This window comes from Cupressus sempervirens, chromosome 4, assembly GCF_028749045.1.
Source record: "Cupressus sempervirens isolate cs-2001-9-10 chromosome 4, ASM2874904v1, whole genome shotgun sequence".
Taxonomy (NCBI): Eukaryota; Viridiplantae; Streptophyta; class Pinopsida; order Cupressales; family Cupressaceae; genus Cupressus; species Cupressus sempervirens.
In genome coordinates, this window is record NC_143121.1 from 780708271 (window position 1) to 780780359 (window position 72089).

Consider the following 72089-nt stretch of genomic DNA (forward strand, 5'->3'; position numbering starts at 1 on the left):
TTGTGCTGCAAGCCAATGAAAATTTCCTTTTTCAAATTTCCATTTCAGCGTCTACTATTATATACCTGCTAGATGTTATACAACAAATGCAAATTAACTCTCCATTATGAAAATGCAGATTCTTCCAATACGCTCATACTGCAAGAGTCCTAGTATTAACAATCAAAAAGATTGTATATAAGACTAATCAATCATATTTAAAACCTCTAGCAATGTACAACCCCATCTCTCTTGCAATACGTTTTCTAAAATTTCAAAATCCACAAATAAAATTAAGAAGGTTGCATCACACAGCCAGTTTCCAGTTTTCCCCCACCTACATGCTGACCCCAGGCCTCCCCTCACACACAAACCCCCATACAATGTCCCAAATTGAACCTCTCAATGATAATAGTCCATATCGATCTTTTGAAAGTTATAAATTGTTAAGCAAATCTGGAAATTTCTCAGTTTCCATAAGATTCACAATCTGACCCATGTTCAGAAGTTCGCCTCAATCTTTTCTTTGTCTACATAAATCAGCCTGAAAGATATCCTCGATCGCCAAATATAATATCAGCAGTTTATTCCTCACACTCAGGAATAAATTGCAAAAAATTCCTTTTTGAGAACAAATTGCTATTTTTAGTCAAAATATTACCCGACCCTGGAAAGAAATAGGTACAATGTTACACGTTAAGTGAAATTTGAATGATGAAGCACACTGCAAGCTTGTCAATATTAGTTTTTAGTAGGTAAAAACGAAAGTAATTTGATAAGAGGAAGAAATGTGATTAGTTTTTAATGAATTATTCTGATTTAATGCAGCCTTACCAAGGAAATTCTTCACAGTTATTTTGGATACTCAAAATTAACCACCAAATGGAGAACGTGTGTATATATATAACATTTTCAAGTATCTGAGATGAATACACATTTCTAAAGAGTCTCTAGGCAGTCAACAAAATAAGTATGTTTCATGTTATATTCACAAGAATTGATAGCTTTAGAAACAATTCAACTTGCGTAAAATTAACCACCAAATGGAGAACATGTGTATGTATATAACATTTTCAAGTATCTGAGATTAATACAAATTTCTAAAGAGAAAAATATGTATGGATTAAGAGCAACCACTAGGCAGAAACAAAATGAGTATGTTTCATGTTATATTCACAAGAATTGATAGCCTTAGAAACAATTCAACTTGCATAAACTCCTCCAAGCAAAATTTATCTTTAATTTTCTCTTTCAATACTTCAGAGAAAACAAATTAATGATAAGGCAAAGCAAGAGATGTGCAATGAGAAATAACAAAACTAAAAATTTCTGACATTTGCAAGAATTTTATTTATTTCTTGAATGCGTTTTTGAATCCAAAAGGAGTGACCCTTGTGCATAGTTGGCAAGATCAATGTTTAAATAACAGGTTAAATGTTCTATTTGACATTGCTTCTTACAACCAGATGCAGCAAAATCCTCGAACAGATAAAAGAAGTATGGCTTATTTGGGGTTTGATTTTAACTCCCAAAAATCGAAATAAACAGAATATAAAGCACAGCATATCATTTGGCTTGAGGGTGGGAAGCAATATATTTAATGACATCAGCACATGATGACATCTTATCAGCTTCACTATTGGGAATATCTATGGCAAATTCATCCTCCATTTCCATCATTATTTCCACTGTATCAAGAATGTCCAGGCTAAGATCTTTCACAAAATGAGCTGTTGGAACAACCTGCAAATTAGAGATATATTGAATACGGTCAATCGGACAAGATAAGGTTGGAAAAACAATTTTAAAATCACAAAGCTGTTATATTATATCACTCAAAGTTTGTTGCACTCCATGCATGTGAAATGGCATTAACCTAGTAACATATCTATGAGGTATTCTATCGAAAGGATAAACTACACAGAAAATAGAAATTCCTTTTTTCCAGAATAATAGGTATTAGTTGGCATTTAGATTTCTTTACAGATGAAACATCACCTACTTTAAACAAAAAAGTTTCAAACTTGAGAGAGTAAGTTGAAAAAGCAAGATCTTAAACAGGTCTCAAAATTTATATCTGATAAAATGTACAATGTACCCAGTTAAAACATGTATATAGTGTCATGGAAAATTTAGCATAATGAGAGGAAAGCAAGAATATTAAAGGCCTCGTGTATGCAAGATAGAGGTATTTTAGCAACCATATTGAAAAAAGCACAATCATGTGAATTGACAAAAAGTTATTCAAGCATTTACATTTGAAAGAATAAAGTACCAACAACTCAGGAGATTATCAAAGAATATCCTCTTTCGGATTTTGATAGTAGTCAATAATGTTTAACCAAAGCTTGTTATACAAATTTGGGCACCATAAGACAGACGAAACCTACAAGGAAATAATTTGAACCTCTTAAAGCGATTGAAAACAACACAAGTAAATTGGAAGGGAAATGACAGTCGAATAATGAGAATGCTAAATAAATGTGTCAAGAAAGAATTGCATGGAACCTACCAAAGAAGAATCTGCAATTTCTAAAATTTGCAGTTCAAAGTTAGATTTGACACTGACAAAACTCCATTAAATAGAGAAAAGCCGCAATTCAAGGTAGTCGCAAAAGTGTGGAAGATGGTTCTACTTACAAAAAAAACAGGACAACAACTAAATCAAGACACGACTACTCCAATCAACCACTTTTGAGAAGGCTTGAAAACTTTGAAACCAGATTCATTCCTGCAACGTTCAAAGTAAGGTTTGATTTGGTGCAGAGTCTAATCCTCATCAAATTTGGCCGCAAAGCCCCAAATTTTGCCTGAAGTCTGTAAGAGGGACCCAGGCAGACTTTAGACAAATTTGGAGAGGATTTGTTTGCTAGTGGCAGAATCCCGACTGATTTTGGGCTGAAAACAAGGTTTTTTACTATTTTCAAATGTTCTATTTTGCCTAACTTGGTCTATTCAACCCTCCAACCCTAGAAAAGGCCACCAAAGAGGCCAAAAAGGTTATTTTATGTCATTTGTCAAATACACTAAAACGTTAATATATATGGTGGTGCATTTCGCTATGCTGCTTTACTGAGTTTACTATTAGTGTAGCGGTGTATGAACTTATTTACTGCTGCATACACATGCACATATATACATAAATAAACATATTTTTTTACAGACGAACCCAAAACAAATTCAAACCCGCCACAAATAATAAATCGAATCAATTTAGAACCCAAATCTGAACCAGCAACTTAGCTTAAAATGGTAAAGTGTAAAATATTCTCAATTTATCTCACATACTATGGGTACTTGTGGACAGAAACCATATAGATTCGCAAGACAAATAGTGATAGCTACTGCTGCAACTGGGTTACATCATATTTCGCTGACACGGAGGTGGTGTGTTTGGTAGATGGATGTAGGCTCTACCAATAATATAAATGTCTACTCCATTTTCAATAATCAATAACATTGAAACATATAAATAAACCAAATCAAACAAATAAGATTCTTCAATTGAAACATATAAAGAACCAGATCAATAACATGAAAACATATCAATACATTCAATGAAAATAAAGCAATAGGACTTCCCAATCTGACATATACCAAGTGAGATCTAGAACCAAAAAAAAGCCTTCGTTCACATGTACATACCTGGGGCAGTAGCATGTAGTTCCAAACCCTTACTAATGCAAGATGGCAATGTAGTAAGAAGCTCCATCATACTAAAGTAGTAAACCTCAGGGACCATCATCCCCCCTACTAATGTACAGAAATGTTAGGGAGAAAAATATATGCAATCTAGGGTAAACCTGTAGTGACTTCTTGGTCAAACCCAATAGATGAACCTATAGACAATTCATGGAAATGGGAAGAAAAATCCAAGAGCAAATTGAGTCCCACGATGGACTATCTAAAAGACCTGTCAAACCCAGTCTGAAAGTTGTTCCCTGCAATGAAACCTGTAAACCAAGTAATGTGAAAGTAAAGGGTAGATAGTCAATAATTATCTGATATTGTCCACGATAAGAGTTTCCAGGAAATAATTCATATAGTTATCCTACAAGTTACTATAAAGGTGCACTAAAGTGTACAACTCCACACAATAAAAAGGATTAAAGGACGAAAATCAGAAAAACAACAAACTAACCGTGTGATTTTTGAGTCTAACTCATTGACCCATGTTCCATGAGTGGTGATTCAACATGAATCCATCTCTCATGAGAATAAATGGAACACTTAGCACTCATTGGATCTAGGTGATGCTCACAAGGGTGAAGCATCGGGACTTCCCGGGAGGTCATCCATCCCAGTATTACTCTAGCCTGAGCGCGCTTAACTATAGAGTTTCCACCATGGTTTAAACCCAAGACTTGCAACCCCATTTGCAAAACCTTCACCAAGTGTTGTGCCTTATGAACCATTCATTAGAAAGCCCCTTAAGCTCATCAATTGATAAGTAGGAGATAATTCCCACAGCAAGTCAAATTGTGATATTGCTATCAAGGTTTAACTATGTGATTTTTGAGTCAAACTCATTGACCCATGTTTCATGAGTGGTGATTCAACATGAATCCATCTCTCATGAGAATAAATGGAACATTTAGCACTCATTGGATCTAGGTGATACTCATAGGGGTGAAGCACTAAGACTTCCCGAGAGGTCACCCATCCCAGTACTACTCTAGCCTAAGCGTGCTTAACTACGGAGTTTCTTCCATGGTTAAACCCAAAGCTTTCAACCCCATTTGCAAAACCTTCACCAAGTGTTGTGCCTTATGAACCATTCATTAGAAAGCCACTTAAGCTCATCAATTGATAAGTAGGAGATAATTCCCACAGCAAGTCAAATTGTGATATTGCTATCAAGATTTAACTGTGATTTTTGAGTCAAACTCATTGACCCATGTTTCATGAGTAGTGATTCAACATGAATCCATCTCTCATGAGAATAAATGGAACACTTAGCACTCATTCGATCTAGGTGATGCTCACAGGGGTGAAGCACCAGGACTTCTCGGGAGGGCACCCATCCTAGTACTACTCTAGCTTGAGCACGCTTAACTACAAAGTTTACTCCATGGTTAAACCCAAAGCATCACCTAAACCCAATTATTAAAGTTGTCCTCACTGAGAGGAAGTCTTTGTTAAGAGAAAATCTCAATTATTAATGCATTCTTCTCTGGGAAAAGTTTGAGGTGAAAGCCCTCATTCCACCCTCTACGAGTAGGTACAGTGGACCACCCTCTACAAGTAGACATGGTGAAAATGTATTCTTCTCTGGGAGAAGTCTGAGGTGAAAGCTTGTTCCACCCTTTGTGAGTAGGTATGGTGGACTACCCTCTATGAGTATGCATGGTGAAAATGTATCTTTCTTTGCGAGAAGTTTTGAGATAAAAGTCTTTTTTCTACCCTCTGTGAGCAAGCATGGTGAAAATCGTGTGTGACTCCATTCTATGTGCTTATGAAGTAACTATGCTAGATTATGTTATGCTAAGATAACATATGTTATGTGAATTTATCATATTTGGTTGCAGCTATGAGTGCATGCTTGATTAAAGATTTCTCTCTTGCTAAGAGGGAGTGTTGAAGTTTGTAGCTGTGATAGAGATCATCATCTCTGATTTTATGAGATAAAAATATGTTTGTTATGACCATTATGGTCATCTTCAGCTGAAAGAGATATTTGTAATTATATTTAAGTTAATATTATGCAAAAAGACATGTGTCATACGTCATGTAAAGAGGCATGCATAAGGAAATGTGAAGGGTTGAATATGTGGAAATATGAAGGGTCTTATTTTTGGGACATAGAAAGAGACCTTCGTGCGAAAAATGAAAAGTCTTTATGCAATCTATTCATATGATTGCTTGGTATATTGTAAATCAATCAAGTGAAAGCTGTATACTTGTACATTTTATATCAATAATAGAGATCTTTTGCTGGTGTAGCTAGGTATTTCCCTTCAAGTGGAAGGGTTTCACAAGATAAATGTATTGAGTCATTTGTGTTTTGTTTATGCTCTTTTATTGCTGTTCATCTCTATATCTAGGCTAAAAACTTAACATCCACTTTTCGGCTTGCAATTGAAGATTTTTGACACCAATACTATTATTGTTGCTCCCGATCCCATTGGCCTTATTCTCTATTGCTAAGTCAACTAATGCCAAAGAAGAACACATTATTAATCCATTAGTTGAACTTGAAACAATGATACTTGAACTTACTGTTATGATTTAATTTTAATGTTTTGAATCTTAGATGTTGAACTTGAAATATATGATGGTATGAGCACGATTCATGATGCTATGATTACAGGTTTTGAAGTTTATGGTATTTTTTGTTTAGGTCATATGATCTTATGCTACTACTCTAATCTTAACTCGCACTTCTAGGGTTCATAAATATGTATATATGTAATTTTTACATGTTTTTGTACGAACAAACTCAAACCCCTTTCCAAAATTTTGCCGTAACAGCAAACCGGTTCTTCGAACCCAAACTTAGAACCAAACTCGAACTGGTAACTTAGGTTAAAAGCAATCAAGTTTTGATAAATGGCATATGCCACAAAGGTCCCTATGGCCTTAACAGCCTTAATCGGCCGTAATTTGGGCTTGGCAGTGGGGGTTCAATCCTCTAATTGGGAACATATCAACCATACTACTTATATCCCCGATGAGCACAGGGGTTGTTGCCTCTGAACCTCATGCTGCTCATAAACTAATAAAATAAAAATTGTTTGGACTATGCCAGATGGAAAAGCAGTTTCCCATTTATTAAAATTTGGCTTGTCACAAAAAAATTAACATTTTTCCCTACTTTTATAAATATTTCAATGGTTTAAGCTTCTTGACTTTCTCCAATTAAATCCCAACTAATTAATTCCAATTTTACTTTTGGTTTCTCTAAACTATCTCTTTATGCTTATAAATACATTAATTAAGTTTATTTTAAAAATCTACTGTTTTTTTCGCACCACAAGATTTTGAACTGTGCCCTTGACAGTAACTTCTGATCTCAATGCAAAGTTACTATTTAGCTATATAGAATGCTCTACATGTTGATTTCTCAACCTTGCTTAGACAACTATTGGCTATATGCTCTTTATCCTAGCTAGGATTACTATACTAGCTGAATTTGCTTCTTTGATGAATTGAGATATTATGCCATATTATTGTGAGGGATGAAGAATATATTAATATGCGAACTGCTTCAGAATTTCCTACCACGTTGGTGTTGTTTTCTAGGATCGCTGCAAATGCACTAACAATTGTCATTGTATTGGATTGTGTTCCAAATGCGAACAAAGGCTTATAAATAAGAGAGGAGACATGTCTCTATGGTTAATCATCACTAGTTAACATATTAATATATTAGTAATATAAATAACCATATATATAATATATTATTATATATATGTATAACAATATATATATATATGATATATAATATATATATGTATTATATACAATAATATATATTATTTAACATGGATAAGTATATATAGCATATGATGATTTACCAGTAACAATAATGTATATCGAATCGAATCAATCCAACTAAAGCTACAACTTTAACACTCCCTCTTAGCTAGGGAGGATTTGTAGAACACATTATGCTCTCAAGTATATGAAGACAGATCATCTCAGTATGGTATTCAATTCACTATAAGGCTAAATTTCTCAACACTCCCTCTTTAGCAAGGAGGGAATGAAGCAGTTATAATACAAGAGTAAACACCACCTTAAGTGTGGTCTATTAAGTTATGGTGTCTGGCAAGGACCGGCCCAAAGAACCATAACAAATTGATTTTCATGGTGTCTGTAACATACCCTACTAATTCTACCTTGAATTTTTTAGTTTTGATTCAACAGCATTTTGTCAAACAGTTGGTGTGCAAAGTCTGATTTATAATTTCTGAGTTCTTGTTCAGATGTTATAATACTTCTCTGCCAAACAATGACCATATGATCTGAAGAATAGCAAGGACAAATATCTTGGCACTTGAACACTACTACAAATATGCAATGTAAAGAGTTCTTATGGACTGATCCTAAATGTTCCGTACACTTATTCCTCTATTCAAGATATACAAACTTCATATAGCTGTGTACAAAAGTGACTGAGTTTGTAGTGCAAAGACTGTTACACAGTGACTGAATATGCAAAACTCTTTATAATTATGACACCTATACATTCATTGAACTATTATAATCGGGTGTAGAAGAACCTGGAAATAATATGATCGCTGCTGTTCGAAATTTGAGGATGGATGTCCAGTTTAGCAACCCATCTAATAGCTGCTCGGTTAGGGTATGAAATATGACCTCCAAGTACACAGAATGAGGATTGTTCATGCGCACTATTCACATGCACTGTTCACGCGCACTGTAGCAGCACTGTTTACCCACAAACCTGCTCCAAATCTCACCTCCAAATCTGCTGTCCATGCTGTTCAATGTCTGCAATGATATGCCTTTGGAAATGGAACAATTTCAATCTTACCTGTAGCTGAAAAATTGAAGCTGAATGCACACAGTATGAAGCTAATAGATCTTAAATCCCTTGACTCTGTCTTCCAAGAGCGAAAGGATTGTCACCAATGGAGGATTTCGTCTCCAAAAGCCAGCAACCAAACCAACCAAACTAAGCTTGAATTCATCAATCTCTTCATATCTCCACACCCCATTCATGGTTGTATATAAAGTCCTCTTAGAGGGTCGACCCCCACTCCACAAGCAATGTGGGATTAAATCTCATATTTGCATTTTAATATATTGTTTCCATTTATCACTTTAAAATACAAAATATAATAAAGTAACCTTATAATATTAATTTAATTGAAGTTACTTTATTAAATAACTTCCGGCATTAAAATTCCATAGCAAATGATCTCGAAACACCACAAATGATAGCTCGTTAGAAAGAGCTAAGAAAAACAAATCCAACCCCATCATCAAAATTATCATCCGGCTAGCCTGGCTGGCTTACTAAAAATAGTAAGTCACATTGTAAATGCCTCCAAACGAACTTAGTTGGCCCCAGAACAAAATCGACTAGGCCAAAACACCACAAGATCCCGTCCATGTCCTTGTTAGCCCCCCGGGACCACATAGAAGTAGGCTAACGACAACATATATCCAAACTGGTTAAACAGGGGACATTACAGTCCGCCCCTCTTGAAATTGCTTGTCCCCAAGCAATCTCAACTCTGGATGTTGAAGAACCTGCTCTGCCTCCCATGTTGCATCCTCAATAGGTAGGTTCCTCCACTTCACTAGGTACTCCCTGATAGTCCTCCTGCGAAGCACCCTCTCCCGGGTGTCAAGTATAGCTTCAGGAACCAAGATAAGCTTTCCCTCATCATCGAGAGGTGGCAATACTACTGAAGGCACCACATTGTGCCCCAATGCCTTTTTAAGGCGTGACACATGGAACACATTATGCACTTTACTGTCTGCAGGCAGTTCCAACTCATAAGCTACCTCGCCCACTCTCCTGATTACTCTGAATGGTCCATAGTAGCGCGGTTTCAATTTCTCTGTTCCACTCCTCTTGAGAGAGGACTGCCTATACGGCTGTAACATGAGGTACACCATGTCTCCCACCTCAAAAGACCTCTCAACCCTGTGCTGATCAGCATATTGCTTCTGCTGATTTTGTGCCTTTTGCAAGTTTTCCTTCAAGGATCGCATAATGTCCTGACATTCTTGCAAAAGATCCTTGGCCTTAGGCACCCTACTGTCCCCAAATAACAAATCCAAGAAATTAGGAGCATCATACCCGTATAGTGCCATAAAAGGGGACATTTGAATAGACATATGGTAAGAGGTATTATAGCAGTACTCCCCTAGATGTAGCCACTTCACCCAAGCCCTCTGCTGCCCTGCAATATAGTTTCGGAGATATCCCTCAACCCACTTGTTCACTATCTCTGTTTGCCCATCAGTTTGGGGGTGGTAACTGGTACTCGGAGTGAGCTCTGTTCCACATAACTTGAACAACTCCTGCCAAAAGTGGCTCATAAATCTGCTGTCTCTGTCACTGACTATGCTTCTTGGTATCCCATGTAGTCTGAATACCTCTCGAAAAAATAGTTCTGCTGTTTGTGTTGCTGAATACGTAGACGAAATTGCAAAGAAATGTGCAAATTTCGTCAATCTGTCTACCACAACAAAGATACAATCCCGACCCTGTGCCTTGGGGAGGCCTGTGATGAAATCCATGGAAATGCTATCCCACTTCTTCTCTGGTATGGGTAGGGGCTGTAGTAAACCACCTGGAAAGGAATGTTCTTGTTTGTTCTGCTGACATACTTGGCACTCTCTAACAAATTGAAGCACCTCTGTTTTGAGTCCTTTCCAAGTGAAGCGCTCTCTCACCTGCCGATATGTCTTAAAGAATCCAGGATGTCCTGCCAATGGTGAATCATGAAACGCCCTCAAAATCTTCTGCTTCATAGCAGACCCGGGTACTAAATAAATCCTTTCCTTGTAGATGATCAGATCATTTACAACAGTGTATCGGCTATCCTGAATAGTTCCTTCAATAATACTAGATGCCCAACTATCCTTGGCATACTCTGCCAAGATCAACTCTCTCCAATCATCCATGACTATCCCAACAGCAAGCAAATGAGGCCTTCTGGATAAAGCATCTGCGACAATATTTTTCTTCCCTTTGACGTAGACTATGTCGAAATCATAAGCTTGTAACTTACTCACCCATTTCTGTTGCCTGTCATTAAGATCCTTCTGCCCAAGGAAGTGTTTCAAGCTGTTATGATCTGTTTTTACTGTGAATCGGCTCCCTGCTAAATATTGCCTGAACTTAGCTAGCGCGTGCATGATTGCTAGCATTTCTTTGTCATAGATGCTGTAAGTTCTCTCAACACCTCGTAATTTCCTGCTCTCATATGCGATGGGATGTTTGTCCTGCATGAGGACAGCTCCTACGCCCTCTCCCGAGGCATCACACTGCAGCTCAAAAGGCCTGGTGAAATCTGGAATGGCTAAAACAGGACACGTACTCATCAGCTCCTTGAACCTGTCAAAACAATCCTGAGCCTTCTCTGACCACTTGAAACTGTCTCTCCGTGTCAAATCTGTAAGTGGTGCTGCTATCTGTGAAAATCCCTTCACAAATCTGCGGTAGAACCCACAAAGCCCGAGAAATCCCTTGAGTTGTGAAGTGTTCCTCGGCGGTGGCCAATCCAGAATGGCCCTGATCTTGTCTGGGTCAACCCGAACACTTCCTGCACTAATAATATGCCCTAGATAGAGCAACTCTGTCATCCCGAACTCGCATTTACTCATCTTGGCATATAATGACTCCCTCTCTAAAATACTGAGCACTGTATCAATATGCTTCAAATGTTCCTCCCAAGTATGGCTGTATATCAGTATATCATCAAAGAATATCAACACAAAATTCCTCAGCTGATCTCTGAACACTCTATTCATACAGGACTGAAAAGTGGCGGGAGCATTAGTCAACCCGAAAGGCATGACTAAGAACTCAAAATGTCCGTAGTGGCATCTAAAAGCTGTCTTCTCCACATCCCCCTCTCTAACCCGTATCTGGTGGTAGCCAGATCTCAAATCAATCTTAGAGAAGTAGCATGCACCGTGCAATTCATCAATAAGCTCATCGATGCGCGGGATAGGGTATCGGTTCTTGATTGTCTTCTTGTTTAGCTCCCTATAATCAATGCACATCCTCATTGTACCATCCTTCTTCTTCACCAATACTACTGAAGAAGCAAAAGGACTCTTGCTTGGCCGTATGTGCCCCATGTCAATCAACTCCTTGATTGCCTTTTCTATTTCATCCTTATATCTCTTGGGGTGGCGGTAAGGTGTGATGATAACTGGCTTAGCCCCTTCCTCTAACTCAATAACATGCTCGATTCCCCTATCTGGGGGTCTTCCTGGAGGTATCTCATCAAACACCTTAGTATGTTTGGTTATTATTTTTTGTACATCAGGTGGATACTCCTGTTTATGCTGCTCTGTCACCTCAGGCATTACTTTGAACTCTGTTGCCCACTGCACCTGATCATGTCTAAAGAAACTCTGCATTCGTTTGAGTGAGACCACTCGAAGTCTCCCATCTGACAAACCTCTGAGCACTATCTTCTTACCATTTGCCTCAAACCTCATTTCCATTTTCTGGAGGTTAAATGTAAACTCTTCCAAAGACTTCATCCAGTTCATTCCAAGCACCATATCCTGATCACCAATGTTGACCACAAAGAAATCTCCTGTCATGTCATAATCTCCCAAACGAAGCTGCAAGTTGGAGATTTTCTTGGTACAGTCAATTTTGAAGCCATCGGCAACCATCACCTTAAATCCCCTATGCTCCTCTGTATGTAGCCCTCTGCGTGTCACAAACTTCTCATCAATGAAGTTATGTGTTGCCCCTGTATCAATGAGTGCCACAAATCTCTGTCCATCCAAAGTTCCCCTAACTCTGAAAGTGACGGCCTCCTGTATACTAGACAACTGAGCTATCGTGCCATCACTACGTGCTTCCTCATGTGAAGAATTATCATCATCTCCATCTGATTCTGATGACTGCTCTGAATCTCCATCCACTGACTCTTCAGCTGAAAAGTACTCCATCTGCTTAGCTTTTGCTTTCAATGGACACTTATGTGACAAATCCCAAGGCTCCCTGCAATGAAAACAAAGCTTCTTCTTCCTGAGATCATTAAGTGTTTCATTGTCCAACCTCTTACTTTCCTCCTTAGGTGGCGGAGGCTCTCTATCAAAAGGTTTCCTGTCCTTATCTTTCCTTGAAGGGAAACTCTTTGCGAGGAATTTATTTTTAGAAGCTGAAGAGGAATCCATGTCACGAGCTTTCTTAATGGCTTCCTGCAAAGTGGGAGGGTTGAGAGCTTTAATCCACCCTCTCAACGGATCAGCTAACCCATCCATAAATAGAACCAGTATCCTCCGTTCAGATACATCTGTTACTAACACTGCAAGTTTCTGAAACTCTGAAATGTATGTCTCCAATGATCCCCATTGTTTAAGCTGAGCTAACTCCTTGAAATGGAGTTCTGGATCCTTCCTATCAAAACGTTCAATCAGTCTTTCCGTGAACTCCACATATGAGGTAATGTGTGCATGACCCATAGTGACCATACCATGATGCCACCACTCGTGTGCTAACCCCTCCAGATGAATTGCTGCGTACTTAATAGCTTCTTCCTCAGGCATAGGGTTCAATTGAAAGTATGTGTCAAGCTTTTGAACCCAAGCTCTTGCTGAAGACTTCCCCGAGCCATCATAATATGGTAACTGAAGTTTCCCTACTTTCTTCCGTAGCTCATAGTTCTGGTTCCTGTCATGTCCACGTGGCATATGTTTCATCCGCGCATCCATATACTCCCTAAAGGTAATTGCAGCAGTAAAATCTGGACCTCCGGCTTCCCAATCTCTCCTCAACTGGTCCTGTATATCAATGATCTGGGGTTCTGGTACGGGCTGCTCTGGAGCTCTAGGAGGGAATGTGGGAATCATGGGCCTCGAACTCACGGTCCTAGCTTGCTGGGGTGCATGACCGAAATTGTTCCCAACTTGTTCACCTTCATTATGTGTCCCATCCTGATTATTCCCATTCTGATTGTTACCATTCTGATTATTACCTCCACCCATGTTAGCATTCAACCCCATTTGACGAGCCATCATCTGCATCATAAGCTCCAATCTCTGATTCTGTTCCTGTGCCCTTTGTTCTGCTAATCGCTGTCCCTGTGCCAAGGTCTCTAATAATTGTAAAAATCTTTCCTCTCCAGGCTCTGGACCGGCATTCCCGCCTCCACCTAATCTTGTATTCCTGTCATCTCGGTCACCCATATTGCTGTCTTGATCAAAAAATACCTCCGCTGTGTCTGTATGACTGGATTCTATACCCCCCTGTACGGATGAACTAGACTGTTTGCTTTGCAGGTCTGAACTCCTACTTTGTCTTGCTCTGGTATTGCGGAAATTATAAGGCCCCTGTCGCATGCTCAAACATAAATGCTCTGATTTTAGTGTTTTGACAAAAACACTTTCCCCTCTATCCGCCAGTTCCAAATTTCCTATAAGACCTCCACAGGATGGCAGGACTTATAGCTCTGATACCACTGTAACATACCCTACTAATTCTACCTTGAATTTTTTAGTTTTGATTCAACAGCATTTTGTCAAACAGTTGGTGTGCAAAGTCTGATTTATAATTTCTGAGTTCTTGTTCAGATGTTATAATACTTCTCTGCCAAACAATGACCATATGATCTGAAGAATAGCAAGGACAAATATCTTGGCACTTGAACACTACTACAAATATGCAATGTAAAGAGTTCTTATGGACTGATCCTAAATGTTCCGTACACTTATTCCTCTATTCAAGATATACAAACTTCATATAGCTGTGTACAAAAGTGACTGAGTTTGTAGTGCAAAGACTGTTACACAGTGACTGAATATGCAAAACTCTTTATAATTATGACACCTATACATTCATTGAACTATTATAATCGGGTGTAGAAGAACCTGGAAATAATATGATCGCTGCTGTTCGAAATTTGAGGATGGATGTCCAGTTTAGCAACCCATCTAATAGCTGCTCGGTTAGGGTATGAAATATGACCTCCAAGTACACAGAATGAGGATTGTTCATGCGCACTATTCACATGCACTGTTCACGCGCACTGTAGCAGCACTGTTTACCCACAAACCTGCTCCAAATCTCACCTCCAAATCTGCTGTCCATGCTGTTCAATGTCTGCAATGATATGCCTTTGGAAATGGAACAATTTCAATCTTACCTGTAGCTAAAAAATTGAAGCTGAATGCACACAGTATGAAGCTAATAGATCTTAAATCCCTTGACTCTGTCTTCCAAGAGCGAAAGGATTGTCACCAATGGAGGATTTCGTCTCCAAAAGCCAGCAACCAAACCAACCAAACTAAGCTTGAATTCATCAATCTCTTCATATCTCCACACCCCATTCATGGTTGTATATAAAGTCCTCTTAGAGGGTCGACCCCCACTCCACAAGCAATGTGGGATTAAATCTCATATTTGCATTTTAATATATTGTTTCCATTTATCACTTTAAAATACAAAATATAATAAAGTAACCTTATAATATTAATTTAATTGAAGTTACTTTATTAAATAACTTCCGGCATTAAAATTCCATAGCAAATGATCTCGAAACACCACAAATGATAGCTCGTTAGAAAGAGCTAAGAAAAACACATCCAACCCCATCATCAAAATTATCATCCGGCTAGCCTGGCTGGCTTACTAAAAATAGTAAGTCACATTGTAAATGCCTCCAAACGAACTTAGTTGGCCCCAGAACAAAATCGACTAGGCCAAAACACCACAAGATCCCGTCCATGTCCTTGTTAGCCCCCCGGGACCACATAGAAGTAGGCTAACGACAACATATATCCAAACTGGTTAAACAGGGGACATTACAGTGTCTGACAAAATTCAGCTCAAAGAACCATGATGAGTTGGTTATCAAGGTGTCTGGCAAAATTCAGCTCGAAGAACCATGATGAGTTGGTTATCAAGGTGTCTGGCAAAATCCAGCCCAAAGAACCATGATAACACTTGCTCCAACACATTTTGGTGTTAGGAGATTGATCAACTATTGATGAGGTCATCACCTTACAATAGTGACCTCACACAAATGAAAGATCGTCACCTTTCATAACACAAATTTGCAAACAATCTATCTGTGACAACAACTTAATGAAGTTTGTTATGATGCATTCGTTATCATGACTTTCAACACTCTGAGGCAGCTTAATGAAGTATGTCATGATAACAGGTCTATCATTTATAAGATTGTCATCTTACAATGATTACCTTCTGTTTAAATATGTCAATGAAAGATTGTCACCTTTCATTACATATCATATGCGAAATAGTAACCACCATGAACCAAGTCAGAGGGTGGTACAAAGGCTTTTACCTCAATTATCCCTCATAGAGAAGAATGCATTACAAGGAATTTCAATTAGAACTTCTCCTCATAGAGAAGATATCATTTACAAAGGATTGCACCTCAAACATTGTCCCTCTGAACAATGATCCTAGGAAGTCAGGTCCAGTAGTTACTCCTTTAGAGCTATCTTCGCTTAAGGATGTGTCATAAATTGTTACTTCCTCATGGTGTATACATGGGTAGGCCCATTTTAAAATCATGCAGTCACACCATGTATTTTTAGACTCCCTCTAAGTATCAATTTTCTAAGCTCCTACTTTGCCTTCGAAGAAGTGTCATACTCCCTCTTAACGTAGAAGGACACTCATAATCTCAATCATCAAGGATATTTGCTTCAAGAGCCCACTTTATCCAGCCTGACCACAACTTCTTTTAAGCTACTGTCATAAGCTGCCTAATGTGTCATTCTTCTTTTCCCGCAAGATCAACTTCAGATACAAAGGAAAAGATCATGACAAAATAACTCTTATATCATGTGTAGAACTATAAATAAGAGAGAGAGTACAATGAGAAGAGAAATGTAATATTCAAGGCTAATGAATATGTATCTATGCATCCTTCATACAAGTTTCTCAATGAAGGTCCATATGCATCAAAAACTATTTCCATATAGGCATTTGTCAAATTATGGGAATAAAACATTTGTTATTCCATTGTATAGAGTTATTCTTAGTCCCTATCAACCTCTATATCATTGTCTTTTAAACTTTAATATGGTGAATGTAATTTCAATTCAACTTTCTTAGCACAATGAATCTCATATAATAAAACTTGTAGGTTGAATATCAAATAATGACTAGTAAGTATATTGATACTTTCCTCCAAATTTATCTATAACCATACAATAAAATTGATAGAAGGAAATTTGATGTCAAAACCTCCAAGCCTCTGCATTGAGAAGATGTGATTATCTCTTATAAATTTGAGTTCAAGAATATTTGATACACCATGCACCATAGACCAAGCTCTTTACAATCTCTCTCTCTCTCTCTCTCTCTCTCTCTCTCTCTCTCTCTATATATATATATATATATATATATATCCTATCCATTTCTGGAGGTTTCTCATCACAATAGAATTCAGCAGCTTCCTTTGTGTCTATCCATTGTGACTGTCTATATATATCATTAACAACATGACACACTTTTAATGTTTCCTTTGTTTAATTATTTCCAAGTCCTTTGTCTTATCTCACGTTTAATGATGTAGGGGGAACACAATATGTCTGACCTATTTTGTAACATGTGATTTCATCTCTTTTCATTGTACATTCATGGTGTTATTCAATACCTTCGTCTATGATGTATGTGAAATTTTGAAGACCACTCATGATCTCGCGATCAAATACATAAGGCTTTAAAATGTAATTCCCTTTTACTTACTTTGAAAATAATCTCCATTATTCCAATATAGATAGATATCTAATTTCAATATATACATTGAACATATATTCAAGTATACATTCCATCTTCTATGTATATATCTTTATATTTTCAACACAATATTATCACAAAAAAAATCTAAAGTGATCAATTTATTAAAGCTTTTAATATATATATATAACCTGTTCATAAATTCAAACTAATTTGAAATAATAATTTGCATACCTCCTCTTACCTTGTACAATAGCATACACAACATGGTCTTTATGCTTAGACCAAATCCCTTAGAAGGTGGTCAACTACTATATGAAAGTGGTGGATACTTGTTCAATTCTTATCCTTTCTTCCTTCTAATTCCATCTTACATACAAATGTGAGTGTGGGATATGATATATTTTTTATTTAATATTTCTTGGTGGATCCACATTTTACGTGGCCACCGAGGGACAATGCGGGTTTTCGCTCTGTGTGGCTACCCATGGACTATGCCAAATCTTTTTAATCTTCCTTACACACCCTTGAGCATACACGTCCTTTTTGATGTATGTGGTCTTTATGCTAAGTCAATTTCAATAGAGTAATCCCTATTTAAAGGGGTCGAATTCACACATTAACATAGCCTATCTTCTCTTGCGAGGTCCACAAGGAATACTCATGCACTTTTTATTTACGTACACTTCACCTTTTATCACACAATAATCATCTTAACATCCGATGTGTATAGTTTAGATGGTTGTTTTAATAGCGTTTCTTTGTCTTTCGTGACCAGACACAATAATGGGTCAAGCACTTATACCTCCACACTTAATTAGTGGTTTTCTTATTACCCCTTCTACAGTAGACTCATTCTACATAGGTCCAACTCAAAGACTGATGTGGTGGGAACATTGGCTAACATAGAGTAAATGGAGGCTCGCTATGGAGACTGTAACTCATCCATGCATCAATCTTCTTATTAAGACGTCAATAGATATATTTGTTGTGGCCCATCCAAGTGCCAAATACAATATTATATGCAAGCGTTAATGTTTTGACAGATACAGATGTCGTTTTCAAGCTTTCCCTTCTCATTAACAAATTCTCCAATGCCCTGTGTGACACACAATTATTGGAGGGTGCGAGACAAACCATTAAACTTACTTTCCTACACACAACAATTTTATGACTGCTTGACTTTCTCCAGTTGTGGAATTTTACCAATTTATGAACTGTTACATGTCCTTTACCTTTCCTATACACTGTGTGTCGGCAATTTGGAGTGCCCATGTTCCATCTTCCACGTGATTTCTGAGTTTGAATCTATCCTCCCTGTGTTGACTATTATGCGCCCTCATCTATGTGTCGTTGACTTAGATGGAGGTCTCCCAATTTTATTATGATAATAAAATACCCCCTTTGACTAATCCTCTCCAATGATAAGTGATATCGAGAACATTAATTTAATTTATCTTTGTCTTCTTATTTGTTGCGATGCCCTTATTTGCTATTTCTGTTGTTTTTACTATTACTCTATTCGATCACCTTACTATCACAGATAATTCTTGATAACCATGCGCCCATTATCAACATTGTTTACAATAATTCAACATTTATTTGAGGAATCACCAATATTGGATATCAATGCCTCGGGGGAATCATAACACCGCTTGCAAACTTCATGACTAATGTTGATGTTGTATTCCTCTTCCATAGTTACACCCCTAGCATGGTCGCAGCAATCTATTACCAATCTGCATAGTATCTCTTCCTCACGGCTTATTAGAAAGGTAGAAGCTTTAAAAATATTTCAATATTTACATTGCACGACATATGTAAAACTTTAACCAAACTCCCGCTAACTCCCATATTGCCAATAATCAAATTGACGCTAAATTTGCAAGCTTCGGCTGCAATCAAATATATCTCACGGAAATTTATGTGATGCAAAGCAATCTCCAAATTCTAGCCCAAATTTTCAGAATAAGGACTTGCTTCAATAACTCCTCTTGAAATGTACCATAACTATTTTTTGATAATATAGTTTCTCTTTGTGCAATCTACTCTTAATATATTTGTGATTTTTTTCTTATTTTCTTACATTTGCAATTGGCTCTGATACCATGTTGTTTTCTAGGATCGCTGCAAATGTACTAACAATTGTCATTGTATTGATTGTGTTCCAAATGCAAACAAAGGCTTACAAATAAGAGAGGAGACATGTGTCATAAAGAGACATGTGTCTATGGTTAATCATCACTAGTTAACATATTAATATATTAATGATATAAAGAACCATATATGTAACATATTGTTATATATATGTATAACAATATATATTATATACTATAATATATATATACAATAATATATATTATTTAACATGGATAAGTATCTATAGCAAATGAAGATTTACCAATAACAATAATGGATATCAGATCGAATCAATTAGACTGAAGCTACAACTTTAACACTCCCTCTTAGCTAGGGAGGATATGTAGAACACATTATGCCCTCAAGTATGATATTCAATTCACTATAAGGCAAAACTTCTCAACAATTGGATTATCTCTTCAACATAAGAGATGAAAGCCTTGCATAGTCTACAATATCCTCGACATTTTGACATCTTACTGTTGTCTCGGCAGCTTCATAAAAAGCTCTTAAAATATTCTTGGAACCATATCAAGCATGTTGAATTATGTGTGCCATACCTGTCTTCATCTCAGAAATAGCAGTTTCACATCTTGGCAATAAGTCTTTAAAATTTGAAGAACTGCATTAATGCACTCAATATGAAATGAAGAGAGTCTAAAAAGAAATCAAAATTGATACTTTGCATTACACAAAAGCCATGTTAACACTTATTTGATGAGCTATATAAAGATTATGTAGGGTCCCCTGCTCTCAGGAGAATAAACTATACAATATATTTGCTGCTGAATTATCCAGAGAAGCTAAAAGGTATAAACATGCCTATACAAAATTCTGGAACTTGCAAAAAAGGAATGTTGATCATCCAGAACTGACCCAGCCAAACAAAAGAGAACACCACCAAACAAAAATTGATTTAAAAAAATTATGAGGCCCCAGCTCAAAATTTTCCTTGGATCCCACCAAAAGACCAGGTCCCAAAAAAGAGTGCTGCTTTGCTCTAGAAACCCCCTAATTGAAACCAATCATAAGGTAATGTTAAACACACCTAAGGTATCCAGACCTCCATCCCTAAATATGAATCGTAAGTTGTCAATACAGAAAACCAGATCCTAGCAGTGGAAACCTAAGTCCTCATGTTTTCTAGATAAGAAGCAAGAAAAGTAACTTTAGTTCTTCGATTTTCCGGCCTATTACTGAAGAACAAGAACATTGTGCATAATGAAATAACTTGTGAAAGAGACAAATGCAAATAAAAATACTTGGACATATAGAAGAAATTAGTAACTACCAAAAAACACTTGATAGTAATAAACCACTTTGAGGGGGAAACCTCAAAAAGTCTTCAAAAAGAATAGAACTTGGACATTGATGATAACAGATAAACCAAATGCTAGCTTACACGTAAAATAAAGTCTTGGATGCTACCCTAGCCGACCTAACTACCAATATAAGAATCATATAAGCTAATGCTAATCAAAAATCAGCTAAACATATCCTCTATATGATTATGTGACACAACTAACCAAAAGAATCTGGCCATTGAAGATGCAACATGGGAAGATGAACCATTCTTGTGATAGTGCTTCACTGGCCAGATTCTTCCACTTGATCAGATAACCTGTAATCATCCTTGTCCACTGCCTCTTACCGGACCTTTCAAGGATTCCCTCAAAGTTCAACGTGATTTTGCCCCCTTAAAGCTATCATTACATTGTTTGGGTTAAAAAAAAATTGTCCAATGAACTTCTTCATGTGTGTAGTGCATTTGCATGTTTACTTTATCATCCAAAGGTTATTATACATAAGATTGCTCACTAAGGCATTTACTTTAATGCATATCACATTGTGAGGAGAATTTTCTTCAACCCACGAGCAGCGTTCATAGAAAGCATCTTGAACTATTAGCAACTAATACTTTACTTGGTCTCCTTCATAATGATTCACTTGGTGACCTAGTGGTCATCAGTTATCACTCCTCTGGATTATTTCTTATAAATACTCCTCTCACTCTCATACTTGTATGAATTGAAGGAATGAAGCTACACAATTGTCAATTGTAACAGTCTTGAAATTATATGTTTCATTTTTGACATTTTTCTCATCTCTTGTACAATGTTGTTTGGTGTTGCAAAGAATTATTGACTCATATGAGTCTTTGGGATGATATCAACATGTCATCTAAAATCTTTAGTCTGCAAGCCCCTTCTCTCTGTTTGGGATATTTTTTCAAGCGTTTTTTACTAGTGCGTCATGGCTCATACCTGACTTCATAATTGAACCTAAAGGGCCCAAATTTGTATAAATCGACAATAAGCTCAATAGGAATTGGCCACAATCCCTAGCAGAAGTTTACTTTTGTGTCTCCATTTACAGCATATGGATTACATACAATCTATACATGCGTATGGAACTTGGACCATTTTGTAGGTGCTATATCATCTCTGCACTATTGTTGTACCTTACGCTTGCATCACACTACATATCAATGTACAGATTTTTATTCCTCAAAAAAAAAGAAGGCACTTGTATAGCACAATCCACCGTTGTTTTAGATCAAAATATGTGTGTATGTGTGTGGGTGGGTCAACAGGGGGGTGTTGTGGGGCGTGGTTCCCACCCTGTGCCATATGGACTGCAACTATCATAAGGGGTACCAATCCCCCAACACCAAAGGACAAAAAGCCCCATCAAGTGCTGCTCTCATTTCGATGGGGGCAGAGGTATGCACTACTTTCCATGACATCTTACATGGCAGGGGTGATGGCCCCTTTGGGACCAACTCATTTCCATGGGGGTGACATGATGTTTCACAACCACTTCTGCCATCCCATTAGTTGTTTCATGAGACAAGACAGTGGATTTTATGTAAAATGGGCAATTTATGGAAAACTAAGGGTGGTTTGGGAATACTCCCAAGTTTCTAAGCATATTGATATTTCACCAATCAAGGTATACTTTGATGATTATGTCATGCTAGCATCATCAAGCCCTTGGAGTTTTAACCAATACATGGTTTGACTTTTCTATTTTCTGTTGAAATCAAATATACATCATTCTGACTCATAACGTTCATATCAACAATCAATAGATATGTAATTGTACAAGATGCATTGCATGGCTTTAGATTTCCTCAACTTCAAAGTGTAGATGCATGGATGTATTCTTCTGTCTACATTGATTGTTTTATGTGTTTTTGACATCGCCAAACATGGAGGAATAAAGATGGATACATCTGTCCTAAATCTATCTGCCAGTATACGACTTAAAAGATGCTTCAGGAAATCTTGTTTGATCAACTTTTATTTTGTCTATACTGCTAATTTGATTGTTATATCTGAAATTCTTTACCATTTCATAATAGTGTTACAATAGCATTAGAATTTAGATATATCACGCAGCACAAATTCCATTACTCCCAACTGTCTCCAATTGTTAAGCATCCTCATGCAGGATTGGGTATCCTTCATGTTAGGAACTAAGAAGTGTTAATGTTTCAAACCAGAATAGCATGATTAAATAACAGATAGAACAAAAAACAATCAACATCAGAGGTACCCTGGGAAAACCCTCATACTCAAGGGAAAAACCCAGCCACATCAAAAGATCTCCTTTATTAATAAAAAAAAATGGAACTCGATACAAAGCTCACAAGCTTTATCAGAAGAATCGCTTCTTCACTGTGCCTTGCAGACACTCAATACAAAAGAAAACGACATACACACTGAGATGATCATACATAGGAATAAATCTGATACAGACGCATCACTTGTTATCATAGATAATAACAACCTTCCACAGTCATAGATTTGCTATACTTTCACATGTATTGAAGTCACACACGGTTGACAATAGTATTCGCGACAACCCTCCATCTCTGATATCAGGTCACAAAAGAATGATAACACATCATACTGAAAAAATGCATGCAAGATAAGTAATCCTCAAAGAATGCCAATAAAACAAGAATTAAAGCCACATTTGAACAGATGACAGTTAACCATAAAGTGTCATTTCAAAAATGATGATCCCCATGTGCCAACGGACAAGAAATATAAGGCCACCGGACAGTAAGAATGAGGACAATAATATGAAAGAGGTAGATGTCAAGACTCCCCTGAGCCTTCTTCTTGTGAATGTTCTCATACTAATCAAAGTCAGGAAAACCCACACGATGAGAATAATACTTCGCTGCATAACACAAAAGGCCAAACTCGAAGAGCAATTGTCAGCAGTTTTATAATAAGAAAAAAACATCTTCTATTATTAAGATGGACGAAAACAATGAATCGCCCATATTGATGAGCCGATGATAATAATTAATCAATGACAGCCAAGAATGAAATGAAGACTCTAGTAAATGGACTATCAGCACTTCATTTTATTCTAAATGATGATAAACTCAGCCAGCTATGCTTATACATTTGTGGAGCCATGTCAGCACACATAGTCACCAAAAATAAACTCCTTTCAATGCAGAGAGGCCAACAGGAGAGAAAGAAGAATCATCGCACAAAATGAAGGATTATAAGAACGACAATATGAAGATTGCTTCAATGCAAGCTCAACAGAGGTAAACACGAAAGATGACAAACAACTTCATAGAAGCTCATGACAAATCACCACAAGTAATTGATCTCTCTCACAGCTACATAACTTCAACAGGAAGGATTCCAGTGGAGTGCAAAGCTTTGTCGTTGGGTGGAAGAGTGCTTCAACAATGTTCTCACCCACGGGGCACTTGAGGGAGATAGTACATCAATACCTGTCAAGGTTGTCTTCGGTTTTGTACTGTTTTTACTCTATGCATTTGAAATTGTGGTCTAATATAAAGGAAATATTTTCCCTTAAGTTTTTACCTAGTCTTTGCCTAGACATTATGTCAAAATCTGTCATCATGTATCTATTCTTATATATACTTGAGCAAGTTGTGTAATGTCCCCTTTCTAGCATTCATAGCATGATGTTGTCGTTAATCTATTTCCCCACGGTCCCGTAGGCTAACCAGGACATTAAAGGGATTTAGAGGCCATTTGGCCTAGACAGTTTCAGTTGCAGGTCTTTCTGAGGGGTTTTGAGGCAACTTTGGGCATACTTACTATTTATAGTAAGTTGTCTTGGATATGGTTGGACATCCAGTGGCAACGGTATGTCGATGGTAATTGTTTAAAATCGACAAGAAGACTTGTTTATCATTGATAAGATTTGTTATGCATTGATAAAGTTATTTTATAAAGTTAAGTTTAAATATTCAACTTTATTAATGCATAGACTATAGTTTGTGGGAAATATTTAAATTAAAAGAGTCCCCTTTATTTTATAACACATTGGAGACATAAGTTACATAAAGGGAGTTATGTTTTATCCCACATTGAGAAAACGAAGGATTGAGCTCTTGTGAGAACACTATAAAAGAAAGCGAAGAGCTTCTTTTTAGTATGCTTGGAAATATCAAAAAAAATTGGAAAATTTTCTGGAGATTATGTCTCAATAGTTTGAAGGACGAAATCCCTTCAAGCTGGAAATCTTGACGCCATTGAAAGATATGGTCTTGAGATTCAACATTGAAGCAGTCTGAAAAAGCAGATAAGAAAAAGCAGGCCGAAAAAGCATTCCGTAAAAGCAATTCACAAAGCAGATCCGAAAAAGCAGTCGAAAAAAGCAAATCAGAAAAGCAAAGCAAAAGGGGCAGCATTGAAAGAAATTATTACAGCCATCTACAACCAAGTTCTTCTGTTAGTATTGCTTTTTAAGGTGTTATAAGTTTTCAGCTGTAAGTGTGCATTATACCAGCATTATCATTTTGTAATCCATGTAAATGCCAAAGTCTTGGCCATATTTCATGAGCATTGTATTTTTCATTGCAATTAAGAAGATAATAGTTGCTGGTGTCATTTAAGCAATTTAATATTATTATTTATCAGCTAGTTAGTTTGCATACCAACTGTTTGTAAAAATATCAGTTGGCTGTAGGTGTTCATTTATCATGCTTAGATCATATATATGCACTGAATATTGTCAAAATTAGTAGCACACTCACACTCATATTAGGTCATTGTGTAGTCCATTGTAGTCTTCTAGCATAAGATTCTGATTGATGCAAATTGAAGAAAAAGTCATTTGAAGCTAGCTGAAATACTATATCAGTCATACGTCCCTTGCATGTGAATTGTTTGATGAAATTCCTTGAGCTTTCATTAGCATTTTTGAGAGCAGATTTGAGGAGGGTCATTACAGTGGTATCAGAGCTTGCTTGCAAAGTGTTTGACGAAATGTCAAACAACTGAAGTATAAAGATTTTTGGTGTTTGAAGAAGTTATAACCTATTGGGGTTATTACAGTGGTATCAGAGCGGTTTCCTGTCATCCTGTGGAGGTCTTATTGAGAATTTGGATCAGCTAGATAGAGAGAAAAATGTTTGACAAAATGAATGCCAGTCCAGATCAGGGAAAGGAAAGATTCTTACAGTTATTAGACACCTTAGCACAGGGACAGTGATTAGCACAGCAGAGAGCATAGGAACAGAGTCAGAGATTGGAGCTTATGATGCAGATGATAGCTCGTCAAATGGGGTTGAATGCTAACGTAGGTGGAGGAAATAATCAGAATGGTAATAATCAGAATGGTAACAATTAGAATGGGAATAATCAGGATGGGACACATAATGGAGGTGAACAAGTTGGAAACAATTTCGGTCATGCACCCCAGCAAGCTACGACAGCGAGTTCGAGGTCCATGATTCCCACATTTCCTCCTAAAGCTCCAGAGCAGCCCGTACCAGAGCCCCAGATCACTGATATACAGGACTAGCTGAGGAGAGATTGGGAAGCCGGAGGTCCAGATTTTACTGCTGCAATTACTTTTAGGGAGTATATAGATGTGCGGATGAAGCATATGCCTCGTGGACATGACAAGAACTAGAGCTATGAGCTACGGAAGAAAGTAGGGAAACTTCAATTACCATATTATGATGGCTCGGGGAAGTCTATAGCAAGAGCGTGGGTTCAAAGGCTTGACACATACTTTCAAATGAACCCTATGCCTGAGGAAGAAGCTATTAAGTATGCAACAATTCACCTGGATGGGTTAGCACACGAGTGGTGGCATCATGGTATGGTCACTATGGGTCATGCACACATTACCTCATATGTGGAGTTTAAGGAGAGACTGATTGAATGTTTTGATAGGCCTAAAGATCGTACCTTCCCTATGACAGGCAGAAACTTGTATGAGGAGTTTAACAGACATGCTGATTCAATACAGGGAGACATTAGCATATCTTTAGGTAATGGTTTATCTGCATCATCTTCACAGGTAGAAGAGGTTATAGACATTGTGCAGGTTGAGCCAGAAGGTGATATCACAGGCACACCGGATTGTGCGATTGACACAGATAGTGATTCCACTACAGTTGGGCTGGATGAAGTTAAAGCAGTTGAGGATACTGTCATGTTTGAGGATAGTACAGTTGATCAGAAAGTGAGCATTCAAGACTTTGCAGAAAGTGAGTATCAGGCACAGTTGGATGCTTCTTCACATGAGATAGAGGCTAGTAGCTCTTTACTTGGTTTGGCACGCCAGCTGAAGACAAGGGACAAGAATATTGTCACGGCTTTATCTCATCATGATAGGATAAATGGATTGATTGAGAATCACATTTGGATGATTCAACTGCAGGAGAGACAGAAAGGAGTCACAACAGGTTCTTCATGTGACGACTTACAGCAGATCAAGGAAAGCATGGAGGCAATGAAATTGGCTCTCCAGGATTCTGAGAGACATGTGGACAAGCGTTGTCTTGAGGTGAGTTCAATTCGGGAGTTAGCGCATATAGTAGGGACTCAGTTTCCTTTTACAGTCGGGTCACATATTGATGATGATATGAGTACGTCTAGCATTCACACTCTAGATTCAGAGACTGTAGACAGGTGCGTGAAGTCAGTTGGTATTGTTCACATTACTCAAGTGAGAAGTTTACTTGAATTGCCAGTTGGTTTCCATTCATGGATTAGACATTGAGATCCTTATCTTAGTACTTGGGATCATTTTGACCGGAGATATTTATCATTCTTTGGTAGTAGTATCTGTTGCACCATCATGGACTTGATTAGTAGCTTGCCAAGTGTAGTTCTCATCCATGCCAGCAGCTTGTTTGATGCTGGAATTAGTTTTTACACACTTTTGTTGGGCATTGTTCATGTATCCAATCGACCATTCTTGTTGGAATGGGTTGATGATCTCTCAGATATGACAAAGTTTACAGAAGAGTCCCAAGATCTGATTATTACAGATGACACCCAGGGGGATGTTGTGGACAATTTTGAGGACTTAGTCTCCTCAACAGTTTCCTCTGATACGGAGGTTTATGTTGATGCCTCAGTCACTCCGTTTGATGATACAAGTTCAGCAGTTGGACTACAAAATTTGGATGGCAGTATTACAGATGATAGCCATTCTGAGGTTACTCCTTTGGACAGTGTACCAGGGGTAGAGTATAGGAGTTTGACCAGTCAACACAATCATGTGTCTAGTCAGCTGAGAGTTTGCGAGCGAGACATTTCTATTGCTTGCGAGCATTTCGATGCTGCTCGTCAGTTGTTAGCAGTTTATGGATGGGGTTCTCCTGCTAGTGATGAGCAGGGAGGCAGTTATCTTTCCTTGACAAAGATCCACTCTTTATGGGAGGCTATCCGGATTCTGAGACAGAATTATATGCAGTTGGTAGCCGATAGAGATTATCTTATGGAGTGGGGCAGTACAGCATATGACGCATTATTGGTCAAGGAGGTGAGTAAGCTTACTCAGCAGCTTGAGGTGACTTCTGAGTTTCTTGAGAGTACACAGTTGGCTTTCGAGGAGTCACAGTTTCATTTAGTTGAGGTGACCATGGAGTTGGAACGACTTCAGTCTTTACCAGATTCTGTACAGTCACTGACTGCGGTGTCTGGTGATCCGAGGATGTCCATGGTCGAGGTTGATAGAGGCAGTGGAGATGAGGATATATCTATCCATGACACTAGTATTGGCATATTTGGTCTGTTTCCACTGGAGGCAGGTTCAGCTGAGTTGGGCGCTGCAGTTGAGCATTGTGGTATGTTTGACTTGGAGGGCACAAAGACTAGTGATGTTGTTGTTGATTCTGCACTCTTGGCTATATCATCCTCTGACTTAGCTGATGATCAGTCACAGTTGGTTGTATCACGTCTGCAGGATGAGTCTTTGACTGGGATTGGTTCTTTTTACTGGCATTATACTATAGAATATGTTCATCGGTTTGCTTTTGATCCATGTGTTGAGGAGTTGATGGCAGAGAGGTTTGGTCTGGGCTCTCATTTTTGCTATCTACCGTGTAATGACTATTCACCATCAGCAGTGCATGGGTGTTATGGTTATGAGATAGTGGCCGGTGATCTGCAGAGTTGTGTTAATTGCAGTGGGTGTGCAGTGTGTGGATTCTCTGTATTTGGTGCAGTGTCATGCGGGAGTATTCATCGTTGTTGCAAAATTGTATTGTACATTCCACATAGGCTAGTGGGATGTGTTGATGGTATTTACTATGTTGGCAGTTTGGGTTATCTACTCTACTTGGGTTCTGATATTTCGAGAGCTTGTTTCTCATGGGTTCCTGACTTTGGAGTTTGGGTGAGTTGTATTCGCCAATTTGATTATGGATTCCTCTTGGTTAATTTTCAAAGGTTGTTGCAGGAGCCTATGTTGACTGACAGCAGTATAGTTCATGACTACATTTGGGATCCAGGTGGATTGATTGGATTGTTGTTCGACCATTGCTTGGGGACAAGCAATTTTGGGAAGGGCGGACTGTAATGTCCCCTTTCTAGCATTCATAGCATGATGTTGTCGTTAGTCTATTTCCCCATGGTCCCGTAGGCTAACCAGGACATTAAAGGGACTTAGAGGCCATTTGGCCTAGACAGTTTCAGTTGCAGATCTTTCTGAGGGGTTTTGAGCAACTTTGGGCATACTTACTATTTATAGTAAGTCATCTTGGATATGGTCGGACATCCAGTGGCAGCGGTATGTCGATGGTAATTGTTTAAAATCGACAAAAAGACTTGTTTATCATTGATAAGATTTGTTATGCATTGATAAAGCTATTTTATAAAGTTAAGTTTAAATATTCAACTTTATTAATGCATAGACTATAGTTTGTGAAAAATATTTAAATTAAAAGAGTCCCCTTTATTTTATAACACATTGGAGACATAAGTTACATAAAGGGAGTTATGTTTTATCCCACATTGAGAAAACGAAGGACTGAGCTCTTGTGAAAACACTATAAAAGAAAGGGAAGAGTTTCTTTTTAGTATGCTTGGAAATATCAAAAAAAATTGAAAAATTTTCTGGAGATTATGTCTCAATAGTTTGAAGGATGAAATCCCTTCAAGCTGGAAATCTTGACACCATTGAAAGATATGATCTTGAGATTCAACATTGTAGCAGTCTGAAAAAGCAGATACGAAAAAGCAGCCCGAAAAAGCGGAACCGAAAAAGCAGGCCGAAAAAGCATTCCGTAAAAGCAGTTCAAAAAGCGGATCTAAAAAAGCAGTCGAAAAAAGCAAATCGGAAAAGCAAAACAGAAGGGGCAGCATTGAAGGAAATTATTACAGCCATCTACAACCAGGTTCTTCTATTAGTATTGCTTTTTAGGGTGTTATAAGCTTTCAGCTGTAAGTGTCCATTATACCAGCATTATCATTTTGTAATCCATGTAAATGCCAAAGTCTTGGCCATATTTCATGAGCATTGTATTTTTCATTGCAATTAAGAAGATAATAGTTGCTGGTGTCATTTAAGCAATTTAATATCATTATTTATCAGCTAGTTAGTTTGCATACCAACTGTTTGTAAAAATGTCAGTTGGCTATAGATGTTCGTTTCTCATGCTTAGATCATATATATGCACTGAATATTGTCAAAATTAGTAGCACACTCATATTAGGTCATTGTGTAGTCCACTGTAGTCTTCTAGCATAAGATTCTCATTGATGCAAATTGAAGAAAAAGTCATTTGAAGCTAGCTGAAATACTATATCAGTCATACGTCCCTTGCATGTGAATTGTTTGATGAAATTCCTTGAGCTTTCATCAGCATTTTTGAGAGCAGATTTGAGGAGGGTCATTACAGTGGTATCAGAGCTTGCTTGCAAAGTGTTTGACGAAATGTCAAACAACTGAAGTATAAAGATTTTTGGTGTTTGAAGAAGTTATAACCTATTGGGGTTATTACAAGTTGATTGAATTGATTGTATAATTATGTGCAATTTTGTGTACTATTTTAATTTAATGTCATAAAGATCCTTATAATATATTTAATTTTAAATTTTTTTTGTACATTAGAATCATTAAAAACATTTAGCTAGATTCACAAACCTGAACCAGGATCTGTACCAAACTGATAACTTAGGTGATAGTCATCAATCTTTAACTCTCTTCCCACTGCTTCCATTTTTGTCTCCTCATGCTACAGGTCTAGTGCCAACTTTGGGACATATCAACCATCTTATTTGAAGAAGTTGAAGCATAAGTTAGCAAGTCATCCACCACTTACCCAAGTTTTGAGTGGGATTGAGATCTAGTCAAAGTTTGATATGATTGTGAAAATCTGAATTGAAGCCCAAGTTCTAATCATTAGGAGAGAATGGGAGTCAGATTGGAAAGGATTACAGGTTTGCTAGGTGGATAAGGGTGAGCAATCAACAAGCATGAGCAAGATTTTATCATAATAACACGAAATTCATACCTTTTTCCAATAGGATCTGAAACAATTAAGTTGAAACATGCATTTGCCAATAGAACAGAACTGAATTTCAAAATATGAATGGAAGCAAGTTGGAGTCAAATCTGAGATAAAAGTGATCAAAATCACCTCAAGGCATGATTGAGGTCACTTGGATAAAATGAAGAGAGGAGTTTCAAAGCAAAAGGGAATGAAGTTTTTTGTTCAAAGAAGATAATACAACACTTGGAAATTTTTTGCAAACTTTGGACGTTGTCCAAGGGAGTGATGGAATCCACTACTACCTTGGACACGGCTCTCCAAGGAGGTGGTGGAATCCACGCTTGCCTTGCCAAAATCCCTACCTTGCTTCAATAGAAGGAGACAGAGCCAATGCAACTTAAACATCACCAGCCGGGCGCAGGAGATTCACAAGCCAATCGCAGTTGGCTGTTACAAATCCAATCAACCTCGGCTGATTATACAAGAAACGATATACAAGAGGATAATTTAAGGTACCCAATCAATATCACACCTACAGATTAGATTGTGGAAGTTATGTTTCTCAGGTCTGCCAGCTTATCAATTTGATCTGTATTTGTATGTATGACAGAACTGTTATTATAGGCAAGCTTCTATGATCAGTATATTATTGCACATCATGAACTGATTTGTTATTGTTATTGGTACCTGGGAAATACTCTGACTTTATCAACTGACTCATTAACATTGAAATCTGGGAACAGTCTAAATGCACAAACATTTTATTCAAATCGCTGTTGATCTGAAATTAATAATTATATATCTGCAAGTAGTTAATTCTCGTAATTGATTAAAATTACCAAGGAATCATTTAAACTCAGATTTATTTCAATTGCTCTGAGGATTTGGATCAAAATGTCATAGAAAACATTAAACAGAATTTTGTTCTCATCTTTCATCATGAAAATGCAATCAGAATGCATATTCCAGATGACTCTACTCAGAAACCTTATTTATTTATATGTCAAACCACTTCAACAAGTAAAATTGATGCCAACATTTTTGGAAACAAAGACATGTTCTAATAGCTAAACATCATGTTTTTCAACAAGTACTGAAGATAAGTCATAAATATTTTCCACAGCAAGACAAATTGTGATGTTTTAATCAGGATTCAACTAAGGAGTTTTTAGAGTCAAACTCATTGACCCATCTCTCATGAGAATGAATGCAACACTTAGCACTCATTGCATCTAGGTGATGCTTATAGTGGTGAAGCACCGGGACTTCCCGAGAGGTCACCCATCCCAGTACTACTCCATCTTGAGCATGCTTAATTGATGAGTGTTGGTAAACAGATTTGTCCTTTCTTGTTTCTTAGGAATATGACTCTTAGTGCCCAAATCGTGAACAATATCTGGTTACAGCAGTTGAAAAGCCATTCTCTGATTATTGGCTTTTCTCTGAATTGGTAGGCACAGCTCCCTTATGGAATGATATGCAATGAATTATGTTTTGATCCTAAAACTAACACAGGGTATGCTCTTAACCCAAGAGTAGGAGAGGCAAACCGAATTAAGCCTAAGTAGAACTTAATCCAAGCAAGGGGAATTTTCTAGTCTATGAACCAAATGATAGAACTCACAAATCCTATGAATTCATACACTCAGCGCTTAACTAATCTACAGCAACTATTAACAGAGATATAAATGAAATAAAAAAAAAGTCTAATGAGTCCTTCTCCGAATATTCCACAGCACATCCTATTGGGTTTATTCACAATCTCGAAACAAAGGAATGAAACATCCTTTCCTTCGTACTGTAACTTAGTTTAAGAGAAAGAATCAGCTAATTAACAACTATCAACTTACTGGAACAGAAAATAATTGACATAAAATACTCTTCAATTGACTCTACAACATCAAGTATCCTACACCAAAATTTGCCGACCTTCATTAATCATTCAACTTCATACATATAGAGTTAGAGAGATGACCGTTACAATAGGAATTTTAATCGGTTCATCTTCTGAGGATGACAAATGGCAAGAGGCCAGTTTGTCGTATTACAAAATTTACAAAATTTGCAAAGTTTACAACAGAAAATGAAAAGAGGGTGTCAACTGAATCACTTGGGCTTCTTTCCTTTTTCAGTTTTCGCTCTATATGCCTTAGCAGCAACTATAATTGGAATCATTTCTTCGTGACTAGGCACATGTACATTAGTGAATCTTAAGAGCCACTTCGAATGCTCTCAAGCCAACTCCTTTACTGCATTTAGTTGACTTGTCAATTCTTCAACAGCCACGTGTATGCATCCACCAAGCGTCTGCAACTCTAATACTCTGTTTTGACTGCTTGAAGTCATTCCAGATAGATTACTCAAGTATGTGGAGAAGTTGTTCTTCATTACTTCTACCCCAATAAGAGCTTTCCCTTGCCCACTGGTTTGAGAGTCAGTGTGTAATCCTCGCATGAGTTCGAATGCTCTGTCTTGGGTCTTCCTCACTTTTTCCCCTGTTTCTTTGAGTCCCTCTTCAGCTTCTTGAATCATCTCCAGCTTAAATTGCATGCTTTGAAGCCATTCGAACAGAGGCTCAATCCCTTTCTTCAAAATCTTTGCTTCAACCGCCTCTTTTGCCTTCATTTGGATGATCATTTTCAGGAGGGAAATGCATTCATCACATCTTGCCTTCTCCAGGGCCAAAGTGTTGTGATTAGATATGATATTATCCTTCTCAATTTCCAATCGAAGGATAACATTTCCAATTTGATTGATCAGAGCAATTCCATCTGCATTGAGTTTCTCAATCCATTCTTTTCCGATCTGACCAAAATGCCTATTTTCTGAAGCTATGAGATGAAAGCTTGCACTTCTTCTGCTGTGGGGTTCTCAGTAGCAAGCACACCAGTAATGGTTGCCAATGGAACAACTAACTGCCTGATAAATCTTTTCAATTCTTCAATCTCAGCCTTCATCTTGATTTTTGACAATTTGAGGCTCTCCAATTGTTCTTCTATCACCTCATTACTTGATCTCCATAGGCCCACCTTTGTATCATGTCAAGCCTCTCCAAGATCAATTGAATGCAAAGTGAAATCATCGAGTGTCATGTCCTCAATTCTCCCTGCTTTGTTTGGCTTTGCTATCTCCATTGTTAAGTGTCCTATTTCTGGATCTTGCCTAAGTATTGATAAAGTCTTCTGTTTCTTACCTTTCACTATTGTAGACCTAGAGCGAACTGCTTGAGACACAGTATCTTTTGCAGGGATGCTCTCCTCTTTCCTCTTTCTCTTCCTTTCTAAGGTGTCTTCTAGCTAGGACTCTGTAGTCTGTACTAATCACTTTAGAAGCAGCCCCAAGTGACTCTATACTGAACATTTTCTTCTTCACCAGAGTCACTGCCACTGTAGCTGCAAAAAAAGGATTCTTTGGATCTTGAAAAAGAAGCCTAGATGAACTTGGGGCTTTCTCTTCCTCTTGAGTTTTCCTCGTAGCTTCATCAGATTCAGTGGACTCGCTGCTACTGCTCTTTTCATCCCTGATCTCTACTATCTGAATGGGGGAACCGGTTGGCTTCAAAAGAGGAGTGCTTGCAGATGGACCAAGGCTATGATGAGGAGATGGAGTTAGAGTAACGTGAGGAGATGAGATTGGAGCAGTAACATGAGGAGGTGAGACTGGAGCATTAACACCATCTTTCGGCTCTTCAGTCCTCTTTTCTTCGGTACTAGCTTGGGCTTCAATAACTAGTAGAGGAGCGCCTTGGCAAGTTGGAGCTATTGAAATATTTTTCTCCCGCGGTTGGTCACCTCCTCCTGCAGATTGAGCAGGTCCTTGAGCAGCTGTAGTTGTAACACTTGGTGTGGCACTCTGAGAAGAAGTGGGAGTAGCAACAGCTGGAGAAGCTTGGGTAGTCTTGCTCTTACTCCGGCCCCTTTTTGCTGCCCACTCGAGTTCTCTTCACAAGCCGCGCCATCATAACATCAAGGTCTTCTTCCATATCAACATATGGCTCGGAACTGATTGGAGTATTTCTCAATTTGGTCAAATATGTATTACTATACATATTTTGCCCATCATCTTCTAGCCCTTCCACATCTAAGTTAATGCCATATGTCTTTATTTGATCCATTGTCAATCTAGCAAAAGCCCGATCTCGGCTTTCCAACTCATCTTTACAATCCGCCCAATAATCCTCCACAGTAGTAACATGCTTGATTACGCTTCCAATTTGAAGCACATCTTTGGCATACCCATTTGGGTCAAACATAGGCCTCACCACTTCATACTCCTCTAACTTGTACTTGTTCTCAAATGTCTTAAGCATGTTTTTAGCATCTGATCGAGTCTCACAACTATAGGCCCCAACTTTCATACGGAATTCATACCCCTTCTTCCTCAAACTGGCGCTCAACGCGTTCACCTGAATCGCTTGCCTCACGATCTCAATGAGTACAATCATGTCATTCGGGTATCTAGGCAGCTTCAAAGGAAATCCATCAAACGTTGCAAGACGCAAATAAGAAAAAAATAAGAATTGAATGAAATAACTGCCAAATTGACTGATGACCGCCATTGCTTCTGGACTGAATCTCCGCTCCGGACATCCTTGGAGTTCCCTACATATTCTCATTGTGAACGCATCATTTACTCGGATATACTCTGCATAACTATTCTGCAATTGCAAGCATGGATAAAATTCATAGCTTTTCACGTCATCAGGGAAATTCTCTAATTTGGGGAGTCCCGGCCACAATTGTAGGGAAGCCAACATATATATCAAGAAAGAAGACATATAAAATGAATTGTAGAACTTAGCCGCACTAAGAGCCCTAGACAGATGTTCACTTACCTCATACACCCAATCAACATATTGTGTATCCGAGCAAATAATTTGCACCAAAAAGAAGTATTGTTCTACAAAATTAAGGGCTTCTACCTCACCTTAAGTCGATGCAAGAGGACCAGAATGTCCACAATCTCGAGCTTGAGAGCAGTGCCGAAAAGGGTTTTAGGGACCTTACTCTTAGCTCCCCTTGGCTTTTGGAACCAAGAACTCATGATCTCTTTTCGCCACACCATCTTCTTCAGAGAGAATTCAAACATAGCTCCTCCAATTGTTAATTCAGAGAACTCCTCTCGTTCTAGAATCCGCAGGTAGTTCACTACCGCTTGCCTATCAATTGAGATTAGCACTGTTTGATCTGGTAGTAGGATTTGTTTTGTATCCGGATTGTAATGATTGATGCATTCAATAATCAACTCTGGAGCTTGTACTGCTACTGGAAATTCGGCTGCCTCTACTAATCCACTTCCTGGAAGTTTCTCCGTTATGGGGTGAATTGGCTCCGTCCTTAGTCTCCTTTGGAAGTCTTGCATGTCGAAGAAGCGAAGTGAAGTGTCTGTGATATTCTGCCATATAGACTTTGATTCCACCCAATCCATCAAAATCGGTGAATCTTGTTGCCATTTTGTCTGATATAAAGGTAAACTAAAATCTAATAATTGCAAATAGTGCAAAGAGTGAACCTTGTAACTTTGAAGATTTTTTGGAAGCACTATTCAGCATAACAGTTCAAAAGAGAAAGCAATGATTTGAAAATCTGTTGCACTTATCTTTATATAAGAACCCTTAATCTGTTCGTTGATTTTCATGATCCGCGCCACACGAGCGAATTTAAGGATAAATCCGTTGAATTAGTAAATGTGAGGATTCTAACAGATTTTTCCTTGTCTTTTCACTGTTCCCGTTGGCCCAACGGTAACTTTCTTTAATTACAGACTTACTTTCCCATTTTTACCTTGTTTCGGAGAAATAGAAAAGGAGTGCTCCTTGGGAAGAAATCCACCTGACTGGATTCTATTTAAAATACCTTCACAAACTCAACTGATTTGCTTCAAATATTTTTCCCAAAACATCCCATGATCAATTTACACAATTACTATGCTTACAGGAATGATTTTCTATCACTTGCGGAAAATTGCTGTCAAGGGTAGAAAGCCCGCGGAGGAGAAGGCGATTTCCACTTTTCCGCTTGTGCCCTCATTTTACCTTCTCTACCCTAATCACTTTACTTTAAGCCTCTGGAAAATATAAAACTGGCTTCGCAAGTGAAAGATGGGACCCACTGACTCACTTTACCTTTTCACAAATGCCTTTTCAGAAAACTGACTTCTTGGTTCGAAACCCGCCAAGGAGAAGTTGTTTCTGAGTTTTTCGCCGATGCTTTTTTAATCATCTTAGTGAGTTTTCAATGATTCCCGCAATGAAAACATGGCAATACTTGAATGATCTATCCATAACATAATTCGTCTCTCTTCATTTAAACTCGTAAATTGCATTTGTGAATCTCGGTGGAGTTTCACCTTCGGGGTGCGAAAACCCGCCAAAGAGAAGACGAAACTAGATTTTCCACCATTTCAACTTTCTTCATGTCCGGAACAAAATGAGCTGCAAGTAGTTCATCTGAAGTAACATAATTCAAGAATCTCCATCAAGCAAGGTCCTAAACTACCCAAAAGACTCATGATGATAAAGAAAACCCACCTGGCCATACAATGCGGGGCAAGGGAAAAGATGAAAACTCGATGGAGATACTTATCACTTGAGGAAGAAAGGACCAACTGACTCGACCAAACTAAACACAATACAAGTTAATTTCCACTTTGCAAAATTGGTACAAAATGAAAAGTGGGGCAACAATGAGCTTAAGGGGCTTTCTAATGAATGGTAGATAAGGCATAACATTTGATGAAGGTTTTGCAAATGGAGTTACAAGCAAAGTGGGCTTAAGCATGCAAGGAACTTCATAGTTAAGTGCCCTCGAGCTGGAGTAGTACAAGGATGGGTTAACCATGTAGGAAACTTCGTAGTTAAGCGCACTCGAGCTAGGGTAGTACTAAGATAGTTGACCTACTAGGATGTCTTTGACTTCAATGTTTCACCCCTATGAGCATTGCCCAGATGCAATGAGTGTTAAGTGTTTCATTCATTCTCATGAGAGATGGGTTCTTGTGATGAGAGATGGGTTCTTGTGAACCACTACTCATGAAACATGGGTTGATGAGTTTGACTCTAAAAAATACACAGTTGAATCCTAAAAGCAGTATCACAATTTTACTTCTTGTGGAAAATATCTTCGACTTATCAATTGATGAGTTAGAGGGGCTTTCTAATGAATGGTCCATAAGGCACAACACTAGCTGAAAGATTTGCAAATGGGTTTACAAGCATAATGGGCTTAACCATGGACAAAATTCTGTAGTTAAGCACGTCTGAGCTGAAGTAGTACACGGATGGGTGACCTCTCGGGAAGTATTGGTGATTCACCTCTGTGAGCATCACTTAGATGTAATAAGTGCTAAGTGTTCCATTCATTCTCATGAGAGATGGATACTTGTGAACCACTACTCATGAAACATGGGTCATTGAATTTGACTCTAAAAAACTACAGAGTTGAATCTTGATAGCAATATCACAGGTACTCAAGAGTCCAGACTCTATTGGATTGTTAAGTGGCATATTAAATTCTAGGCAAGCGAGACTTGGGGTTCAAACTATAATCAAAGATTATTACAATCATGTTAGCATTATTTGCAAATAACTTGTGATTAATCATAAACCTACACATTTTCCTCCATATTTCTCCATTATGCACAGCAGTCAAAACTGCACATTTACCAGAAAAGGGGCACAATGACACACAAATTATTCCTGAGATTTGTTTCCAAATGGATCTATGACTTGAATATATACATACTGTTTTTGTGACTCATTTTGACATGGATTTGCCATGCTATATCTTTCATGTTTCATACCTAGGAAATTGAATTCCATTTAAAGTTTTGCCAGAACATTTCGCTGAATATTGCAGTGATTAAGATATCTGATATGCAAGTACAATCTCGGCCACAGTAATAACGTCCAGCTGCTGATACACACAGTGCAACAGACAGGAGCAATCCCAAAGAGTCAGGGATCATACCTCGTTGTAGGAGGGGTCAACCCATTCCCAAAAGCAGTAAAATCCTGATTATGCCACCTATGTGTACCCAGAAAAAGGGTTTGTTCTGTCTGACATGCTTTTGGTTGCAAGAGTTCCATAACCATACACAATATGGGCCCCAAAGATGACACTATATAGATCCCATAGCAAAGGTGCTGCAGCTTACTCATCATTCACTTGAAATAAAATCATAAATAATTAACAAAAACGTCAAATAGAAGAATTAAAAACTGAATAGATCCATCATTGGTTTTAAACCTACTGTTTGAACTAATTCTTTCCTTTGGACTTGTCATACGGAGCATCCACACTTTCCACATAGGTCTGGATCAATTAAGGATTGTTAGAGCCATCCCCATTAAAAGATATGCTAAAGAATGTACCCATCTCATCCGTATCCTTTATAAACCTCGGGATGCCTCCCTGTGGATCAAATGTTTTTGAGGACAGAAAAAACTAAAACCAGCGTAAGCACCTACTAGGGAAAGTATAAAAGGCTTAGAAAGAGAGAGACGCACAAGTACAGCATTTCCAAAAATAGAAAGTCCTGTGGTTATTTTATAGGATTTAAATTTGTTGAAGATGGTAACTGCAATAGAGATCTTTATCTCTGAAAATATGAACGTTATTACCGTTATTGTTACGTTCAGCTATAAAGGACACTTAAGTTTAATTTTTAATATTAAATATAAATGACATGTGTCATTTACATGCATTGAGGCATGAATATTCGAAGAGTTATAATTTATTATAGGAATTATGAGAATCTCAAGAGACCTTCTGTTATAATGTGAAGAGTCTTTCCTAAAGATATATATATCGCATCAAGCAATAGGTATTGTATACTTGAACTTCTATTATCAATAAAGATATGTTTCTGTTGTGTGGCTAGGTTTTTCCCTTCATTTTAGAAGGGTTTTCTGAGGATATTTCTGGTGTTCCTTGTTTCAGTTTTGTCTTCATGCATTTTCTGGGCTGTAGTTTTAACATGGTATCAAAGCATAGGTTTGATTATAGCAATGATGAATTTTTTTCTTAGTTTGTATATCTATTGAGATTTGGTTCTCAATAGTCAACTGTGAGAAAATTTATTCATGCTTTTTGTTCAGAAACTGTAAAGGAGTTTTCTGATTTCTTCTTTTGTATATGCATGTGTTATCTTTATAATGCATTGTTACTTATCAGTAAATTTGCTTTATTAGTAAATTTAATATTTATTCATTGGAGAAAGGGCAAGGATTAGTGGCCATTTTAATGCAGAATCCAACCATATGGATATTTGAGGTTGCGCGGTATTAGGCATGGCTGGAGGATTCCATATTGACATCTCTTTGTACTGCCGTTGATCAAATTTTCATGCCAACAATGTGAAGCTCCATCGATTCTCTTGTCCATGTTTTTCGGGACATCAGTTTCTTCGATCTTCAAGGCTTGTTTTTTCTTTCCCATCTGCAGGTTTTGATTCTCTTGTTTTTTATCTGATCGCATCTGATCATGTGAGTCATTCTTGTCTTTTCTAAATCTGGAGGTCCAAATTCCACTTGCTATGATTTATTTATTTTTAAAAAAAGGGATTCTGATTGTGCGTGAACCAGTAGTAGATATTATTATGATTCTACGTGTTACTGTGTGCCGCTTCAAATTGTGAAAGCCTGTCACATTATTATCTTTTGTTGATTTTCTTTTATTATATCTGATCATTTTACTTCAAGGTATCAGTCTCATTGCCCTCATGAAGGCGGTATTATGGATGCCCACATGGATGTTTTTAAGCTTCCTTTGTATGTGTGAAAACCATTGACCGACACAACCCTCAGGCCCATTTTACTTCAACTATAATAGTATTCCGGAGGCTGTGCCTGCCTTAATTGTCATTTTCTACTCGTGACTAGATAAAGAGAAAGAAATAAATAATTTATGTTGCTGTTATGGCGCTAGTCTTTTCTGGGTTTTAAGATTTCATTTGGTTCTGCCATTAAATGTTATTCGTTACTCCTGAAGCGGCATTGGAGGCCATGGTTACTACTCTAGAGCTCACACGACTCGGTCAGGATTTATTGTTGCCGAGGAACACAGACCGGACAAAAAGGAAGGTCAGGGGCAGTGGTGTGGATCGTCACTTTCACTCCATTTCTCTGTGGCTCCCACGCGAATCTCCATTCAAAGAAATGAGAGCACGGAATCAGGAGATTTGAAGGTGAAAGGCAGGAATATGATAGAAAGTGTGACAAACCTTGATGGCCCAAAAGTTATGGGGCGCTTAGCTGGCCAGACCGAAAGATCTAATTAATGCTGGTGGAGATCTGAACTGACACGCATACTAAGGATTGTGTGGATGTGGCGGCTGGACGGCCACAGTTTTCTCTAGGCAGAACGAACAAGCAACACAACCAATTTTTATAGCTTTGCTTTCCTTTGTCCACATCGGGGGTCTATTTTTTCACTATTTCCCGTCCTTTCAGAGAGGCAAAAGCTCAAAATCAATCGGCACATGCTCAGTGCTCGAGACCCATTAAAAGTTTGAGGTTTCCCAAATTGAAGGATGTTCACACCATAGCTTCCTCGGATCAGGACTGTGATCTTGCATGCAGCGAGGCATCTCTAAGGGAGAAAGATAATAAAAAAGGGGAAACATTTATCTCTTGAGATGTCGATGATGGTGACTGCAAAGGTTGTTTAATGGATTATGGTTTGGCACCATCATAAAGATAAGTATTTTATTTTTATTTTTTATCATAAATTGGTATTTGCATCTTGATATATTGGGTTGATCTCTCTTTGCTACAGGATGAAGAAATGAGATGAGGTTGCTTTGAATTCAAAGAGAGAGGCTCAGCTTCAGAGGGAGGCTTCATAAGCTACCTCCTTGTGAGAGTTAAGAGGGAGTAATTACGCAATCTCCTTCATTGTCATATATGCTTGTGATGCTTATGATATTTATTATATTCCTGTGATACTTGTAAAATTTGACTTAAATGGAACTAAGTCTTATTTGTTATGTCTATTCGTGTGAATAAACAATATTATAAAATCAGTTATGATAACTCTTTCACTATGCGATAGTGAACATCATGTTGAGAGAGTCCATGATATCATCACATTGAGAGAGTCCGTGAACATCATTTTGAGAGAGTCCAAGATGTCATCATGTTGAGAGATTTCGTGATGGGAGTAGGATTTCAAGTTGAGTGATTCCATGAATGTGATTAATTGTTACAGGATTTCATGTTGAGTGATTACATGGATGTGATTAATTGTTACAGGATTTCATGTTGAGTGATTCCATAAATGTGATTAATTGTTACAAGTTTTCATGAATCTTATAGGATATATGGGATGAGATTTCATCATTAACATTTTGGTTGCAGTCTTGTGTGACTGTTTAGCTAAAGATCTCTCTCTGGTTAAGAGGGAGTGTTGAAGATGGTAGCTGCGATAGAGATCTTTATCTCTGAAAATATGAACGTTACTACCGTTATTGTTACATTCAGCTGAAAAAGACACTTAAGTTTAATTTGTAATATTAAATATAAATGACATGTGTCATTTACATGCATTGAGGCATGAATATTCGAAGAGTTATAATTTATTATAGGAATTATGAGAATCTCAAGAGACCTTCTGTTATAATGTGAAGGGTCTTTCCTACAGATATATATATCGCATCAAGCGATAGGTATTGTATACTTGACATTCTATTATCAATAAAGATATGTTTTTGTTGTGTGGCTGGGTTTTTCCCTTCATTCTAGAAGGGTTTTCCCACGATATTTCTGGTGTTCCTTGTTTCAGTTTTGTCTTCATGCATTTTCTGGGCTGTAGTTTTAACAAAATTCTCTTCTAATCGCAGTGCTGGACTGATGCATTGTCATTTTCAAATAATCATAAGCTAAATCTAGCAGATCAATATCAAGATCTGAATAGAAGGTAATAACAAACAACCTGGAGATTGCAACACTCGCCTGCATCACGTAAGTGCATTAAAGATGGCAATTCCAGGCTCTTATACCCTGTGACGTTGTGTCTAATTTAAACCTGGTGAAAAATGATTTTACAATTTTGACAACAGTATAGTCTTCAAGTGGTTAATGTGACGTACTTCCAAGTTCCAACCAAGCAATCATGAGTTCAACATATCCTGTAGCTTTTTAGAATTTTATTTACTTATTTTAAGCTGTTGAGTTCTAGGATTCAAATGTTAACCCGCACTTATTGAGACACCCAAGTTCAAATCTCATCAATGGAAAAAATGACTAAAAGAAGAGACTCAAAAGTCATTGCAGGCAAGCGAAAAAAGATGGCCCGAGGATTAATATCCACTTCAAAGAAAAAATGCACTTGCCATGCGGACGCCACAAGCCTAGTTGGCTCACGAGTACATATCAAGAGGTTTTGTACTAACTTACACGGCATTTGGTCGAAAGATCAACATAAAAATACAGGCACAACACCAGTCCCAAATATGGTATTATTCAATTTCATTGTTCAGGTACTACATTACTTTATTGAAAAATATCTGGGCTGGAGAATTCGGTAGCGAGGTTACATTAATAAAACATACAGATTATGGTAAGGAATCAATTTCTGTCTAGGTGCTGGTTCCAAAATAGAAAATGAACGGAAAGTAAGCTGTTATACACAAACCAGAAATTATCTCTCGTCCTAGACACATAAAGCAAAATCGCAAATCATAATCAATCTGTCCTCTAAATCTTTCCATCCCAAAATTACAGACCTCTCTACACTTCGCAACTCCAAAAATTCATGCACTTTTGACCAATTTGACACAAAAGAAACCCAGACACAAAATTTATAAAAAAATTGCTGCTAATAAAGATCAACCAATTATATTGCCCGGCAGAGTACTTCAAACGGTCAGACATAAAGAAGTGTGTAATATTAGATTTTAAGAGCCGCGGTTAAACCTCTAGACCAAAACCAAAATCTAAATCCAGCCCACTTTAACAATGAAATAATAGACAAATAATCAAAAAAGAAATTGGATGTATTATTCCAAAATGAGAATTTATCCTAAATCTGAACGAATTTCAATGAAAATCGAAAATTGCACGTATAACAAAATGAGCTACAATGAATCCAACGATTAATAGCACCTTTGAAGGATCAACTTGAGGGCAGGATTTGAAGACTTCAATCACTCGATCCGTGGCCTCCTGCTTGTCTAAATAAGTTGCAGGAGAGTAGGCCACTTGAGTGTACTCTCTTCTACCCAAAAATCCCCCTACCCACGACTGTAAGTGCACATTCCCCTTATTCAACACTTGGGAATTTAGGCTCTTTGAATACTTGAGCAAATCCGATGCAGTGCATTTCCTTGAATGTGTTAATGACCGCCGTGCCAGTGCTCGAATTCCAGACCTAGCAGCCTGCATTTTGCGCTGTCTCCCAAACTCTTTTCTCCTCTCCCTTCCTCGGCTTTGCAGTGGAGGTCGATGAAACAATATATTCCCAAATAATGAGGAAATGAAATGAACAAACCAGTTTAGAATTAAATATTTATCTAATAAAAAAAAATTATAGCAATATAAAACAAAATTAGTTTTTATCGTTGTAGGCATATTCATGCAATGCATGTATTTGTGAAAGTATAATCGAATGAGTTTTCAGATGCTTATAGTTTTTAACATTTATTTCAAATGTATAATTTGTTTGATCTATTATTTTAGTAAATAATAGTACTCTGTCATCTTATTGTATGTTTCCTTATTAAATAATCTTTTAATGTATTTTTATAATATCATTATACAATAGTGAGGTGTAATAGAATTGAAATGGCTAGGTAAGGTATAAGTACAAGGTTACATATCTTATTTTCAAAACAATCAATATATACAAGCATTTAATTGAGCATTTAAGTAATCAAGCATATTCAAACATTCAAGCTAATCATCTCATCATGGTGGCAAGCCTTGCAATCATTAAGCAAGCATATATATTTTTATGTCTTTTTAGGTTTTTGTGAAGTCGTGTAATTATATAAGTACTTGTGATCTCATTTTAAGAAGCACTTTCATCATCAAGGTACAAGACACTTATCAAGATTCTACAACTAATAGTACACTTCCTTTCCTTTCATGTATTTTCAAATCAATTTCAAGGTTAATTCTTGTATCACCAAGGTACAAGGCACTTATCAAGACTCTACTACTAATAGCATGCTTCCTTTTTTGTGTAATTTCAATTCAATTTCAAGGTCTCCTAATGTTTTCCTTGTTTTTAAGTATTTGTTACATTTGACTGGGTTTTAATTTAGATTCGAGAAGATATAATAATTTGCAATATATTGTTACCTTCTTCATCTCTTGGCTAATCAAAGGCATCTCCCAACAGCAAGGGAAAGTCTATTCACCACCTACACTCTAAGTTACCCCTTATAGGCATTTAGGGATAAGAGTTTATGTGCATGTCATTCTTTGTATTGGCCTCTTAGAATTGATGTCAATTGATGGTTACAAACCATGAATTGAGTGGAAAGGACATTGAGATGACAACCCTAAAGTTATAGAATGATCAACTAAGAAATGAACTAAGAGCAACGAAGGAATTCATTGAAAGATTAAACAAACCAAGGAGAATCATCTAAAAGTGGCGAGCAAAGGAATAACAAAGGTAAGAACTACAAACCTACTTGTCATAATTGTGAAAAATTAGGTCATACAGCAAATGTTTACAGGAGTAAAATTGTCAATCAAAACCCCAAGCAAAACTACAGAAGATACCACTACAACTACAACAAACAAGGACACCAAGAAAACGAATGCAAGACCAAGACCATAAGCACTCAAAGATTTGAAGGATACTGATACAATTGTCAAAATTATGGACACAAATCATATGAATGTAGATCCAATGCCAAGCGGATATCAAACAAGTAGATAAGAGTACACCAAAATGGAAATTTCTATGAGTGGGATTACAACACAAGGTACAGTTGTCACTATTGCCAAGGATATGGACATGTTCCATCAATAGTCCATATAGAAAATGAAAACCCTCACAATCATTCAATTTTTGAGTCTATCTTAATCCAATTGGGTTATTTTCAATCTTCATGTATTGAGAGAAACTTGGAGTGTGGGCTTCCTAGTTTAACTATATAGTCTAGTGGTCTATTTCCATCTTATCCACATTTGTTTTCCTAAATGAAGAGGTCATAAGTCTTAAAATAGAACAAGAAGTCCAATCAATATTGCTATGTGAGGTGACTGGACAGAAAAAGAAAGTTGAGGAGGACAGAGTCATGATTGAAGATGACCAAAGGATACTAACTAACATACTTGAAGAGAAGACATCATATGTGCAAAAGCTTGCTAACATGCAATTGGATAGAATGAATCAATTGATGTTTGCAAACCATGAATTGAATGGAAAGGACATTGAGATCACAACCCTAAAGTTACAGAATGATCAACTGAGAAATGAACCAAGATCAGAGAAGGAATTCATTGAAAGATTCAACAAACCAAGTGAAGCCATCAAATACTTTGAAAATTTGATGAAATCTCCAAGACCTAACAATGATACTACTAGATTGTGATACACTAAAATTGAGAAAGGAGAATCATCTAAAAGTGGCGAGCAAAGGAATAACAAAGGTAAGAACTACAAACCTACTTGTCATAATTGTGGAAAATTAGGTCATACAGCAAATGTTTGCAGCAGCAAAATTGTCAATCAGAACCCCTAAGCAAAACTACAGAAGATACCGCTACAACTACAACAAACAAGGACACCGAGCAAACGAATACAAGACCAAGACCATAAGCACTCAAAGATTTGAAGGATACTGATACAATTGTCAAAAGTATGGACACAAAGCATATGAATGCAGATCCAAGGCCACGTGGACATTGAACAAGTAGACAAAAGTACACCAAAATGAAAATTCCTATGATTGGGATTACAACACAAGGTACAGTTGTCACTATCATCAAGAATATGGACATGTTCCATCAACAATCCATATAGAAAATGAAAGCCCTCACAGTCATTCAATTCTTGAGTCTACCTTAATCCAATTGGGTTGTTTTGAATCTTCGTGTATTGAGAGAAATCTGGGGTGTGGGCTTCCTAATTTAACTATCCATTCTACTAATCTATTTCCAATTTCTCCACATTTGTTTTACTACACAAGCATGAGTAAAAAAATCTAAATCAACATAATAACAATATTCCAGTACAAATACCTTCATGTTATGTTTGAGAGAGAGAGAGAGAGAGAGAGAGATCAAAGATGAATATTAGAAGAGGTAAAACAAAAGGAGGGAGAGAGAGATTTATAGAAAGGTAAAATAGAGATAAGAAGTGACATATAAAGATACATGCGTAAGGAGGTATATGGAAATAATGAGATAACTACGTCGGATAAATGAAAGAAAAAATATGCAAAGATGCATATGGAGTGAGATTAAGATATATAGATATGGAAGTCTAGGAAGAGGGAGAGGGAGATATATAGATATAGTGTGACATAAAAAAGACAAAAAAGGATATGTAGAGCAATGGAGAGATAAGGAGATGTCTATATACACAAGTTCAAAATAAGATATGGAGAGATGAAGAGAGTTGTGAGTTCCCTAACCTTGATATCTCACAAATTAAATTATTTACTCATTTAACACATTATCAAATTGACAATTTTGGTAATAACTATGTAAATTAATAAACGAGATATCATTCATGGTTGTTGTTGTTATGTGGAGCCTAACAAGACTCCAAGGTTAATTTTTTCCAACTTTATTCAAAGTGGTTTTGTTAATCTCAAATTGGTTTTGACAAGGTAGTGACAAAACACTTAGTCATAATCTAGCAGAATTACAATGCAAACCAAGTATATAGTGTATACCAAGTGATCAGAGTGAGTTGAGCAATCAGTGTGAGCCGAGTGGTGAAAGCATGTCGAGCATAAGTTGTTAGCCAATACATGTTGAGCAATATGGATAGTTAGTGCTGAGTAAACAGAGAGTGTTGAGCTATTCAGAAGCCTAGTTACAGCATTAGGAGCATAGTGAAGGTCGAGCATAAGAGTCTTCAAATGCAGAGTGAACAGTTTTTGGCATAGTTGTTTGTAATGGCACAAACTTATATGTAAACCATTTTTGGGCCAACATAATCATATTTTACGATTATGAGAGATAAGTATGGAGTTATATTGTGAATCCTTATGCAGTACATTCAACCAAACAGAAAAAAAAAAAAGGAAAGCTTGAGGTGGCAAATTGGATCAACCACAACTGTTGATTCTTACCTAATCCATACCCACCAATGCTTATTTAACAAGGCAAACTCTAGAGAGTTTTTAGTGTGTATAAGAAGACAAATGCTATGAGTAGAAAGAACATTCATGGTGGTTGAGATAGCTATGACAAAGCTATGCATTGAAGAATCAGTTTGAGAAGAACAAAGTATAGAAGTGAAAGGATAGATAAGACATATCTGATCACGAGGATCAAGTTGTATTCCACAAAGAGAAGATTTGACATCGAGCATAGAGGTGCTAACCGAAGGATCATGGTGTTGAATCATTCTAACAGGTGATATAGAGCAAATCTCTTAACTGAGTTGTCCTAACAGGCTGTTGTAAATCTCTTAACGAGGTGCTTGCTTTGTTGTAAGTTTAAATCCTCTAACAAAGTGAGACCTAATAGTCTTTGTAACCCTTTAACAAGGCAAACCTTTCACAGGGTAGATCATAGATTATGATCAAACACATTGTAGCAATAATAGGCCACACTTTGCAACTACAGTAGTGAAGATTTGTGGGTGTCATCCCCACACCAATTTTACCTTCTCATTGGAAGGTTTTTGGGTAACCAATTTACTATGTCATGTGTTATTTACTTTATGCTATGGATGTGATGCATTTTATGCTATTTTAGAGGTAAGAGTTTTAAGTGTTGATTCACCCCCCGCTCTTCTTACTTTCCTATTCTTATTTCCAACAATTGGTACGAGCTTTGTTCTCTAGAAAGGAAGGTTTTACAACTTTGGAGGTAAGATCTTGAAGATGGAAGTCTACAAGTTGGGAAATACTATTGAGAACCAAAAGATTGAAATACAACTTTCCCTACATCAACTCAAAGAGACAAGAGATGAATTGTAGTGTTCATTGAATAGAAGAAAGGAATTGGCTATTCAACAAAATGAGACTCGATGCTAAGAAGAAGACACTATTGGATTTTTTAAGGATGAAAACTCAAGTGAATTTGATGCAGCAGTTGTAAATTTCATGTAAAAGAATAATGGCCTAACTGAAGAGGTCAAAAATTCTTAAATAGAACAAGAAGTCCAATCAATATTGTTATGTGAGGTGACTAATAGAAAAAGAAAGCCAAGGAAGACAAAGTCACGATTGAAGATGAAAAAAGGATACTAACTAACAGACTTGAAGAGAAGACATTGGATGTGAAAAAGCTTGCTAACATGCAATTGGATACAATGAATCAATTGATTCTTGCAAACCATGAATTGAATGGAAAGGAAATTGAGATCACAACCCTAAAGTTACAAAATGATCAATTGATAAATGGACTAAGAGCAGAGAAGGAATTCATTGAAAGATTCAACAAGGCAAGTGACGCCATCAAAAGCTTTGAAAAAATGATGAAATATCCAAGACCTAACAATGATACTACTAGATTGGGACACACTAATACTGAGAAAAGGGAATCATCTAAAAGTGGCGAGCAAAGGTAAGAACTACAAACCTACTTGTCATAATTGTGGAAAATTGGGTCATACAACAAATGTTTGCAGAAGCAAAACTGTCACTTAGAACCCCAAGCAAAATTACAAAGGATATTGCTACAATTGCAACAAACAAGGACATCAAACAAATGAATGCAAGACCAAGACCATGAGCACTCAAAGATTTGAAGGATACTGATACAATTGTTAGAAGTATAGACACAAAGCATATGAATGCATATCCAAGGCCAAGTGGACATTAAACAAGCAGACAAAAGTACATCAAAATGGAAATTCCTATGATTGGGATTACAACACAACGTACAGCTGTCACTATTGTCAAGAATATGGACATGTTCTTGAGAATTGCATTTGAACAAATTTTAGAGTCAACTACATAGATGGTTGAGTGAAACTACATGCTTTAGTTGTCTCAAGACTGGTCATGTCAGTAGAAACTATCCAACTAGGTCACCAGCACCAAGTAATGAAATCGGTAAAGACAAAGAAAAGGTCAATGTTAAGAAAGTAAAGGTAAATATGAACAAGACATGAAAAAAGAAAGAAGAATTTAGTACATCAAGCTTATACGAGGTCACTTCATCCAATGGATCAGGTGATCACATCACCCCCAACTAGGCAATAAAAGGTATGTGTGGGACTGATATTTGAAATGTTGTATCAGGAATGAATTCTAAGAATCTAAGATCTGAAAAAGATCATATATGCATGAATTAAGATGCAATGCACTGATTAGAACTTGGAGAAAAATTATAGTTTTGTTGTTTTCTATTTTGGTGTTGAGCATAGAAGATTTCATTGTTGTTGTTGAGTTAAGGAGTCATGGTAGTAAGTGTCAAGCTCGCTATGTTAATCAAGTGTGTTGAAAGTCCTATGATAGTTGAGCTTACAACTATGTAAGCACTAAGCATTTAATGCCAAATATGAAGGGTTATATAGTCAATTTTTGACTCATTTTCACTTACAAGAGTTTATAGAGTGCACGAAGAGCACGAAGGCTAATTGCAAAAGGAGATTTTAGTGTTTGCAAACCAAATTCGACCACTACTTGACATTGTTCATCAGATTTGAAAGGTATTTAGCTATTTTTGAGTTATGTTGTTTTATTTCTCACAAACCCTAGGTAATCAAAAGGGAAGCTAACTCTTCTGTAACTATTAGGAAAAGAGGGGAAAATAATTTTGTTTTTGTTTTTCAAAAAAAAAAGGAAAAAATATAATTTAAAAAAATTGTGGAGAGAGAAAGCAAGGAAAATTAGAAGATTTTTTTAAAATAAAAAATGGAGAAAAGAGGGAAAATGAATTTAATAGGTGGCATTATTAAATGTAACTTGTGGCTAGAGGGTTTATTTAATGTAACTTGCTAGTGGTCAACTTGTAGCTTGGTTTGGTATAAGTAGAGGGCCTTGTCTTGTCATTATTCATTATCCAACTTGGAGAAGAGGACATGGAGGAGGAGAGAACTTTGAAGAGCTAGTAGTTGCGGCTTGGAAAACAAGGAGATTGCTTGGTGGTCTTGCAAGCACAAGTTGAGTTCTTCCTTGGAGGTTTCTTCCACAGTGTGGATCTGGACTAGCTAGAGTTGGGATTGGATCTTGAGGGACTTATGGAATTACTATTGTAATTACTTATGTATTTGGTTGTAACCCGGAAGGCCTTATAGTTGGGCATGTTGGATATAAATCTTATGATTATATTATGAGAATTGACATTATTTTGGATCTAAATATATGTATTATTATTTATTCTTCTATTATGTGGTTATTTGCTAGGGGCTAGGACATCTCCTTTGGGGATTCTCCTACCTTGCACTACATCAAGTGGTATCAGAGTGAAGGTTGTTCCTGAGCGTGTAGACAAATTGTTGAAGTTGAGGCAGTTTGTACTCGGACCTTGGGAGGACATGTAGATGGATCTATGGTTGCGAAGATGGAAGGTTGATCTTGTTCAAGAAAATTGATCTATTGGTGATTTTTTGGAGAGGGTTTGTGAAGATCTTGGAAGATGGCTCTAAGAGGATTGGACCCTAAGGTGATTGTGAATCTCTATGATGTGGTGGAGGAAAGATTTTTAGAGATGTCTACTCGATTTGAAGCTAGTTTGGTTGATCAAGTTAAGGAAGGGATGGTTGAATTTCACAGAGATCTATGGAGTTGGAGTCTACCAATCCAGAAGTGAGTTGTCTAGCTAGTTAGAAGATTTGTTCAAGAGAGAAGATGGCATCGCAAGGTCGAGGTGGAAGAGTTTGTTTTTGTTGATTAGTTTATGGAGCCTGATATAGAACCTATAGAATAACTGGAGGTTGTTGCCGAGGATATTCTTAATCTTGTTGATGTTGGGACGGATATTATTTTTCATGATCAGTTGGTTGAGTCTGATATGGAGATTGCAGAGCACACGATCATGGATGATCCAATTTTTGGTGGTGGTGGCTTGTATGTTGCAGAGCATCTTGTTGTGAGTAATGAGACTGCTAGTGTTGTAAGCTTGGAATGTATTTATGGAGATCTATATATTGCTATTGATATGAAGTTTGTAACTGCTAGTGTGGATTCACTAGTTGCTGATGTGGATGAGGGTTTTTGGATGAAGCATTGTGTTTAGTTTGTTCCTAGGAGTGAGCATGTTGATTGGATGGTTGAGGTTCTGGTGTTTGATAGAGTGATGCAAATGTGGATGATTTGCATGTTGGTTTTCTTGCCTCTATTAGAGTGGAAGACTTTGGTGAAGATGAAGATGGTTACAGATATTTCTTTTGGCATCAAAGTGTGGGACACACTTTTCTATCTACCTAGGGAATCTAATGTAGGAGCATCTTGCATTAGAAAATAAAGGGGGAAATAATTTTGTTTTTCAAAAAAAAAAAGAGGAAAAAAATTTAAAATTATAAAAAAAAATGTGGAGAGAGAAAGTGACAAAAATTAGAAGAAAATAATTTTAAATAAATAAAAAATAGACAAAGAGGGAAAAGACATTTAGTAGGTGGCATTATTAAATGTAACTTGTGGCTATAGGGTTAATTTAATGTAACTTGCTAGTGGTCAAGTTGTGGCTTGGTTTAGTATAAATAGAGGGCCTTGTCTTGTCATTATTCATCCTCTAGCTGGGAGAAGAGGATGTGAAGGAGGAGCGAACTTTGAAGAGCTAGTTGTTGTGACTTGGAAAACAAGGAGATTGCTTGGTGGGCTTGCGAGCACATTTTGAGATCTTCCTCAGAGGTTTCTTCCAAAGTGTGGATCTAAACCAGCTAGAGTTGGGTTGGATCTTGAGGGATCTTGTAGAATTACTATTGTAATTGCTTATGTATTTGGTCGTAACCTAGAAGGCCTTACAACCGGGCATGTTGGGCATTATTTTGGATCTAAATATCTGTTATTATTTATTTTTCTGCTATGTGGTTATTTTTTGGGGACTAGGACATCTCCTTTGGGGATTCTCCTACCTTGCATTGCATCAAGGGGAAAGAGGCTTTCAATGTTCAATTGATAAGTAATGATGTTAGACAACCCTCGTTTCATGTTATTCCTAAAATTGCATACAAGGGAAATCCTTCTGGTGCGTTATTTATGATACCACCAAAGATTCTCATGATCCAAGATGTTAGATGTTGTCATAATAGAAAGATTGGAGAGGTAGGAGATGTGGAAATAAGAGATTCCTAGCTATGTGAAAATGGAGTCTTGAGGGAAGAGAATAAAATTGTTGAACAATAAGGGTTAACGCCTACCCTAAATTTTCCTCAAATGTTCAAGACTAAATGGATTTGAATTTTTTTTAGTAGAATACATGACAATATATTTTGTTGGAAGGTAGACCAATTAAGATCACAAAGAAGATTATAAACCAAGTATCGGGGTACCCTACCCTAGATTGACCTAAGAGTACGAGAAGTGATGCAAAGGAAACCATTGAAAATAATACAAATGTCATGTGGAATAAGAGAGGGACGTATATTGACACTATATTAGATCCCCTAGTTGCCTTTGCAATGAGAGTGATAGCTCACAAGTTCTTTCAGTCTAGCCGACTGAATAGTGTTTCATGTATGGCTGTTGAATTGGGTTATAAGATAGTATAGAGAGACAATTCCTATGACCTTGCTGAGTTACAACTACAACAACTATTAGAAAACTTGAAAGTCATCGAGAAAGCCAAAAGTGAATCATGCAAGTTTAGTTCTTTACTTGTTTGCATATTCTTTTATGTGCAAAACACCTTCCCCATCTTTGGTCAAGTTGCTTGGAAGACCAACAGGTCAATTGCACAACATATTTCAAAATTTATTGAGCAACTTGGAGATAACTTTGAGTCAATGATGACTAGCTATTTTGAGGATTTTAAGAAATCCATGAAACAAAGATTGAGGATTCTTGTATCCTTAGTGGAACAACATTATGATGATGTGTGTTTCCCAATGGATGCAGACCACACATATGTGCAAATAACAATACCCAGGGTCAGATGGCTGAAATCCTTACAATATTAGATTAATGTGGATGAAGCCTCTGCAACAATAACAACTTTATTAGCAAAAGATATTGACAAGAGTGCAACCTCATTTGGAAACAATGAGGAATCCAAATCCAGGATAAAAATTGATTTAAAGCCAACTACAGTTATTAGGAAGAAGAACAAATTGGTTAAGAAGTTGAAAGAGAGATTTGGTGAAGGTGGAGAAGAGGAGGAGGAAGAAGAAGAAGATGATGAAGAGGAAGAACTAGGCCAAGCCCCATTATAATTAACACAAGGCTTAGGTGAAGATGTAGAAGGTGCCGAGGGAGAAGAAGTCAAGGAAGCACTTGAAGATAAATCCAAGAAGAGGAAAGTAAAGGAGCAAACAATGGAGAAAATAGAGAAGCCTATGAAGAAGCCACAACAAAAGTCAATTGTACTTATAACTAAGTCAAGCACAAGGGCAGCCACTGTTAAGGCTACAAAAGTGACAAAGCCTAAGGGAAAAAGAGCATTTGACACAACATAGTTGAGTGATCTTGCTAAGAAGACTTACAAAAGGTTAAGGAAGAAGAGTACACCTAAGAAGAATTCAGATGAGGAAAAGACCGATTCAAATGACTTGAATCAATACAAGGTGGTAACCCATAATCCCTCTTTTGATATTGATAATTTGTGTGAAAACATTATTACAAATGCAGATTTATCTGGTTTCACACATGTAGATTTTGATAAGTTAGGAAAAGTTGATAAGAATAAAGTCGAGGAGGCCATATATGACATGATGGCTACATTCAAGACAAATCCTCTAGAAATTGCCAACTCTTTACCCAAAAGTCTATATAACAAAGTTGAGCAGAAATGGCAATACAACTTACAAACTGAAAGAAAAATAAGGGAAACAATACTAGCCCAAGTTATGCCAGAATTAGATAAAAGGAAGATTGATAAAGCTATGGAAAAGCATTAGAATAAATTTGCCCCCAAATACAAAGATTTTCATATCTTGAAGAAGAATATTGAAGATTTGTTTAACAAAAGTACATCCATTTCGATATCAATCTATGGGTTATCCACTCCAACAATCACATAAAAAGGTGAGCAAGGAATGCGAGAACTTAAGAAGAATGTGGAAGGACATAAAGAAAATGATGAAAACCTAGTCAAGGAAGTTGATGTGGAAGATATTGAAGGAACAACAAAAGAGGCCATGACTAAAGATGAGCAACAAGATTTATAGGATGTACAAGTTGTTACAAGTTAGAGTTGTTGTTGCATCAAAAGGTCAACCTATCAATGCCTAATACAACCACTAGACTTATAGAACACAAAAGACGATTAAGCCATGTCACGAATCTTGAAGAGGAACATTGGCGGTTAGTCCAACAATCCCCCCCTCAGCATTATCGGAGGAGATTCAAACCTGTGACCAAGCTTTGATACCACTTGTTACAAGTTAGAGTTGTCATTGTACCAAAAGGTTGACCTATCAATATCTGATACAACCACAAGACTTATAGAACATAGGAGGCAGTTAAGCCATGTCACGAATCCTAAAGAGGAAAATTGTCTATTACTCCAGCACAAGTGTCAAGTACAAGTCCTCCACATACAAATAAAGAGACTCAACATGAATCAGTTGTTTTGATAAAGTAAAAATAGGTTTTAAAGGACCCGAAACCTTTTACAAAAAGTCTAGAGAGAAATGAAGAAGAAAGCTACATAGAGAGCTACCCAGAGAAAACATGAATCAATTGTTATTATCAAGGATATTTTTGATAATTCAACATAGAATATGAATCCTTTGACTAAGGATGACTTGAAGAAAATTCTATAGTACTCTACCAATGCATCAATGCTATGCACAAATCATATATTGGTGAGATGATGAATTTCAAAAGGCAAAACTTGTATCTGCGGGGGAGAAACCAATAGACACATCAAATGTGCCTCCACCATCTATAGAAGTGAGATAAAAGGAATCACAGGATCTATCAACAAATCAAAGTATAAACCAAGAACAACAAGAAGCTAAAAATTGACACCGTCTGAAATATCCACAATTGTATTTCGGGTGAAAGAGGCAAAAGCACAACATGTAGATACATCAATGCCAAACATACAAAGTTTAGGTTTATCAACAATAGTAACTATTGAGAAGGATGGAACTCAAGTTCACATAGGTTAGGAAGCAAGTCTTGCACCTATACCACCACAATAGGGTGGAGCACATAAGGAAGATGTTAGAACTGGAGAGTTGGATTTGACTACTAAGACTGAGGAATGGATTGCTATATAGACACTGGTCACATTGTCAGTTTCTACATCTCCTCTTAGCAGTCAAACTCTTCAACAACTGAGTACCCAAGAAACACCATTGCAAATATCAAGGCCAAGTACCAACTCACCCAAGAGTGTTGAAGTTACAACATTTGAGGATGTAAGTTTAGATGAAGTGACTGAGTTCCCAAAGTTTGATTTAAACACAATCATTGTTGAAGAAATGAGTATTTTGTAGGAAGCTCTGCAAAGGAAAAAGATGCAAGGAACATTAAGGAGGGAATACAACCAAAAGAAAGTCTTACATGAAATTAAAGACATGTTTTTTTATGCTTTTATCTCCCAGAACTAAATTAAAATAAGCCTATCATAGAGAAACTTGTCACTATTATGGACAAGATAAAGGATAAAGACCTGGATTCTAATGTAAAATTATTAGAATGGTCAAGAAGAAAGTTTCATACCAAGGTACTGGAAGAGATATCTAGTGTTATTGCACTTAGATAGGTTGATCTAACAACCAAGATATCTAGTGTCAAAGTCGAATACATTTCTAGAGGTTACTAACTACTTAGAGAAGGCTTGCTGAGTTGCAAGCACAAGATGCTAATATCATATCTACTCTGATCAACATGCAATCAATGCTAACTCCTCACATGAAAGTGTTGCATAAGGAACTAACCTATGTAGGAACTTTGATGAAGAAAGATTCTCATCTATCAACACATGATGGCTTAGTTGACCTTGCTACCTAACTAGACATACAGTTTCAATCTCTACAGGTAGCATGCAATAACTAGGATGCAACTTTGAAGATAATCATGGAGCTTCACAAGCCATTTTTGGACAAACACATAGTTAGTGTACAACCCAAATGACATAAGTGTCAAAAAAAGGGGGATTATGAAATTTTGAAGGCAAAATGTTTGTCATGGTAGATATCTACTCAAGTAAGAGTATTAGAGTAAAAACAAAAACAAAGTATTTACTCAAGGGGAGTAATAAAGTATAGGAGAAACAACAATTTTGCAAACTTTTAAAATTTTGCGAGGAGAGGTCAAACCACTTAAAGCAATGTGACCATTTTGGGAGATGGGATGGATAACAAAGGTGTGAGAGACGTGAAAGTATGTTTGAGGAGGATCAATGAATGCAGTTGGTTGGGAAGTTAGAGGACGTAACAAGATTTGACTTGAGTTTGGGTTAGGATTTCTTAATCCTCTTGCATAGGGTTGTGCAAATGATTAGGATGGAATTAGGGAGTGATCAGGATGCAAAATGCAAGTGTGTCACTTAATTAATCAAGCTCAATTAATTAATTAATTTAAAGGATTAGCATGCATAAATGGGTTAGGATAGAAGTAAGGGTTGGGAGGTTGGAGTATACTTAGGTGAGGGCTAAAGTTAGTAGCCACATGCTCTAATTGATTATATGGGAATTATTTATTAAAAAAGGGGAAATTGGGAATTTAAATTAAATAGGCATGTGTAATTATTTAATTTAATAAAGGAAGTGGGATTTAATTAATAATCAAATATGAGATGACATAAATCAATTAATTATTAATTATTTAATTCATAATGTCCTGGAAGATAACTAGATAGGATTACAAATTTCTTTAATCAAATTTAGGTGTCCACATTTTGCCCCTCTTTGATATAGTGTTAGAATAATGTTATATCAAAGACATTAAAAAATAATAGATGTCATAAAGAATCAAAAGACAAAAAAGTTGTCCTAGACTATAGAAAAAGAGGGTTAGCTAGAATAGGTGAATCCCCCTTGAGAAGGTGGTAGAGTGAGAAAAATGGGCTCGGGTGGCATCTCAAAAAGAAATACACCCTAACCAGAAAGAATGGATTCTTGAGAAATTCAAGGATTTGATTTTCTTATCATTGGGATGTTGGATTTAGGACTTATTTTGGTTGGATTGGGATAGAGTTTGATTTTTATATAGGCTTTAATGTGGGTAGGGTCTTTTGAAGCTTAAGCATGGGGTACTCCAAAATGGAGCATCGCCATATAGTTGGGCACTTGGTTTGATTTAGAAATATCGAAGACTTATCTATTGAAGACTTGCTTATCTCCTACTTATCTATCAAAGACTTGCCAATGTTACCAAGAACATCAAGGCCTTGTCACTAATTTTGCATGGGACTAACTCAAAATAGACACACAAGGATCGCCCTAGCATCACATGTGAGTCTAAAAGGATTCAAGGTGGAATTGATATTGGAGAGCCCACAAAAAAATGATATTTCCTGAGCGTACCATGCAATCACATGTTTGGATATGCAAGGGTTACATCAAACTAACTCATGGGTAGACAACAAGGAAAAATATCAATGTCTTACTCTTAGATTGACTCATTCACAACACACTATAATATAAAGGATCACAGTGACCATTAGGAAGGATGAAACCAAATAGCTTAGAAAAGACACTTAAGAACAAAATTGAAATCCAATATCAAAAAAATTACCCATAAAAATACTGTTAGAGTAAAAGGTTAATTTAATTTAATTTTTTAAATTACCTTTACTCCCTTCTTAATATTTCACTTAATGCACATGAATTTCTATTTAATAATTAAATATTAATTATTAAATGTCATTTACCTCTTAGGGTTTCCCTTTTAGGTTTTACAATCTCCTTCTATAAGGATTGATCAATTATAAATTTCATCCATCCTTTTCAATCTAATAATATATTTTTTCCATATTTTTAGAGCCAAACTCTTGCCTCTTCTTTGTCTTTTCTTCTCTGTGATAGGTTCTTGCATGCAGTTGTTCTTTAGGTTTTGTGGATTTGAATTGCTTAAATCCTTCATGGTATCAAAGTTGGATTTGTTGTAGCTTGTTCTTATTTGGAGAAAAAGATGAATGAGGATTTGACATAATAGATCTGGTTATTTCTAGGTTTTTTTTTTGTGTAAATAGGGGGGTCTCTGAATTTTGGAGCACACTGAGGAAAAAAAGACCTCACGTTTAGATTCAAAAGATGTCAAAACTCTCATTTTCATATAAAATTCACCAATTTTGTGTAGCATTGACTAGGGAGGCAAATTTTTGTGCATATCAGTGTTATACAACCCTGACATGCATTTCAAAGCATTTTTTTACAAAAAAAAATTGTGTTATTAAAAATGTGTGGTGTAAAAAAACATAGCACCACCCATCCACCACCATAGTGGGTGGAGTGGCCACCATAGTGTCGTCGTGCCCCTAGTGCACCACCAGTCTCAGGCACCACTTCCTCTGTTGGCACCAATCATTATCGCTCGGCCAAGTCACTGCCTCTATTGACTAAGCCACCGTTGCTTTGCTGCCTGGCTACTACTGCCCAACCTGCCTAGACTGCTTTCACATGGGGGACTGAGCTTATTCATTATCCCCTTTTTCAAAATTTTTGGGGTTTGCAAAAGTTATTTTTCTTTCTAGAGGCCTTGTTAATTTTTTGGCTCTAACTTGAGCATATGATATCATTTTTTGGAAAACAAAATATTGCCAGAATGATTCTGAGACATACATGATGGTGAAGGTATGTTTTGGACTTTTTCCTAATCTGGTACCTTTTTTTCACTCAAAGTCAAATGATGCTTTCTATCTTCTAGGGGGCATAACTTGCTCGTTTTATCTTTATTTTCATATTCAAAAAAAACATTGGGAAGCTTTTCTTGAGCACTTTCCAAATTCTTTGTTATTTCATTAGTATTTTTTACCAGGTATTTTCTTATAAACGCATTCCTTCTAGTAGTTGGGGTTCAATTTTTTGCATTGTGGGGGTATTTTTTCAATTAATATATGTTACATATTAGTATATTAGAAAAATTCAAACACTTTCTTAAAACAATGGCCGAGATCTCTTCTTGTCTAGTTCTTCTAAACCCACATAACTATCATACATGGAAAGTTGTTATGCAAAGTCTTCTTTGTTCAAAGGGTTTGTGGTTTTGCTTAGATATAGTGCAACCAATTTTTCAAAGTCAATATTAGACTTTGTAGCACTAGAATAAGATGGGTGAAGGCATGGGTATGATTTCTTTAAGTTTTTTAGATAGCTTACAGTTTTAGCTTGATGAGTGTACCACTCCTCAAGAAATGTGGGACAAGTTCAAGGACTTGTTTAGTACCATCAATGAGTTCAAAGCACTTTAGATTGAGGTAGAGCTTACTTCTCACTTGTACCAAATTTTTTTCCCTCTATTGAGGACTTTTGGATGAGTTTCAAAGAGCAAAGAACTTTGTTACATGGGTGCAAGAAAGTGAAGACACTTAAGGAGTGCATCTACCTGACTCTATCAAAGCTTCAAGGAAACTTTCAAATTTTCTCTTTTACCTTGCATTCCACCATGGATGCTTTAGGTCCTAGATTTACCATACCCAATTTTGAGGATTTTTGTGGTTGATTGACTATAGAGAAGTCCAAGCTTACATAGTTGGATACTCTCACTGGATCAAAGACCTAGGCATTGGTTGCTCAGACATCTACAAGGAAGCCAAAGTAGAAATCAAAGCCCAAGTTAGATTCAGTAGGTAGTGAGAGTTCCTCCAAGCCTACTCCTAAATCATATGCTCAAATTTCCACTCTGAAGGGTAAATCTTCTAAGTCTAGTGAGTCTTCCTCCAAGACTAAGAAGTTTATAGGTGATCCTTGCAGTTTTTGTGGCAAGGAAGGACATCCAGCTTCCTAGTGTTGGAAACATCTTGATTCTTTAGAGGAGGCCATGCAACAACATAGTATTGCTTCTTTGAAGCCATCTCCTCCTCCTTCAGGGAAAGGGCATGTTCTTTTTGCACAAGCATTGTCTTTTACAACTACTTGGATTCTTGATTCAGGTGCTTCCCACCATATGACACACTCACCTGATTGGGTTACCTCACTTATTCATAATATTACTACATAGATTGCAATTTGTGACTCCACACAACTTTCACTTTTAGGTTTAGACACTATCTCTTTAGAGGTTGATTCACTATAAGATGTTCTCTTAGTTCCAACCATTTCTACGAACCTCTTGTCTATCTTTTAGATTTGTCATTCTTGCTCTAGTAATATAGTTGAGTTCTCTCCACATGATGTGGTTATTCGAGACCTCCATGATCCTAACTTGGTTGTTGCTACTGGAGTGTTGATCTCCAGTCTCACTTATATCATTTTGATGGCTTTGAGAGCTCTAATTGCACAAGTGTTTCACTTATTGATAATGCAAACATAGTGGGAAAACTTTGGGATCAACATTTTGGAAATGTCAACTACAGATATCTATGACAGATGAGTATATAGGAGCTAATGATTGGGCTACCTCATAGCTCTTGTATTGACAGTGTTTGTCGAGGCAATGCACTTGGAAAACATCATAGGGATCCATTTCTGGCAAGTAGATCTACACATGCTAAGGCACCATTGGAGTTGATACACAATGATCTTATGTCATTCCCCACTCCATCCTTTTTAGGTGCTCGATATGTACTTACCTTCATAGGTGACTTCTCTAGATGCACATGGGTATAATTTTTGAAGTACAAGTCTGATGTCTTTGATTCATTTCAAATCTTTAAGATATTTTTGGAGAAGCAATGTGGTCTTTCTGTCAGGGATATATGCACTGAAAATGACAAGGAATATGTGAATTAGTCTTTCAAAGATTTTTGCACTGAGAATGGTTTACAACATCAGTTCATAGTTCCCCATACCCCTTGGTAGAATGTGGTTGCAAAGAGAAAGAATAAGACATTATAAGAGATGGCCAATTGTATGATACAGTCTTGAGCTATGAGTTCTTCATTTTGGGCTAAGGCTATCAATTGTGCCAATTATATTCAGAATTGGATGCCTCACAAGGCATTGTGACATTTGACTCCTGAGGAGACTTGGACTCATGTCAAGCCTGATGTTTTTGCATTCCACATTTTTGGTAGTGAGGCTTGGGCATTTATTCTAGATGCTCAATGGAAAGCCGTGGAGAGGAAGAGCCAACCACTCATCTTTATTGGCTAGTGTGAGGATGTGAAGGTGTACAGGTTGTTTGATCTTGATTCCAAAGATGTTTTGTTTCAATGATATGTCTAGTTTGATGAGTGTTATCCTCATATGGAGCCTCCATCACCAGCTTATCCCTCACTACCTAGTACTTCCTCTACTCCTCCATGGTATTATGTATCCTCTGAGGAAGATCTTGATGTTTGCCCCCCTTCACCACCTCCACCAATTGTTCAACAAGTGCCCAAGTGGGCTCATGATACTTTTGATGCAGTAGGACCTATGGCAGGTGATCCTTCGAATTCTTGTCACACTCATGCTCAGACTTCTAGTACTAGACTATTGAGTCATGCCATTTCAGAAGAACCATTGAGCTATGGATGAGGAGTACTCTTATTTGATGAAGAACTGCACATGGGATCTTTATTCTCTTCTGAAAGGAAGAAAGTTGGTTCGCTGCTAGTGGGTGTACTGTACCAAGTATGTTGTAAATGGTTCTATTGATAGGTACAAGGAACATCTTGTTGTGAAGGGATTTTCATAGGTTGAGGGTATTAAATACTTTGAGACCTTTTCTCAAGTTTCCAAGATGTATTCTATTTGCCTTGTACTCTCTCTTGCAGCTTCACAGGAATGGACATTTTTCATATGGATGTGAAGAGTGATATTTTGCATGGAGACCTACATGAGGAGATCTATATGGAGTAGCCTCGTGGTTTTTTGTAGGACCCTTCTTTGGTATGCAGGCTTCAAAGGTCTTTATATGGTCTCAAACAAGCCCCTCAAGCTTGGTATGAGAAGATGGATTCCTTCTTGCTTACTTCATAGTTCACTTAGTGCCATTCTAATCCTACAATATACATTCAACGTCATGGGGCTGACTTATTGATACTTGTGCTTTATGTAGATGATCTCATCATTACAAGTAGATCATCCTCCATGATGTAGAATGTTCAATGAGCTTTGAGAGAGCAGTTTGAGATGATAGACCTTAGACTTCTTCACTATTTTTGGGGGCTACATGTTGTTCAATCTTTAGATAGGATAGTCATACTCCAACTGAAATATGCTCTTGATATGCTTCAGAGATTCAGCATGCTTGATTGCAATCCTACTCCCACACCTTTACAGTTGGGTGTTGTTTTATCTACCACTTACACTACTCCTATAGCATATTCCATTTTATAAAGACAACTTGTGGGTAGTTTGTTGTACGTGACGCACACATGTCCTAATATTTCCTTTGTAGTTGGACTTGTCTCTAGGTTCTCACATGATACACATAAGATTCATTGGCAAGATTCTAAATGTATCTTGAGGTACATCTAGGGTACTACATGTTATGGCATTCACTACACATCAGGGGATCCTCACATTGTTGGTTACACATACTCAGATTGAGTTGGTGATATAGATGATTGTAAGTCTACTTCTGAATTTGTTTTATGTCTTGATTCTAGTCCTATCACATGGTCTTGCAAGAAGCAACATGCTCACGCATTATCATCTACAAAGGCAGACTACAGGGTAGTTGGCTAGCTAGTCTTGAGGTTTTATGGCTTTGAAAGTTGATGAGAGAGTTTAGATTTCCTCCTGATAGTTCCACCTTTCTTGTGTAACAATTAGAGTACTATACACATTTCTTGCAACCCATTTGAGCATCAGAGGACCAAGCACATTGAGCTTCACATACACTTCATCAGATAGTTGATTCAGGATGGCTCTCTTAGCTCAGAGTACATTCCCACTGCTGAAGAGCTTGCATACATCTTCACTAAACGTTTTGCATCCCCACGGTATCTTCAACTTTGTTCTATGCTTGGGGTGAAGGAATTAGTTCCTGGGGGGTCTCAGGGATGAGTCATTCCCTCTTTCTTTTCTTATTTTTTAGCTCCTTCTATCTCTTTTTAGAGTAGGGTTTTCCCATGTGGTTTTCCATATTTCTTCATTTCATAGAGATTTGGTTGTGATTGGGAACCTCATTAGGCCTTGTTGTTGGGACCCAAGTTTGCTTTCAACATTGTCATTTCCTTGCTTCTTCATGTATTATTTGTAGTTGCATTGTTGCTCATCTTAAGGGGGGGAGGGTTTGGACTAAAGGGTTAATTTAATTTAATTTATTAAATTACCTTTACTCCCTTCTTAAGATTTCACTTTATGCACATGCATTTCTATTTAATAATTAAATATTAATTATTAAATGTCATTTACTTCTTAGGGTTTCCCTTTTAGGTTTTACAATCTGCTTCTATAAGGATTGATCAATTGTGAACTTCATTTATTCTTTTCAGTCTGATAATATCTTTTTCCATATTTTTAGAGCCAAATCCTTGCCTCTTCTTTGTCTTTTCTTCTCTGTGAGAGGTTCTTGCATGCAAGTTTTTTTCGAGTTTTGTGGATCTGTATTTCTCAAATCCTTCAAATACCTTTTTTCAAAAGAGATTGGTGGGGCTAGATATTGATGGGATTAGGTAATACAAGAGGAAGTATGCATCCTGTAAGGACCCATTGGTAGGATTCTAAACTATGATAATCTAGAAAAAAAGGGGATTCAGGACAATCATGATGTGAAATAATCTTGTTTAAGGACTTTTGAAGTGCATAGATGGAAGAACAAAGGATCTCGATGACACAAGGATTTACTGACACAAAGGATGGGACCTAAAGATGCATATGTACAATAAAGCCTAGTTGGAGACATGACTAACATTATGTACAAGATACTAGTTACAAGATGTACTTGGGCTTGGGGTGGTTGAAGATGGTACAGAGAAATGCATGATGATGCCTTAATCAAGTTGAAAAGATAAGATGGACTGATGACAAATAGAGTGATGTGGATAAGGAAATGATATATCATGAAACAAAACAAGAATTGGGAAGGATGCAACCTAGTGGTGATGATTGGATTGTGTTCAAGGATTGCAACAAGGTTGGGCATAAGACTAAGAATGTGATTGGAGGGGTTGATCAATGTGTAATTTTGGATAGTTAGAGGGGAAGGATGGGACATTACATGTGATGAAAGATTAATAGGAGCATTGGGATATGAATGGATGGTTTGGGTTATATGGGGATAGCCTATAGCTAGATATCAATGACAAGGGATGTATCAGGTGATGGAAAATTGAGGAGATTTTCAAGGATGCAAGGATGGAAGTATTAATAGATAAGCAATGGTGCATGGAAAGATTTGAGTAAATGAATGGGGAGATGGAAAGATGATCAAAATAGGGTCCCTAAGGAATATAACACCAAAGAATAAGATGTCCATACTTAAAATATGTCATGCATGAGGAGGCATTAAGAGGGGTACAATAGAATGAAATACAGGACAATGAGAGGATGAGGGGGTAGATGGAACTTAGGACATGAAAGGTGAACAATGGAGGTGGAGAGAAGATAAGATGATGGGTGAATGAGGTAGGGAGATAGAGGATAATTGTGATAGGTGGATGTGTTAGAAAGTTTATAAGAAATATTGAGAGGGGGGTGAATCAATATTTTACAAATGTTTTCCCAAAACTATATATCTTTAACAAACTTATAACTTGCATATGAAATTAAAATAATAATGTTGAACAATAAACACAAACATAAAATAAACTCATAACACCATATTTTGTTAACTAGGGAAACCCTAACCAAGGGAAAACCCCCAGGGTGATGGTACCCACAAAATGATCCACAAATCAACAGTATCTTGTGAAATATATTGACCATGTTAGTAATCTATTACATCCATATAGTGTATCAATCCTTGTTAGAGGACTAGGCCTTGTTAGAAGCCTTAACCCTATTAGGATTTGTTATTACAATTTATAAATATATGCAAGATGAAGCCACTGCCCAAACATGCAATGTACAATAAAATTCTTCAATATAAGAGATAGATACAAAAACCTCCTTACTACTATTGATATCTTCAATATCTGATATTTGCCTTTGTTGCTCTTCACAAAACTTTATCACAATTTGCACTACTTTGAACATATATAAGAATTCACATCACAAACATAGCTTAATACACACTTTCAAGTTCACACAACTTCATATCCAAAATCTTTTCCTTTATACCTTATTTCTTTAGTTGTTGGTCTTCATCTTTCTACACGCTCACCAAAATACAAAATTATATCTCATCCACTTAGGGTTAACATACAGGACATTGTCCCTAATTAGTTAAGTAATTATTGTGATAAACAAAATAATTCCTTAATACAAAATACTCGATTTCATATCTTTTACCCTTTTTGTATGCTTAACACTATCACTGTAAAATTGCAATATCTCTATATTTACTAACTATATAGTGTTGCGCTCTTGCACACATAATCCTTACATGTTTTACTACCTCCATGTAAGTGTGCGCATATTGATCTCTTCTCAGCGAATCTTGCCAATCCAATATGTTCCTCCAGTGATGGTAAAATTGAATAACACAGACAATTTTCTAAGTTAATCTACCAAAACTATATCCTCACATCTTCCTCACTTTATACTAAATATATATTGCCATGAATGACAACATTATACTATCTAAACTAGCCAAATTTCAAATGATCTCCCCCTTTGGCATTGATGGCAACGTATGGAGAAATTGGCTAAGTCCCAAAATAAAACTTCAAAACTTGTAACATCAATTACATGGCAATTACAAAATTTTCAAAATTTGTGGCTCCCCCTTTGATTATAATCCTCTATTCTATTACAATTTCTACACTACTTCCCCTTACATATGTATACATAAAATTTCCTTATATCTCTCCCCCTTTGACATCAATGACAAAGGTATCAAAAACTATATACAGGTCAAAATTGTACTAATGTTTTTACCTTCATGGATACTAAATGGAAACCCTTGAGATGCAATCAACAACGTTTGTCTTCAAAATGGAAAACTCCATATCCTATTTGTCCTTTACTGCATCTAAAATGTTGAGTACTGCACATAGTGCACATGAAGCAATTTCCACTGCCTCCGAGTCAATATAAGCAAACTTCTCATAAGATGCCTTGGTTGACAAGCATTCCTCAAATTGTCTCTATACAAGGTCAATTTTCAATGTAAGGTGCTCCCTTAATAGTGAAAATATTTTCAATGTCCTCTCCTTCTATAGCTCTAAAACCTCAATTTCATCATGTATCTTGTTGATTATGTTCTCCAAATCCACAATTTGCGCAATAGGATTTCATAGTGCACATGAAGCAATTTCCACTGCCTCCGAGTCAATATAAGCAAACTTCTCATAAGATGCCTTGGTTGACAAGCATTCCTCAAATTGTCTCTATACAAGGTCAATTTTCAATGTAAGGTGCTCCCTTAATAGTGAAAATATTTTCAATGTCCTCTCCTTCTATAGCTCTAAAACCTCAATTTCATCATGTATCTTGTTGATTATGTTCTCCAAATCCACAATTTGCGCAATAGGATTTTTCAACTCATTTACAAGAGTCTTTAACGCTTCTAGTTTAGCATTTAGTCCATCCGAAATATCCCTGATAAATGTGTGAGAAAGGATGCATTTACCATAAACTTGCTTTCCTTCTTCCAAACATTTTATCAACTCCTTGATCTTCTCATCAATATTTTTCAAATCTTCTCTAATATTTTCACATATTTTTTTTCTAAATAATTCTACATAATGCAAGATTTGTGCCTTAGTATTTGCCACTTCTAATAAATGAGTAATCTCATTATCAAAAGCCTCTATTACCTTTGCTTCATTTATTTATGGGTTTGCTTCATTGATCATGACTAATATAGTACTTTGTAACTTTTTTGTCACTTCTATCAACGAGCTTTGAAGAATTTTCACCTTTTTTTTCTCGGTGATCTTGCACAATGATGATATTAGTTCAACTTGATCATCATAATCTAACTTATTACCTAATGAAACTACCAATGTAGATTCAAGTGGTGACCTAGAGGAACTAGGTTCACTTGCCTTAATTTGCTTGTCTTCTTCTTCTTTCAATTTCTTCTTTTCTTCCTCTTCTTTCTTCTTTCTTTCTTCCCCCTCCTTTTTCTTTTCTTCTTATATCTTTTTCTCTTCTTCCACTTTCTTCTTTCTTTCTTCTTCATTTTGCTTTTCTTCTTCTCTCTTCTTTCTGTCATCCAACTTCTTCTTTTCTTCTTCCATCTTCCATCTTCCCTCCTTCCTTTTCCTTCTCTTTACTATTTCTTTAATCTTTTTCTCTTCTTCTTTCTTCCTTGTTGACATTACAGTCAAGTTTGTCTATTAGTGACATACACACTTATTCAAATGGTTAGTAGCTACCAAGCTTATAGTATAGATAACAATATTAACCAAGTAATTCAGGCTCTACCGAGTTCTACAATTACTACCGAGTTCTAGAAACAATATTCAATTCGCATCAAGCAGTATCTACTAGGTTGGTGATTATCAGTATAAACCAAGTTTCATAGTGTTTACCGAGTTTCTTAGTGCAAACCAAGTTCTCCAGTGCTTACCAAGTTCGCAGCTTCAACAATGTGAATCTAGTGTTGACCAAGCCATACAGTGTCAACCAAGTGATTCAATTTATACTAAGCTCACAGTGATAGTGTTGACTGAGCTATGCATTGTCAACTAAGCAATTCAATTTATATGCCAAGTTTCACAGTATTCACTGAGTCATTAGTATAGACTAAGTTCAAACTACTTGGAAGTGATTAGTATGAACCGAGCTTCTATATCTACCAAGTGCATGATGATGCCAAGCGTTGACAATGATTGTCGAGTATCCAAACCTCGTCAAGTTTGTCTTCAAAACTCAAGTACCTGTAGTTGAGCCAGCTTTGTGTATTTTGGTAAAGCTTGTATTGTAGTTGACTTTGATGAATTGTAATTGGATTGATATATATATATATATATATATATATATAATGTATTGATTCAAATCCAAAGAGGTATTGAAGAATTGAAATACAAAAGTGTGAAGTAAGAAGGATACAAACAATATAAGGAGCAATAAAGATTTATCTATCACAACAAGGTGATGATTACACTCCAAAGGAATCTCGCTCAACAAAATCAAGTTGCAGATCAAAGATTGGCCCTTGGTTCATCCTAATAGGTGGAAGAGTCAAATCCTTTCACAAATTAGACTTAACAATCTTTTGTAAATCTCTTTACTGAGTGCATACTTGATTGTATGTTTGTAAATCCTTTTGCAAGGTGGACCTAGCAGTCCTTTTGCTCCTAACAAGGTAAATCATTGTAAGCCTTAACATGCCAACTTTATACTATAGTACTAAATCTTGTGGGTATCATCCCCACCCCAGTTTTACTTTCTATTTGGAAGGTTTTTGGGTCACCATATTATGTGTCAAAGTGTTATGAATGTTTAATGCTTTCAATTGTTCATGCATGCAATTAGATCAAGGATTAATTGGTGAATTAAGATTAAGTTTTATTAGTTACTGATTCACTCCTCCCCTCTCAGTAACTCAACCTATTTTATATTTCCAATAATTGGTATCAGAGCTTTGTGGTTCTTAGAAAAGAATTTTAATAGCTTGAGCAAAGATCAGAAGCAATGGAGGTATTCAAACTTGATAAGGCTATTGACAATGAAAAGCTAGTTGGAATTAGCTATTGGACAACTTAAGAAAGCAAAGGAGAAACTCTCTCAATCCCTAAAAAGAAGAAAAGATCTTGCAATACAGATGAATTACAAACTCTACATTGAAGAAAGAATTGAAGACATCCATTCAGAAAGCAATTCAGATGAAGCTAATGAGGCAATCAGAGAACTATTGGAAAAAAAATGGTACACTTCAACAAGAAGCAAGGAAGCTAAAAAGAGAACAAGAGATTCAGTCGGTAAGATCATGTGAAGTCATGGAAGAGAAAAAAAAAGAAAAGATAAAAGAAGATTTAGAAGGAAAGAACAATGTAATCCAACATCTATCCCTTCAACAGAAAGACTTCATTAATCAACTTACTAATGCAAATGAAGAAATCGTGAATCTAAGATCAGAAAATGAAAGATTGCAAAATGATCTAAACACTGAAAAGAAAACCAATGAGAGGATGATGAAATATCAGGCATATATGGATCAATTAAATGAGAAAATCCAATACAAACAAAAAGACAAAGTAGGGATTGGATATACAAAAGAAGGTGAATCATCCAAGCAAGGAGCTCAAAAGAATCAAAAACCTATTTGCAATCACTGTGGTAAGTTAGGTCATACATCAAACAAATGTTGGAGTGATGGTAAAGCTAAAATAAATGGAAAATGTTACAATTACAATAAGCATGGTCATAGAGCTAGTGAATGCAAAGAGAAGCCTAAATTTGAAAGCAAATATCACAAATACAAGAAGCCTAAGCATAAATCTTCTGAATGCAAAACTAAGATATTGAATCCAGTAGAACAGATTGTAAATGCTATATTTGGTTGGGACTACAATACTTGGTGCAGATGTCACTACTATGGAGAATCTGGAGACATTGGAATAAATTGTGTAAAACATCACATGAGGACAAGAGACACTGTTAAAAGATGTTTTATTTGTATAGAACTTAGACATCTTTCCAAGAACTATATGAACACTAGAAGAATTGAAGATGAAAAGAAAGCCAAGGCTAATAGCATCAGAAAACAAATGAGACAATTGTGGATTCTGAGATCTTTTGAGAGTGCAAGTCTGAGCAATAAAGCAAATGTCATCAAGAATTGGGTGACTCAAGCATTTCCACTTGATCTTCGAAGGACAACAGGAACTAAGATTCTAAAGTAGACATCTTACATCATTTCTAGCTATCAAAAAGGAAAGAACCATATCAACATTCAAGATGCAAAGGGATCACCAAGTATCTAAGAAAATTCTAGACCTTATCGAGCTAGGTCAGGTCACAAGACTCTATTGAGCAAGGTCGAGAGTAACTAAGTCATTGTGTGGACACCGAGTCATGAATGGCTATGTCGAGTAATTAATTCAAACCAAGTGGAAGATAGTCTATCATCAATCAAGCAAACATTCTAGGAATTTATGGTGATTGGAAAGTGAAACTTGTTAAAAGGGTGAAATCAAATTCATTTTTCACTGTGAATTTTCAAGAGCTTATGCGAAGAGCAATTTCTATGCATCCAAGTGATCTGTGCAAATTGTTGTTGAGGTTTTCCGTGTTTTTCATAAACCTTATCGAGCAATGGCATCCTCTAGTAGCAAAACCAAGAAAGGATCCTAGCTGTTAGTCAAAGGACTTTAATTGAATGAACTTGACTTCTAATTAAATTTGACAATTGCAGAAACACTTGATCCTATCAGAGCTGAGTCACAGATTCCATCTAAGGTACTTCTGGTTAACGATACCCGCTCATATTTTTGTTGTTCAATTCAAGACATAGGAACCCTAGAAATGGATGAAACTTTGGAAAAGCTATGTGTGAACGGTGCAT

General features: G+C 36.8%; 1 protein-coding gene across 1 annotated transcript; it reads right to left on the reverse strand.

The window, feature by feature from the left end:
- Positions 1-1290: 1290 nt before the first annotated feature.
- LOC149563722 (acyl carrier protein 1, mitochondrial-like) lies at positions 1291-44727 on the reverse strand. The gene is made up of 2 exons (XM_089826860.1): positions 44347-44727; positions 1291-1722 (listed from the first exon to the last, which is right to left on the reverse strand). The coding sequence occupies exons 1-2, from the start codon at positions 44623-44625 to the stop codon at positions 1546-1548; spliced, it is 456 nt and encodes a 151-aa protein (XP_089682986.1). The 5' UTR covers positions 44626-44727; the 3' UTR covers positions 1291-1545.
- Positions 44728-72089: the final 27362 nt, after the last annotated feature.

Bases quoted from the DNA above. Each gene is read 5' to 3' on its own strand.
- LOC149563722 (XM_089826860.1), bottom strand. From the start codon at position 44,625: ATGCAGGCTGCTAGGTCTGGAATTCGAGCACTGGCACGGCGGTCATTA. The intron at 1,723-44,346 runs GTGCTATTAATC...TCTAATTTGCAG, and splicing joins CTCAAGTTGATCCTTCAAAG to GTTGTTCCAACAGCTCATTT.